A 72,089-nucleotide genomic window follows, 5' to 3' on the forward strand; every position below is an offset into this window, starting at 1 on the left:
ACACGCTATGCGGTGGCATGACATTCGTCTCCACCGCATTCTGACATGATCATCGAGTCTAGGTCTAGGTGAGTCTATACCGTAGGCATATCACCATGATCCATCCATAGCCTCACAAATCACCTCCCTGCACATATACCCACATGTATTTACGATCAACACTAGGTAATTATGGTTAGTATGTCCATTTCGCATTTTTTTAATTCTCGCATGTTGACCACACAGTCCACCACACATCTCACCTGTACACCTCACATCCACAACCACCTCTCTCTCTGTCTTTCTCTCCTCCTATTCTTCCCTTTCCCCACCCCCTATCCTTCCCACTCTCCCCTTTCTTCCCTTTCTTCCCTTTTCTCCTCTCTCTTAGTCACCATTCTGCTATCTCGTTGGCCATTGCCAATCTGCTATCCCATCGGCCATTGCCATTCTGCTCTCCCACCAGCTGTTGCCATTCTACTATCTCGCCAGTCGTTGCCCTCCACTCATCCCCATGGTTCGTCACCCTAGTTTTTATCCCATCGATCGTCACCATCCCAACATCCCACCAACCATCGCCGTTTCCTCTATCCCCACACCTCATCACCTTACACCATCCCCCGGGCCGTAGGGATAGTGAAATCTATAAAAAGGCCCCCTATCCCCCTGGGTTGTCACTATAGCAATTACATTCAAACTTTGTCAAAATTCTTCAGAAATCTTGCAGTCCCCTGCCCTCTTCTAGACAACAACTCAGCACTCAGTTCATGTCCTTAGCCTCCTCGTCTTCTACCAATTCCCTCGTGACTCAGTTGCCATCATTTTTCCCCATGGACCCTGAAAATGAGTTTTTTGAGTTTGAGATGCAGTGCCTGCATGAGAAGATGGCCGTGCAAGGTACTGGTATGCTGGTTCACCAAGAGCTTTGAATAGATTAGCTCATAGGACATGGAATCCTTCAAACAAAACTAGAATATATTGATGTCTAACCTTTACACTAAAGGTTTCTAAAACCTTAGAATTGTTTGTCTCATTTCCCCCCTCTTCATCCAAAATAGTTAGGGATTATGCTAAGAATAGCAAACCATGATGATTCTTTTTTTCCCATGTTGGTCCACCCTACTCCTTAGATTAATTATAAGAACTTGTTGGCATTTATTCTAACTTTTACTGAAGAGATCGTGTTGTTTAAAGAGTGAAAGATATGTAGAAGTGGATTTTTTAATTCAAGAAACACTCGGAGGTAAAGGAACTCTTATTTTCTAGCATTGGTAATATTTTTAGCATGGCTTTTGGTCGTTAGACTCTTTCTCTCTCTCTCTCTCACACACACACACACACACACACACATCCCTTTAGGGACCCTTGTGTGATTCAAGCTTGGCAACATACTGATGGATCATGAAAATAGGAAATCATATTGGAGTCTTTCATATTGGGTGATGATGTGTATGCTTGAATATTGGATGCATTTATACTCAATGGGAGAATCTTGCTTTTGGCAATGATCGGATGTCTGTCATGAATTTGATTATTGGCATGCACTTAGAAAAAGTTCTCTACATGTTTGACAACGAAAAGGGATTTTGCCTTGGAACCAAAATGGGTTGGATGTTAATGGTATCTTCCTAGACCCTATAGATTTATTAAACCTTGGGGATCTTTATAGTTTCCTTGTATGGGGACTATGTATAAGACCTAATTGGTTCTCTTGCCTTCTCTTTGGTATTGACGTCAAAAGCTTGGGGATCTTTATAGTTTCCTTGTATGGGGACTATGTATAAGACCTAATTGGTTCTCTTGCCTTCTCTTTGGTATTGACCGTAAAATTAGTTTGAGACCACATCATCGATAGTTAATGAGACGGATGACCACAGGTCTATATTGCTTGGAAAATATATGGATAACCATAGCTATATAGCAATTGTCCTCATGGCTTGGACAATATTTATTTTTCCACAATGGAATGAATTTAATTGGGAGGGAATCCTATATACAAAGATGAGGCGTGGATACTTATTTAATTTTTATGAAGGACATATTGTACTCAAGGCCACTCCAAGTTATAATCCACTTGAAACACCCCATGTGACAATAGACAATAGGAAGTCATTAGGTAGAACATGACATTTGTTAGTACTTTAGTACTTTAAGAGCTAATTACTAGTGAAAAAGAAAATGGACAGTGGTACAATGGGTACATTTTCCCTCTCCTTAGAACCTTGGTGAACTAATGGTTTGGCATGTTGTCCCAAGCAAAAGAATTCAAGGACTAGAGCTCTTTGTATTCCTCCCCTTGCGAAACCATGAAGGACTTAGCTCGAAGCGCTAATATGGTTATTGTTGATCTGTGAGCAGAAAAGATGAGCGCTTCTAGTTCGAGGGGGGACTCCTCTAAGCTTGAGACGTTGAGCACTCCTCTAAGCGATCAACCAAGGGAAGCGGACCTCCATCCACTAGTGACAATTGCCTCCAGCGAGACACTACTCAGCTAGTGACAACTGCCTCAGCGAGACGAGTTCTCTATTACTGACTAAGTGGAACGCAAAAGGTTAGCAAACTAGACTCTCTCTCTTATTTTGAAAGCTTGGAACCGTTGTCGTATCTCTTGGCAATACCTCGAGTTGTATGCATTTCATTACGAAACTCTAAATATGTGGCGTGACAATGAGGAGCCGACCATATGGTATACTCTGGTCGAAGCCCTCCACGGACGGTCGGGAACTAACTCGGACCTTATATTCAGATTTTCTTCGCAAGTGTTTACTTTGCTTCCTTTGCTCCCACCTTGCTAAACGTCGTGGATACGCCTGCTCACCCCAAAGGGCGAGTAGGAAGCCGACAGTTCTAGTGAAATGCCTCCAATGTTGCCCAATCTGCCAGCCTAAGGAAATCTGCCACCATGGATGTTTCGATTCTGGCTAATTCACTTGTCTGATTTCCTCAAACACCTCAAGATCGCCTCAACGCATCTCCTCAGCACATCTTCTCAACGCCTCAACGCATTTCCTCATCTCAATGCTAGGGAGGTTGTCAACGCATCTCCTCATCTCAATGCGGGGGAGACCGTCAACGCATCTCCTCATCGCCTCAATTCTAGAACAGAGGCCTTAGGCCAGAGGCAACGGGGATGGAAGATCCTACATGGCCTGCTCCTACATGTACTTAGCTCACGACGGCCTATGTTGCCTAAGGCAACCTTCGAGGATGGAAGATCCTACATGGCCTGCTCCTATATGTACTGAGCTCACGACAAACTCACGACGGAATGAGAAACAACAGCAGACTATCATAAGGCTGCTGTTGCTAGCCAGGTTTGTAGGAAACATCATTTTGGTGAAATTTGTCATCGTCAGGATATCCGTTCCCCTCATCTGCAGAATAATTGGTTGTGAGTCATCACACCTTTCTCTCCCTCCAGATTTTGCATTTGGCCGCCATTTTGGTTGTCTTTCCATTTGGGATGAGACCGGCGCATTGCAATTGACGGTAGGTCATGAACTTGTCGACTCGTCATTTTTCTTAAAGCATGCCTTCTCTCACGAAAATAGCATGCCAGTAAAATGGTCGTCTCACTATTCTGCAGACGTTGAAGCTCAAGAATAGCTGCAGGGGGGCATATTAGAGAGACTACCTATGTGCTGGTGTGATTGCCCACGAGATTGGCGGTCTCCATCGCCTGAGCAACTTACGATAGTTGCATCATTACCTCTAGAATATTGTTCAACTTGGCTCGGCCTGTAGATTGATGATCACGTAGCTCGACCTGTAGTTTGGTGCTCTTTGGTGAATAGAAGAGCTTGAATTTCGATCGTCTGAACCATGTGAGGCTTTCCATATAAATGCAACTAGTGTAGCATTGCTGAGTTTTCTTTTATCTGGATGAATGAATAGAGCTTGAATGGATTGTCTTTATCTGCTACTCCCGTTTGTGCGCTTCATTCCAATCTCTGCCGGTTGATTGCAAGTTTATCGCTTGAAAATTAGCATCACACCAATCGCTAAACTGTGAAACTTGTTAGCTAATTATATAAATTTTGAGACTTTCCCCACATAACTTGATTCGAAGGTGCATGAGAACGATGGCATTAGGGAGAGGTGGAGCTCAGTCACGAGTAAAAAAGAGCAATGCGATTGAATGCATGCGTCTAATAAATACGTATCATTACTGAACGAATTATGTGGCTATGAAAGGAAACTTTGAGACATCCTGTGGACGCGTGCAGCTCGGTGAACCGTGGAATGTTCGCGCAACAATGGAGTAAACTAGTAAAGATTAGCAATGCAATTGAATGTATTCGTGAAATTCTAGATAGATTCGAGGTCGCAAATCGAGACAAGTGTTTAGCTACTTGGAAGTGGCTACTTGGAAGTGGGCAATAGGTATAGGAAGAGTAATGAGCTACATCGTGAAGATTTCGAAATACGTATCATGGGAAATTAGCTGGCTGCTGGTCTATATCTCCATTCGAAATACGTCCTATATCTCCAGACTCCATTGCAACAGTCTTTATCGTCTTTTGCTGGCTGCAAGGTTCCTTTTGCTTTATGCAGATTTCTTGGAATTCTCTTGTAGCCTACATAAAGAACTCACTTGTATTCTACGTAAAGGCAGTATGCCTTTGATAGCTGCGACTCAAAATTGATTGCCATGCCCCGGTTGAAAACTCACACCAGAAATGAGTAGCCAGACCCCGATTGTTAAGTTATTTAGAGCGGGATTGGCTACGTACTGTCTACGTATACTCTCCTTATAGTTATCGTCTGCCCTCGTGAGAGCTTAGAGCTCTCGTTTCTCAATTGATGCTCGACCCACCTTAGACTCCTTGAGGGGAGCTTGAGGCAAACTACGTGCACGCAAGGCCTTATGAGTTTGCACACCTGCAGCCGCTACCTAGTAACACAACATGGCCTGATTACCTTCCACTCCTGCTATCAATATGGTCGACCTTGTGCATGGCTTTTGGTCCTTACACACTCACTCTCTCACACACATACACACACTGTGGGGCATCAACTCCCATTAGTAAGAAAACCTATCAAAATCTTAAGTATGAGATGAATTTAACAATATGCCATGAGTGAAAATTATTCAAATTAACATGGTTGTGCTCTATAAAAGAGCTTCAAATATGTTTTTACACCTTGAAATTTGGATAACACATGAAAAAGTTCCATTAATTTGAAAGGAGAGGGATTTTCATATTTTAGTGTATTTTTTGTCTTACCCCCCCTCATCCAAAAGACCCTCCCCTTGGGCCTCACATAATATGAAAAATATGAACAAATCTTAAAATCTTGTATATTTTTCAAGATATATACCTTATATTTTGTGGGAGAAGGGACACGGAATTTTCATATTTTTCCCTTGTATATTTGAAAATTTTAAAGGAAATCCATGTATATTATATATGGACCTTGTACCCCCATACCTTGGATTTTGGACGAGGGTAGTAACATATTACATATTGAGTTGGCGCCCCAGGACACACACACACACAAATCTCTACTTAAATCTTCATAGATTGTCCCCTTAGATGTTGTCTTTAGAGTAAACACTAGCGAATTTCATAGATTGTCTCCTTATATGTAGAACTTGTCTTTAGAGCAAACACTAGCATTCACTAGCATTCATGCTCTGAGCATGCTCTCTTGTTTGTTTTTAAGACTTGGTCTATTTTTTCAATGGATTTTAAAGACTTGCGACAATTTAAAATTTTTTAAGCATGATTTGGAAATTATAAGAGATGTACTTTCTATAACAATGAAAAATAAACCTTTTTTTTTCCCTCTCTAGTTTCTTGTTAGAGGTATTAGTATATGGTGAGAATCTATTAAAAAAACATAAGAATTGTATAAATATAATGAAATTATATTCATTATGTTAATATGTATAGTGAATTCATATTTAAAAGTTGATTGTTAGATTTTTAATAGCAATTTGGAGCCTCTTAGTTTACTTGCTATACCGATAGAATTTGTATATATTTACTTTTAATTTCTTTTGTTAGTTATACATGTGTGTGTGTGTGTGTGCATGGCGTGTGACTATTCGTTATCGACATAGTGTCGTATTTGGCCTTTCGGCACAATATGTTGTTCGCTTGATTTTGTCATGTAATATTTGAGCTATCTTTTGGGCCATGCATTTGTATGGTGCTTACCTCTCTGCACTGGGTTGCACCGTTCAGCTATAGGTGCAGTTAGATAAGTAAGTCTGCATTTCAACACTTGGTCGTAATACTTGACTTTTGATGTCGCTATAAGGACTCCTTCCTCTTGTTTTGAAACTAGCTCAACACTTGATCATACCATTTGGTTGCATGTGTTGTTCACCAATCTTAGAAGGGTAATAGGATTCAGTACTTGGTCATTTATTTGGCTTGTGGTGTTGTTTTCTTAGGTACATATTTTGCAAAATAACTTATCTTCGACACTTAGTCATTCATTTGGCTTTCAGTGTCGTATCTTTCATCATAGCAAAATTGTTTAGCCTTCCACACGTGGTCATTTATTTGGCTTTTGATGTCCTTGTATCTTATCATAAGATATAATAGTCTAATCTTCAACACTTGGTCATTTGTCTGACTTTAGGTGTTGTGCTTTAAATTGTTCATTGTATCTATCTAGGTCTTGACACTTAGTTGTTTATTCAACTTTTAGTGTCATTGTAGCTTGGATATGAAATGGTTGCATATGTTAATTTACTTTAAAATGCTTGTGTAGTATGATTATCTGTATGAGTGGTGATCATCTGTATGAGTTGCTTTGTATTGGCTACTAAAACACATGATTGGGTACATGTTATATGCATCACGAGAATTAGATGAGATCACTTCTAAGGTCAGGAATTTCCCCATCAGTTTGGTTCTTGATTTTTTTGTAGGTGGCGATTCCTTATGTAATTCACACTGTTGCTTTGAAGATGTTAGGTGTCTGCATATGTTAATTTACTTTAAAATGCTTGTGTAGCTTAGTAGTAGAGTGAAGATAGATCTCTATCCCTTCTCGTAAGTCCCACCCAGTGTTTGGCCAAGGGATTGGTTCATGGCCCCTACGCCCACAAGGCAATGGGACTAGATGGGACCACTTCTAAGGTCAGGTTTCTGGGCTATTTCGAAGAGAGAGGTAATGGCCTTTTTCATAGCATGCATGTTTGACTTAAAGTTAGCTCTATTCACATAGCCACAACCCCCCTCATATGCATTATGTTGAAATAAAGCTAAAAATGAAGTTAATAATTCAGATGAGGTTCAAATGTGCCACATGGTAGTAGTGAAGATAGATCTCTATCCCTCCTCTTAAGCCTCACCTAGTGCTTAGCCAAGGGATTGGTTCTTGGCCCCTACATCCACAAGGCAATGGGACTAGATGGGACCACTTCTAAGGTCAGGTTCCTGGACTCTTTCAAAGAGAGAGGTAATGGCCTTTTTTATTCCTACGTAAGAAGCATGCCTGCTTGATTGAAATTCCACTTGATGTATTCACATAGTCACAACCCCCCTCATATGCATTATGTTGAAATAAAGTTGTGCATTTTTTTCTTTATAGATTTTATATCATGTACTACACGTTGTATTCCATAAGTTTTATTAGCATGTTGTATCATGTACTTCGAGTTACATCATGCACTACATGCTAGTAACACATGGATTTTGTATATGCAGAAGTTATATTTGATTTCAAACTTCTACAGAGTTTTTTCTTCAAGATGGAAGGTTCTATTGGCTCTAAGCATAAGAGTTCATTAACATTGAAACAATGCAAGCAAGTCAACCAAGCACTTTGAGAGCAAATGCTAGAGTAAATAAATAGCTTGCACGAGAGATAGATGGAGACCATAATAGAGAGCACTGATAGGTTGAGTAATTTCAAGACCAAGGTTATACAAGACACGAAGAGGATGTTAGAACAATGTGCTCAGACCCATGAGCTTGCTAGCATTGTGAGCTGGGATTCTGATGCATTGCTTTGGGTTGAATCCCAAACTGGTGATGTTCACACATGGTTCAAGAAAATATGTGCTACAAGACCAGGATTTGCCAATGATGTCAGTGCATCATTTGAGTGCATCACAAATGGAAAAATGGGATGCATTGTGGGCTGTACATAAAAGTAAGGTCCTACGATCTGATAAGAAGAACCTTAGAATTGAGAGTTGGGAGAAGAAGTTAGCCTTAAAGTTTGGCATGGCAAAGGAGCGAGCTAAGCAACATGAGGAAGTGGGTGTTGTGGTCTTGAAAGGAAAGGTGCCTAGAGGTGAAATACAAAAGCTACAATAGCGAGCTAGTCACATAAGAAATATTATTTTTGTGACATACATGATAGATCAAGAGATCTTTCTAGGTGGAAGGATTAGATCAGGAGCATATGGAACTATCTATCGAGTCCGTCTCATAGGATCTCCTAGTTTCTTACAACACATGTGGTATGCTGGCAAGTAGTACAGGGGTACTGCTGGTGCTCATAGATGAGAAGCATGAAGAGAAGGGGCCATGCAGACAGTAAATCTTGTCCTCATCCGAGTTATTGTTGCTGCCCGAGAGGAGCCTCTCTGGACCATCACACCATACTTCAATGGTGGTAGCTTATCTCAAAATTTTCTCCAATTGCCATTAATGAAGGGTCCTTTAGGCATTATGTTGATACACACTTGGAAGGGAGGAGTTGAGAAAAAAGCACAAGCACAAGGCAAGCTAGAGGATGCAATCATACGCTTTGGTGATGTGGTGCAGAGAATCAACTTCTTTTGTGCCAACGTGCACCATTTAATCCATGCTCTTCTAGTTGGAGTAGCATGCTTGCATAAGGCCCAATGGTTCCATGCAAAATTGCATTCTGGTAACATCTTGCTTGATTTTACTCCAAATGGTGCATGTCGAGTTAGAATCATTGATTGGGGAATGGCACAAGACATTTCTGAGGATCGTAGAAAGGCCTTCGAAAAGATGAAGCGGTTATGAGATGAGAGTGATGAAGATTGGGCACAATGGATTCACCACCACGAGCAAGACCATGCTCAAAAACACTGGCTTGCACCAGAGTTACGAGTTTTTGCATTTGAAACAAGGGAGATATAGTCCACAATCAGATGTATTTGCCCTTGGTTGGGCTATCATCGAAATGGTGAGGTTTTTCTTTGATGCTGGTAATTATTTCACTCTAGGTGTTCGCATGCCTAACAGTGCACTTTTGCATGCCATTTTGGCACACGTTGGTCATAAGATGATGGTATAAAATCCATCAGAGAGGCTTGCACGTAATGAGGCAATGTGGCAACTCAAGATGCTTGGTTGTGATGGAGAGTTGGCTATGTAGCCTATTGAAGAGATGAATCTTGCTTTAAGCCTTGCAAAGTAGTTAATTGTAATAGAAGGAAAATCTAAGGATATTTATATCAACGAATATGTCAAAGCAATAAAACTCAAAGCAATAAAACTCACTAATTTGAGTATAACAACAACATATGATAAAAAGTCAAGCTCCACTTTTCAAGACAAAGAATTGTTCAAAGATTGGAAAAGTTTAAGAGACTTGGATGGGGATTCCTCTCTTTTAACATGTGACAAGGAAGGATATGTTTGCCTTTGCGCAAATAATTAGGCTTTTAGGTTGACAAGAGAAAACAAAAGGCGCAAAAGACTACAATATGTAAAGAAAGTGGCTTTTTTAAAGAAAGTACAAGCAGTGAAAAATGCCCTTAGTGAAGTTGTAAGTGTAGTGGTAGATTAAAAGCAGGTTCCCACGAAATGACTTAATGGAAGCATTTACAATCATATTCCCACATTTTTGGGTCAATGGATCTTGTGAAAGTATCAAAGCAGGTTTAAAAATTCATCTGGATGCTCTCAAAAAACACTTTGGAAAGGGCATTGATATGGATGATATGAAGTACAATGGTTTGTTGGACTTTGAAAAGCTTTATTCACAGTCTTCCCTTTTGGGGAAGTCATGCACTAGCAAAGCAACGCAATGGAAAATGTTCAAATGCAAGGTTCTATGGTTTGGCTTTGGAGTGAGCTCTCCAATAGCACATTCCTACAAGATAACATTTATGAGTACTTCAAGCTTGCAAATTTATGTCAAACGTTTATTCTTGGCTTAGTTGAGGATGAAAGGTGTTTCAGTAGTCTAGATTACTTGAAGATTACTTGAAGAATAAGCTTCACAGTAAGCTAGACGAGAGCTTAGATCTTAGCTTGAGATTGTACTCTTATTCTTATGATGTTAGCAGCTTTCCATATGATAGAGCATTAGCACTATGGAAGTTAAGTTGTAAAAGGAAAGGCTATAATCAGCTTTTTGGACTATTTGAACTCGACTTTGAGAACTTTCTTTAAATGTATTTGAAGTATATTCATTACCCTTCACGAATTTCATGCTTTGTATACTTTATAAATGCTAGATATTTCATGTCTTTTTGGATTGTCAAATAGAAAAAAGAGGTAGCTTTTGGTATTCTTAGTTTTAAATGTTGTCTATCTCATGTCTTTTTAGATTGTGAAATAGAAAAGAGAGGTAAGCATTGTGGAAGTCAAGTTGTAAAAGGAAATGCTATAATTAGCTTGTTGGACTATTTGAACTCGACTTTGATAACTTTCTTTACAATGTAGTTAAAGGACATTCATTACCCTTGATGAATTTCATGCTTTGTATAATTTATAAGTGCTAGCTATTTCATGTCTTTTTATATTGTGAAATAGAAAAAAGAGGTAGCTTTTGGTATTATTAGTTTTAAATGTTGGCTATTTCATGTCTTTTTAGATTGTGAAATAATAGGAAAGAGAGGTAGCATTTGATATTATTAGTTTCTAACATATTTGGGAACAATAAAAGTTTTTAAAATGCTCTAGAATATTTCGCCAAATTTGAAAGAAAAATTATAATAAAAGTTGAAATTCGCCAATGATTTGAAACTTTAAAAAATAATGTATGAAAAAATTTGCCAATATATTATAATACTATATTACTATACCTTCAATAAAAACATCCCTGACTGGCTCCTCCTCCTCTCCATGGGCAAGACTCACAAAAGCCCTACAGTTCTATAGTGCGCCCATTATCAGGCACCAAGTGGGTACAGCCACATGAAGGCCGAGCAGTTCTCCCGTGCCATCAAATGGAGCAGCAATTATTCGAGGCAATGGCCCAGCTCCCACAATTGGCATGAAGAATTCTACAGAGACGGCAGGAATAGGCCTCTCAACTCTCCTCAACTCTACTCCAGGCAGAGCTCTTCGCATGTGACAGGGCAAATTGCCCTCGATCGAGCAGAGGAGTACCGCAACAAGGCAGAGGAGCTCAAACTCTCAGTCACCAAGCTCAAGGATGAGCTCGCCCTGCAAGTCTAAACACTCATGGACTGGGTTGACAAGGCAGAGTCCCACCTCCAAGAACAATGAGCACAAGCAGAGGCACAACAAGCAAGGACTCAAGATGGCTATGACTGCCAGATCTAGCAGGCCCTCCAGGATCTCTTGGCACAAGAATGGGCACTAACTGTGTCAATGTAGGAAGAGCCTTGGCCACCTAGAGGATATCGGGTTAGACAGGGAGGTCTCCACACAGTTAGCCACATACACACTCACCCCACGCATTGTCCCCCAAACCTCCAAATGCACTTTGATGCCCTCTGCGCACAGAATCTCATCTTCCACTCAACCTCACTGCTCCCTCCTAACTCCCTCCAAACCATCCTCTACCCATAATCTCGATCATTGCTGCCCCATTCTCACCATGTCTTACATCTCACTAGACCTTTAGCCATCTAGTCTCCCTCTCCTTCGTCCCTCTGACCTCCAAACCCTTGCTGCCCACCCAATTTTGCTTAACTTCCAGGCATGGTGTCGGGTCATCATAGAGTCCACAAATTATCCTCAGGACGATGACGTGATGCAATTAGACAAGCTCAAGGAACTCAACCCGTGGGTTTGCACTCTCGACAGTCTTCAAACTAGCATCAATTGGATGTAGACCTATGGCTGAGCCTCTGCAATACACATGCAAGGGCATATCGTGGCTTACTGCTCCAATGCCTACCATCCCCTTGGCATAATAATACTTTACAACCGGGTGCTACAAGCTCTCCAAGGCTCCCTTGAGTCCTTGGTTAGCAATTTTGATACAATCCACGTAGCATACCTCGAGAAAGTTGTCGAGGAGGGCCAAGAAGCCATAACCGTATTTAATTCTTTTGCCTCACCTACCGAGCTCCCACAACCACCTCCAATTGATCCCATTGCCCAACCCACCTAGCAAGCCACCCAACCCGTCCCACCCCCCCTTCCTTGCAAAAATCTTCCTGAATACTCTTCTAATGCCTCCAAAAATAGCATCGCATAGCACGAGACCTTCCCGTCCATCTCATCTACTACCCCAGTCAACGTCCTAGATGAATCCCTAAATACTTTGCTCAAGTTAGCCCATTTTGTACATACGCCCACTGACACAGTGCCCATAGGGGAAATGGTGGAGGAACCAATGCCAATGGTAGATGATGAGGTTCCTCCAGCTCCTCCCTTCTCCCTGCCAGAAGATGTACAGTGGTGGAGGGATTTTCCTCCAAAGTACAATTTTCCAAAAGAGATGACGTAGGAGGGATTTTGCTTTTGCCTTCAGTCCTTCAATGACACGTACGACTCCGCCCACTATTGTGGTAGTGGTCCACTTCAACCACCTTATTCTCTTACTCCTCCACGATCTCCCCACCCACAATCAGTTGATTGATGACAAGCTCCACAATCTCAACAATCAGATTATCTTTAACCTTGACATCGGCCCCACGATTAAAATTTCCCCAGCCAGAGTTTCGCAAGTATGGCTAGTAGCTCGTGGAACACATCTCACTAAGAATGAGATAAACTCCCTATAGATGGTAGGATTTGTTCTACACAAGGCACCGATAGAGTGTCATTCCAATGCATCTGCACTCAGATATCAACTGGGAGTCTCGAAAGCTGCCAGCTAAAAGGATCCATTCTACCCTTGCTCTAGAAGCAACAGTAAAGGACCACATAGTATTGAAAGCCTTGAAACATGATAGAGACTAAAAACTCTAGAGTGATAGGGGAAAGTTATAATGTCAACGTTGCCAAGAACCCAGCATGTAGTTGTTAGGATTTCATGGATCGAGTGATGGAGGGGAAGGCATTCCTTGCATGCAAGCATTCGTATTTTGTGTACCTCCGTGTGCTTAGGATGGATTCCAATGTGAACATGTTCATACACAAACCCATGCTTTCAGATCACAATTTGCAAGTCATTTTCGGCAACATGAGAACATTTCCCAGAACCCCACATATGTAGCAAAACTATTTATTTGCTTTTTTCCTTGGATCATAATTCCAACTGCAATTATGTATCATACACCAATATCGTGGAGAATTTTGGAGTGTTGTGTCCTTTGTAATGTTGGGTTCGATTCACCAAAAAAATGTGTGATTAGCATGGACTTGAATGCATTGCTTGTTCTTCTTTTGTAGAAGTATTGTTGTTCTTAATGGTTTCTTCTTCTTTCACAAAACTGGAGTACAAACCCTAAACCATCATTGTTAATTGGCCAATGATTGCAAAAGCCATCATGCAAAAATAGAATGCAAGGCTTTTGAATTTACAAATCACATGCCATGTACAATTGCTAAAGACCAGAGAGAGAGAGAGAGAGGGGGGGTGAGAGAGTTATATGCACTCATGCAGGTGCGCATGCGCACACACACACACACACACAAAGATAGAGAGAGAGTGTGTGTGTGAGAGAGAGAGAGTGAGTGAGTGAGAGTGAGAGTGAGAGAGAGAGAGGGGGGGCGGGTGATAGAGTTATATGCACTCCTGCGTGCACACACACACACACACACACACACACACACACACACAGAGGCAGGGAGGGAGGGAGGGAGGGAGGGAGGAAGGGAGAGAGAGGGAGGGAGGGAGGGAGGGAGGGAGGGAGGGAGGGAGGGAGAGAGAGAGAGAGAGAGAGAGAGAGAGAGAGAGAGAGAGAGAGAGAGAGAGAGAGAGAGAGAGAGAACAATTTTAATGTGGTAGGAACAATCCCAAGATGCCTCAAAGGAATATCCCACGATCCAAGTGTTGAACCTAGGTGGACTCAACCTTGAATAGTTCATAGAGATGTCACACAGAGAGAGAGAGAGAGAGAGAGAGAGAGTTTCACACACACACACACACACACACACAGGGTTGGAGGGACTCACAGAGAGAGAGAGAGAGAGAGAGAGAGAGAGAGAGAGAGAGAGAGAGAGAGAGCATTTTTAATATGGTAGGAACAATCCCTCAAAGGCATATCCCATGATCCAAGTGTTGGACACAGGTGGACTCAACCTTGAATAGTTGAGAGAGATGTCACAAAGAGAGAGAGAGAGAGAGAGAGAGAGAGAGTTGAGACTAGAATAGGTGGAATAAGAAATATTGGGTTGACAAAAAAAAATTGTTCCAAAACTCGCTTGAAAAACTCGCTCCTCACACACACTCAATCCAAAATTAGCATTGCACTAGGTAAAGTTTGGGACATTACACCTTGCATGCAGCGCATCCGGTGTAAGATGGACACCAAAATGTGCACAAGTCTAGATCTATGTTAGAACAAGGCATGTGCAAAGTTTCATCTCAATCCAAAAAATCCGCACCTATATTTGGTCAGTACACGCTCAACTTTTTTAAGACTTGCACCTAGTATGTTTGTGGAAAAATGCAGGGCATCCTACATCTATTGGCCACCAAAATTTGAATGGGTCTAGATGCAAGTTAGTATGAGGCTTGTGCAAATTTTCTTTCCCATTTGATAAGTTCACATGAGTATTTGATTAGTGTAGGTTTAGACCATTTTTTTGACACGTGCAACTACTAGGAGGTGCATGGAAAATGTAGGGCACCTAATCTTTAGGCGGCACATCTGGCAGCATCAGTTGACCACCAAAATTTTCCTAGATCTATATCCATGTTAGTAGAAGGCCCATGCAAAGTTTTGTCCCCATCCGATAAATTCACATGCATCTTTTGTCAATACATGCACTATTGTTTTACACATGCACATAGGAAGTGCATGGAAAATTTGGGGCATTCCACCTTCCATGCAATGCATCTGGCGTTAATTGGCCACAAAACATTGCACGGGTCTAGATCTATGTTATTAAGAGGCCCATGCAAAGCTTTGTCCCAATATGATAAACCCAAATGCATCTTTTGTTAGTAGATGAGCATTTTTTTACACATGCATGGAAAATTCAGGGCATTCCACCTTCCATGTGGTGCATCCGCCGGTGTCAATTGGCCACCAAAATTTACACAAGTATAGATCTATGTTATTGCAAGTCTCATACAAAGTTTCATCCCCATATGATAAAACCAAATGCATCTTTCTTTAGTACATGCACTACTTTTTACATAGCAAGTGAATGGAAAATTCAGAGCATTCCACCTTCCATATGACGCATCTGGCATCATTTGGCCACCATAAATTTCTCTGGTCTAGATCTATGTTAGTAAGAGTCCCATGTGAAGTTCCATTCCCATATGATAAACCTAAATGCATGTTTCTTCAGAACGTGTGTTATTTTTTACACGTGCACAGTAGGAAGTGCATGGAAAATGTGGGGCATTCCACCTTCCATGTAGCGCATCTGATGTCTGATGACCACCAAAATTTGCACGGGTCTAGATCTATGTTAGTACAAGGTTCATGAAATTTTTGTCCCCGTCTAATAAATCTAGATGTGTATTTGGTTAGTACATGCACTATATTTTACACGTGTACCTAGGAAGTGCATGGAAAATTTGAGGCATTCCACCTTCCCCCTAAGAAGGAGTCAAAAGTTCCACCATTAAGAAGGATAATAATAACATCATGAAACAATACAATCTTCGAAAATATGAAAAAGAGGCAAGCTTGTGCTTATTATGCATAGCTAATATAATCATAGTCGAGATGAAATTAACAAACGATACAATTTCCTCCATTGGCAAACAATATGAAAGAGGTAAGCTTGTGTTGATCAGGCACATCTTCAAATTCCACCAACCCTTTGTCTGAATATGTCTGTGTAGTCTCAACGGTGACTCACGTGTCATGATGATGATCTTGAAGGAATGCCGATAGAGCCTCCACTCCAAGCTACTCCTCGTGAGAGCAATGCAAGGCACGAGTCATCCACATGTGTCACTCAAGAGGCTCTTGGATTGTTGCAATGTGTTTCCATGAGAGAAAGAGGGAAGGTGGAGAAGGAAGAAGAAAGGGAAGAAGGGAGGGAGAAGGAGAAGGGAAGAGGAGAGTGAAGGGGGATGGAGTGTCAAACACAAAGGCACTACAAGGGAAACAAGAGAACACCCAAAGACACTCTTGGAAGAGAAGAGGGAGCTTGTATTCCAAACTTGTGCATAAAACAATGAAGACCAAAGTCAACCATTTGGCCTTTTATACAAGTCACCTTTTGAAGGGAGGGCCAACCCTTTTCCTTTTTGCACTTTCCCTTTCTTCACACTCATAAGGCTCTTGGGCCCACAAGGTGCCAAGGCATCTTTACTACACCTTTCCATCTCTCTTCTATTATTCCACTCTTGTGTGTTGGAAATAGCACTTGTGTTAACCATATAAGAGCACCAAATAGCGCCTCATGCCTCCAAGTCCTAAGCCATTTGAGGCTCAAAACCTATATACGAGGCCCAAAACCTAGAGTGACAAGGCCGATCTTAAGCTATTTGCGACTTCAAACCCGTGAGGCCTTAAACCACTTGGGTTATTTGTGGCTCAAACCCTGTGGAGCTTGCACTGTACTCCCTCCATGGCTGCAACCATTAAAGTAAATCATGAAGCCTAATCACCTCTAATCACTCATTACCTTGAATTTCTGCAACTATACTCTGTGGATGTTAACATGTCCCGTTCTTGTTGTTGCTGAGCTGCCCTCAGATCAGCCGTGCTGGAGGAGGTGGGTGGAGAGGACCATGTGGAGGACTGCGTAGTGATCCAATTGGTGGGGAGTGAGCCGAGTCAGGTACGAGTGAAAATTCCAAAAATGGGTGGTGTGCATGTCCTTGTATGTGTAGATGTGATGGCCATGGAGAGTGCGGACTCGTAGGTAGAGGCTTATTTGAGTTTTTGAGTTTTGATTGGTTTCCCTTGCAAGGTGGACCACTCAATCATCCCCCAAAAGGATGGAGCTGGCACTCCTACTGTTGTGTTCTTGATATTTTTCCCACACTCCCCTGTCGTGCCCCTAGCCATCCTTGACATTGCACTCTGCTGCGTGGTGGAATCCTTCTAATTGCCCATATGGTATTGTGAATTTTAGTCTCCACCACCTTCTCTAGAGATATATCGACTGTCGTGGGCTCCGTTTCCACTTGTTTCGCTACGTTTCAAAGTTGAGTTGTCTTGCTCCTTTCTTGCGAGGCTAGTTTGTTGCCACAAATTGAGAGAGAGAGAGAGAGAGAGAGAGAGAGACACAGAGAGAGAGAGAGAGAGAGAGAGAGAGAGAGAGAGAGAGAGAGAGAGAGAGAGAGAGAGACAAAGAGCTAGGGTATGGAAGAGGAGTTGAGAGAGAATGAGAGCTTGAGAGAGATGTGGGGGGGTAGGGGGTCTTTATATAGTTGATGTTTAACAAATAGCATTCAATGAGTATTTAATGCAAGAATAGGTGTAAGGGTGAAGATGCCACTTTTTATAATTTGTTTGTTGTGAAATATTTTAAAAAAACAACTATACCCCCCACCTTCACCCCAAAAAACAAAAAAATCTTTTAAAACCCACCAAAAAATGAGCATCTTGGCTCTTGGCATAGCAATTGTAATTATGTAACAATTAGAAAGTGTAGGTGATTTGTGTGAAAGGCAAGCAAGCCTGTAGAAAAACATGAAAACTGGTAAAAATTATATAGAATTTTTGCCAAATAGTAAAACAGCCATAACTTTTTCGTAGCAACTCTGATATCCAAACTTTTTGAAGAAAAATCGACAACATAACTAGATCTACGCATGAAGCAACGTTGGCCAAATTTGGAGTCGAAGGCCCTCAGGGCCATCTTTGCTAGGGGGTAAAAACTTTAGTGCAAATTTTTTCATTTGAACATTTTTGATATATTTTTTGGGATGAAAATAACAAAAAAAGGGCAAAGTTGGCACCCTTTGCCCTTTTTTTGATTCTTTTTATTAAAAAAAGTATTTTTTTTTAAAAGTAGATTTTTTATAAAAACAAATAAATCTCCAAAAAAAGGGTGAAGTTGGCGCCCAGAGGAGGGTTCCGATGCCCTCCTCTAGGCACCAACTTCATCCTTTTTTTTGGAGATTTAAAAAAAAATTATTAAAGATTTTTTTATAAAAAGGAAAAAATTTAAAAAAGGGGCGATGTTTGGCGCCCAGAGGAGGGTGCCAAACATGGCCCCTTTTTAAAAATATTTCCATAAAAAATAGTTAAAAAAAACAAGCTTAAAAAAAAAAGGTGCCGTGGACCTATGCTGACTGTAGCATTGGGTGACTCATGGGGTTAACCCTTAATAGACACAAAAATCAAACTCAACCCAAAAATATAACCACCTCAAGTAGACACCGACTAACCTTGGGTCTTTGGCCCTTAGCAATCAACTAAAGTCTCTAAGGTTTGCTTTCAATTATCTCCTACCAACACCTTCCGTTGAAAGACTAGGACATTACGGAACTCCTCAAATAGAAAGCAAGACAACCGATTATAGGAACGGCCACGCAGCTCCTAATGTTAATCGGAGTCTAGAAACATATCCCATCAAAGCCAACTGCCAATTTGCTCCCAAATAAAACTTTGCCACGATAAGCCCTTCCAAACTGGCAATTCTACAACAAGTGCTGCACAAATTCCATTGCTTTCAAGAAGACTCCTGAAGAGGCGAAATAGGGATTACACCTTACCAAGGAGAGAGATCACATAGTCGATGAATTAGACACCTTTAATAGCTATATGAAGAGCCGCTTGCTAGTCTGCGTAGTCCATGGGTCTATATGAACACTTGAATAGGGCGGCCTACTGACCTGAGTGGCATTACTTGTGCCAATAACAAAACTTTCCACAAATTGCCAACGTTAAGGCATGATAATACACCACTATGCATTAAGGATCAATTGTGTCCAATTGCAAATTATGTATATAATGTTATATAGTTTGGTGGAAATACACATATGGTGGTTTTAGGTTGCTTTGATTCACAACTCGTGACAACTAAGAGTGCAAACAACAGACCGATAGATGATCTTTGCGTGGGGAATGATGTTTCCTCAAAAACATGGGGAGCATGTGTTTTACAACTTGTCCCCAAAATACATGGGGAAGGATATATCCTCAAACACATGAGGAGTAGGTGGGTTATAGATATAATTGCCCTCTAAGGTCAATTGGATCACTTGCTTACCTTTTAAAAATAAGATAATGGCATTGGAACACTGTATTAGGAAATTTGGCAATTTTCGTATAGTTTGGGAATTCCCAATATGTTTAATATTTGGCCACATGGTCAAATCTAAACCCATTACTTGAGATTGGAATCCATCCTAAACACCATATTAGGGAATCCTCCCAAGACCCACTTTCAAATATGGGTTTAATTTTTTGCCACATGGTCAAATCTTAAACCCTTACTTGAAACTGGGACTTGGGAGATTCCCAAATTCTCCAATATAGTGTTTTGCAATCAATGAGGTTAATTACTTGAATGTGCATGATCTACTTGGAAGAATATGACTTTATTAAGGGTAGTGCATTGGACTTTCAATCTGCCATTTCATCAAAATATAGGCAAAATATCCTCTATAAAATGGCTTTGGTGCTTTATTGTTAAAAAAAATGGGGAGAGTCTCTTGCATATTCACTGCTGTTAAATACTCAATGGGGTACTCATGCTACCTCCTTTGTGGTCATACTACCACATAGATGTTGGTAGTCATAAAAGAATTTCTTAAAATATGTGAATGAGTTCAAAGTGTGGGAACTTCTTATGGAACATTTGGAAGCTGATGACTAAAAGATTGAGTTACCCTATGATATACCTCTTACTAAGGATATATCTTTGATTTGATTTGTAAATGTATTTGATATTGTGACATCGATAACAAGTGGAGCTTTGCATTGAAGCCTGCAATCCCACATTAAGAGGTTTTTGTTCTAACATATCTTTTTTGTGGATGGATGCAGGTGAGTGGAGGTCCTTCGATATCATCTGCTCTCTACAATGATGGTCAGATTAAATATTCCTTAGCTATGCTAAGTTGAACGATCTGGTTGTAAACAAACCTTACTTCTTTGGCCAAGTATTTCGTGCCTTGTATAGTGGAAATCATGTACCTTCTTGTAATGAATTTTTTAAGTTTTCTCTAGCTTGTCTTTTTATGACATGTCCTGAATGGATTGAGATAGATTGTGTTGGTATTGAAATGTCACACACACACACACACACACACACACACACACACACACACACACACACATACACACACACACTTACTATCCCTTCCTCCATTGGTCTGTCACTTGCTCATTAGCTCTCCCCCTGACAACAACACCCCCCCCCCTCTCCCCCCTCCCCCCTCCCCCTCTCCCCAAACCCCTCTTTTAATTTCTCTCCCTAGTAGTTCCCTCTTTTCACCCACTCTCCATTCATTTCCCTTCTTAAATTTCCCCCTCCCCCCTCCTTTCCCCTTTTCCCCTAATTTTCTCCATATTTTTCCTACCATTGTTTCTAAATTTTCTTCCTAAAATTGTCTCCTAAAATTTTAATATATATATTTTTTGCCTATTTTTCCTAATTATTTTATGTTTCTCCTTAAATTTTGCTAATTTCTTCTAAACTCTTCCTATTCCACTTTCTATATGTATTTGTACTTACTCCTATTTCTTGTTTTCTAGTATATTTTTTTTACTAGCACTACTTAAGTTTTTACTATCTTATACCTTACTAAACTTTAAGTAATCTATGTTTTTTTCTATTCTAAACCCCCTTTTTTCCCATCTTCGTGTCTCTTTTAAATTAAATTTCCCGCAGTGCTTTTTGCATTACTTGGCATGAGTGCAAATGCCCCCGCCTCCCAATGTTTCCTAACCTCCCAACTCTCTCCCCAACTTTACCTTCCTCCCCCCTATATATAGGCCTACTCTAACCGTGTCAAATCCCACGGGCTAAAGACCTCTGGGTTAGGCCCTATTCTATTTGTTCTTTTTTGCCTAGTCCCTACTCGCTAGCACCTACTACCATAATTTCCCCCACTCCTTGATTTTTGCAGTACAAGGTGTCTGTGGCCTTATTTTCTCTTGGGCCTCACCCTCCTCTCCTACCCGACCCTCCTGACTTTGCTCACCCCTCCCTATTTAAACCCCCTCTACCATTTACCCCGTCACTTACGCTTAGTCTACCCACTACCTAAGTGCCCAATGACCATGTGTTGCGCTTACTGCTTACCATATTAGATGATTGCCACTGGTCAGTAGCCTAGTATTGCCCTCGGTGCCTTGCAGAACATACTGCTTCCATGTTCGTCCCTCGTACATTGCGACAAAAGCTATAGCGCTTTTGGAAGCTTTCTCCCTCTCTAGAGTTCTGAGAACTTTTGACCCTCTGTAGTCCTGCGGCTCTCCCCTCGAAAGCCCATCACAAGGTTGTCTTCTCCACTCCCCAGTTTACCACACATGTGCTTCATCGCAATAATGCCCCCCACACCTTTGTTGTACGATGCTCCGCCCTCCAATTACCGGTCTACTCGACCTTGTGATCACAGGCCTGCATAATACACACGTGTACCCCCCCCTCTTTTCTTGCTTCGTTTTCCTCCCCCCCCTTGCCCCCCTGTTGTTTTCACTTTGTTTGTTTCTTTTCTTGTATTTAATTAAGCCCCCCCCCCCTTTTTTTCCAATATTAATATGTAAGTTTCCCCCCTTTTCTATATATGTTTACTTCTAATTTTCCCCTCTTCTCAAAATTCTCCCCTTCTATATATTTACATCTAATCTTCCCCTCTTCTCAATGTCCCCCCTTTTAGTTATTTACACCTAATTTCCCCCCTTCTCAATATTAATATCTAAGTTCCCCCTTTAATTTTGCGCTACATCTCAAAAAAACCCATGCCTCTCTATCATTTTTTACCCCTTCCCCTCTCTTTTTACTCCCTCTCTAGGTTAACCCTTTTTCCTTCTCTCCCCTAATATTTAGTCCCTTGTTAGTTACTCTCTTTCCTTCCCTTAATTTAATCCCTTCCCCTTCACACCTTATTCCTATCTTCATTTAATAAAATACTTGTGGCTCTAGGTGCAAAATTTTAGGTCTTCTTTGCTCTATTCCTATAACTACTTTAAGCTTAGTTATTATTATTATTATTATTTTTCATTATTGTTCTAAACATTTAAGTTTAAGGCCTTTCTAAATTTGTTGCATTTATGCTCATTACTCCCGAATAGTCCATCCCCTCCTAATGGGTTTTTTTCAATTTCTACCTTAACATAGTACTCCTTCTGCTTTCCCGCACCTGGCTCCATATGTAACTATATCCCCTTATATCCCCCCTTTTTTCTCCCTCTTTAATCATAATGCTCCTTCCACTCGTATAAAATCCATCTGTTACACTTCAATTTTTTACATAGTGCTGGTTAAGTTTATAGCTAGGCTTCTAATTTATTGTGACCCCGATAACAAGGGAGGAGGGTTTATGACCCCTGTCTTCCCAATTTAAGGTAACGTGGTTCTTATCATGTTTTCTTGTTTGATGGTGGCAGGTAAGCAGACTCCCCTCTTGAATAAAAGTGATGCTTGCCAGGACTTATGCAAGCTCAACTTCTATACAGTTTCCACAAAGACATGTCTACAAAAGGGCCCACTGCTAGTTTCCTTTACAAACAGGGATTCATCGACTTGTATAAAATTTTTTGTTAATTTGTCCTATTTCATTGTCTAGCTTCGCTCTTTTGTCTTTTCACTATGCAAAGGGGTGTTGTAAAATCTTCCACACACACACACACACACACACACACACACACATCCTCTGTGTGTGTGTGTGTGTGTGTGTCTCTGTGCCTCAGAAAGGCCTCTATCTTTCCCCTTGTATCTTTCTCTTTTTTGTTTGTAATGAGGGTTTTTGTGATATGAATGTAGGTCTCACAAACCCTAACTTTGTACGGTATCCTCAATCCACATCCTAGCAAGGATGGCATCACTCGTATTCAAGCAAGATGACATCGTCATCTTCTATGATGACAAATATGATCCCGTGGCTCAGGCGTGCATTTGCCAGACACATGAGTTAGAAGGCATTCGATTCGGCAACGTTGGTGTCATCATTTTGTGCATGTATGATAAGGTCCCATTGAAAGGAATCAACAAGGATGGGGCTGAAGTGGACCTCAAAGAGAACACGTTACTTGTGTGGCCCATTAAACAAGTGGTGAGCTCTTCTATCATGTCCTTCTTTGTTTGCATAAGCTTAGAGTGGGCTTTGTTGGATTTTCCTGAACCCATTTTACCAATTTATGTGAATAGAGACTTAATGACATAGCCTAGCTTGATGATGAGGACATGCCTCTGACGGGGGGTGCAACTTCCGTGAGAGGAAGACTGCGTGGTCCTAGGGGTGCTACTTCAATGCAAGGGGGAGGTAGACGAAGAAGGACAATTTGGCTTGATCCCTCAGATGTGTAGACTCTTATCGGTGCATCATTGATGGGAGGCTTATCCTTGGAACTTTGCGGAGCCTTGGTGACATCTGTTGGGGCTAATGCTGGCAAAACTAAGAAGGATTCCAAAGGAAAGAGGAAACTTGTGATGCGAGAGAGTTCAATCAAAGAAGAGGAGGAGGAAAATGAGGATAGTTCCTCCAGTGAGCGTAGAGAAAGTGTGAGGACACCCTCTTCCTAGGGGCGATGCAGCAAAGGCAGAGGTCGATGTGCACCAAAGAGATTGGCCAGAGAGGAGTCTGAGGATAATGACAAGGAGGGTGTCCTTGGAGAGATGGCACTGAGCGCCTCCTCCGACAAGACAATTGTGCGGGAGTGCATCGAGGACTAGCTACAATCATTCAGTGTGAGTAGTTCAGTCTTTTGAAGGTCTATAATCTCAAGGCACGGAGTGAGAACAAATGTTTGGGCTAAATAAAAAATTTTCCTTTGCAGGTGGAAAAAATTATCCCTCTGCCCCCGATCCCCTTGTGTCGATTGATCCCAATGCCCACTATCCCCTAGATCACATCCCGCACCCAAGAGATGCAGGAAACATTCTTCTCATGTGGGTACTTGCCGGGTTTGGGTGTCTTCATTGTGTCCACTGCCACACCAAAGGTGCAAAAGAGAGATGTGGAAGAGGATGTGAAAAGGGAGTGGAATGTGCACTGGCTCTGAAAGCATGAAGAATTGAGGAAGAAATTAGGAACACAGAGTGGGCATTCTTGTCCAATTCCTTATTTTACATTTGGGATGGGAACCATCACGAGATGGATGACCGAGATAAGGACATGTAAGTATTGTAGTCCATTGATTTGGGTGATTCAACATTAGTAGCGATGTTTCGTTTGTTTTCAACTCATGAATTCTTTTTTTTCTTTTGAGTGCCAACTTTTTCTAATGATGAGCGCATGCATATACACATCCAATGCTGTTTAGTAGAGGTGCCCTCAAATGATGAAGGAGAGTTGTTGTTTACATTATCAAGGACGAATAGGTGAGTTCGATGATTCCTGATGAATGCAATGTGTCTTTAGCTACCTCACCCTCATTGAAGGATTGTTTAATATGTTGCTTTCAACTCTAGGCTAGCACAGAAGGGGGTTATCACCACCACTTTTCCGGACCTCATTTGCGAGGCCAGAGTGTTGGGTGTTGTATCAGATGTGGCAATCCACCGAAGATTGTCAATTGAGCTGAAACAGTGGCTGGACACCCATAAAAAGAAGGCAGCTACAAAAGTGCATTGGTACAAAAACCCTCTTCCAGTCATCGCACAGGTGATGTGGAAGGTAAGAATCAATAATGGGACACTTTTCCCTTTCCTTCTCTAGTTTTTATAATATGTTTGATGACAAGGCAACGAATGCATGTGCAGGACACGTATGACAAACACTTGTGTCTAGTCATGCACAACCGCAGTGAGTTGTCGGATGCTAACTTTCGAAAGAAATGGAGCGAAGCATACTACAGTGTGAACGACAAGCTCTTGAAGCATACATGTTGACTCCTGAAGTTGGTTGACCCTACACTAGGGGCAAGATGGTACAAGTGAATTGTGGGGATTGCATGTGTAATGACTACGATTAGATGACAAGCTTGCATACGAAGTGATTGTTTATTGAAACCACTTTTGGTTTGCAAGATTATCACCACTCTGGATTAGGGGATAAAGCCCTTGGGGGTGATCAATGAGGAGAGGCTGTATAGCCTCATAGCATTGGGGTTGTTTGACTGAGGACGATAAAATAAGGTCTATGGAAGCTCTGGCAAGCGACGATAAGGGGATGCGTGTCATGATGCGCATTCCTGAGCGTATGCTTCAACACACCCTAAACTCACGATGAATAGGCTGCTTTGCTTTTGAATCATGTTGTCATTGCTCAATTGATGAACTCTTATTTTGGGTGCTTTTTCATAGATGGAAGTGTGGTTTTTAGGACCTGGCTAAGACGAGAGGCACTATGGTCCAAAATTCATGAAGCTAGACTCCACATTTTACGACGATGGAGAAATTTCTACTCAATTGAGTGCGATGAGAATAAGTTCTTCAGACACACATAGGAAACCAAACGCAAACATATGGAGTGCCTCTTCATGCATGTCCACAAAAATTTCAAGCCGGACAGTACCTTGACAGCCCAGGAAGGCGCAAAGCTCGCAAGCTGGAGGCATGTGTATCGGTATGCTTTCACGACACGCGTTTTTTTGTGAGATGTATTTGTGTTTCATAGTGGAGGGACTAACTTGGCGGGCTCAGCCTTTTGAATGTGCTAGTTTCATGTCTGCAGAAGTGGTGAACTAGGTTGTGAGCCATTTTTTGGGTGAGTGCGAGGATTGGGCCATGATAAATTATCCGGACGCATCAATGTATGAGGAGTTATAGTTGGATCAAAAGTGGCTAGAGGAAGTGTACAAGAAGTGCCTGCTATTCTTGGATTTCCTTGAAGGGGAGAACCCACGAGAGGAGAAAGAAATGTACATGACATAGAACAAACTAAGGGGGCCCAAAGAACCACAAAAGCCTGTAATGACAGTATGTACAAACTCAAGTGTCCCCCAAAAGTTTTCTCTTCCAGGTTATTTTATGTACTTACAAAGGACTCTATGCTATAGGAAAGTGAAGCAAGCAAGGTGGGGGTGCCTGCATCTACTAGAGCGGGCAAGAAAGCGGCTGAAAGAACAAGGGGGCAGAAAAAAAGATCGGGAGGCCAGATAAACTCGATAGACCTAAATTAGGCAGTCCCGCACCTAAAGGTATGAAACAAGATTGTGACGAAAATTGAGTTGGATTAAGAGTCGCATGGACGTTGTTTTTAATTTTAGAGGGCCTCAAATAATTGGCAATGTATTAGCTTCTACAGAAGCGGAGCCACTAGTTGCACAAGTTGGAAGCACCCAAACAGTAGCTGCAGGGGGGAAAGCTCAATGTGGAGATCAAGGTGAGGAGGAGCTTCGTGTGGCAAAATTCCTAGACACAACAAGGTAGGCGCTTGACAAACTATCGACACAAAGTAGTCAAGTGGGATCGCTACCAGTTGGCCCCCTCAATCCACCAGTGTAGGTGGGGGTACAACTGTGTCTACACATCCAACCCAAACACGCAAGTAGCATGCTCCTTTGTTTTTAAATTATTGTCCTAAACAACATTCTAAGACATAATTTTCATTAGCTGCTGCAGCCACAGTTGATGTGGCCACAACTACAAACATCCAAGCATCAGGTGGATGCAAAGAGAACGAGGAGGACCTGCTAAGAGAGAGCGAACAATCCACTTGTAAGTAGGGCCTAGAAGCAACAAGATCCATGCAAATCAATAATCTGTTGTTGAGGTACTTGTAACTATGATTTTCTTGAACATGGCTAGGGGCAAGGAGGTTTGAGAGAGGCATCTTGATGTTGCAGGTGAGATGTCTACGCGCATGGAGACATTCGCCGAGCACATTACACTGAAAATGGTGGGTTATTATATGCAATCCATTCCAGGTAGGAAGTTTGCTACGGATCGAGCAGAATTACGAGAACTTCAACTGGTTATTGGAGTCTCTAGAGGAGGTGAACCACGGGAAGTGTTTAGAGGTAGATGGTCAGAGCACAGATAGCTCATGCAAAATCATGGTGGTTTGCCTCCCTGATGCATCGCCGATATTTGGACTAGGGGATGTTCTTCAGTGGTGGAATGGTTTTGGACAGAATGCTTGCAACGTATTCAATTTTGCAGATCGAGTGCTTGTAGACAATGGTGTCCTTATATTCATAGGGACAATGAAAGGATTGGAGGCCCTTCTCATAAAGATCGGGAAGGATAGGCATCTCTATGAAGAAATAGGACGCCAGAAGTGGATGTTTTTTTCCTCGCAGGTGGTGCACTCAGAAACCACAATATGTGTGTAGGGAAAGAGAGAGGTACATGCTGTAATCATGAAAGGGTTTTTCAAGAATGATGCATATGCTACACATATTCTAATTTGTTCATGTATGTGTTATATGTAGGTCCACGCGATGCATGCAATGATGTACGTGCGCCAAGGTAAGGAGCATAGGGCCACCCCCTTGGATGACTTCATGGAGGATGAGATCTGCACCGCGGAATGGGTGCATGATGTGAATGATATCCCTGTGTGAGGTATTGCTTAGCAATTGTGTAATAGCTTTGGCAAAGTTCGAAACACAAGTTGGGCTTGCATTCACTTTTAGTGTTATGGTAGGTGGGATGCAATGCGGATGATTGTTTTGGACGAGGTTGTTGCAGGCCTTCTCAGAACATGGAGACACGCTCCTTGATTGCAATGCAGGGTGCAGAGATTTGGTAGAACCCGCATTGCAAGAGGGGCAGAGAGTCTTGTGCCTCACCACAGAGGGAGGGGAATCACAATTTCTAAGAGGCAGAGCATGGATTCGAGTTTGACATGTGCATGAATGTTTGTTGAAATCCAACTACGTACAATTTGGTTTTTCCTTTATGCAATATTGCACTTTTGTAATCTCATCGAGCTTGTGGCTATGAACAGTTGCCCCTAGCTTCGAGGAAGCTGGTGATTTTTTATTTGAACGGGGTGTTGCTGCATAGGAGACTAAAGACTCAGGGTGCCTTGTCGGCCAAGGCGTTAGAGCTATAGAGCCACTGAGTCTTGTTAAGACTTGGTGTGGCCACGTTCCTACATGAGGTGGGGAGGCATTTTGATGTGGCTATTTGGAGCTTGGTACAATAGGACAATCTGCAGAACTTGTTGGGCCTGCTAAAGGGAGAATGTTGCCAAGCCAATGGCTACACACCCTTCTTTGTGTTTGAGTATAGCCAGGATAAATGTACCACACATGCCACAGATGTAGGAAGAGGACAGGGGCATGCAAAGCCCAAGTTTAGGAAGCGCGTGGCTGACATCAATTGGCAACACTTTGACCCTTTGGCAACGTTGTTTGTGGATGACAATGCGAAGAAGATGGATCAAAATCCCGCAAACACATGGATACAGTTCTCCACTCAAGTCTCTTGCCCTATCTACACCGATTGGCAAACCATGCCAGGACAGTTGAGGATTTTGTGTCCAAAAAACCCTTCCATGTGCCGCCCATGGAAGAATAAACAGAATTGTAATGCTACTTTGAAATGTCAGTAAAATTATTATTGTTTTGAGACTCGAAGTACTCAATTTTTGGTTTAAAAGCAAGTAGCATGGACTTATGTCCAATGCTTGCATGTGATTTCTTTGTCTGCATTCGTGCTAACACTAGGCATACACATGTGCACATTTGCCACTTGGAGCCCCTGGTTGTGCCACACAAGCATACCTCGATCGAGGCATTTATGGGGACACATAAGCCTGCCTTGCTGCGACCTAGATGCCACACACTCAGCACAACTGACATGTCATGGAGTTGCAGCACAATTTCAAGAGGGCAAGAGCTACAATGCTCCTTTCTCTATCAAGATCTTGCTTGCCAAATGTTTTCAAGCTCGCCTGCTCTGTGCCTTAGTGTATGCCTCCTCCACCTTCTTTATCTCTTTGCGAATCTGATTCAGCATGCATCAAATTGTTGACCTGCATCAAAAGAACCACCTTGTCTAGCCAGATAGAAAAAATTGGCTGCGTTGATCGCATTACAAAAATCGTCCCTGATGTATTGCTACTGTTTCCTGCAAGTTTCTATTCTATTCGACCTTCTCCAAGATTTTCTGATTGATCTCTGTTGCGTGCCTTGCTATCCGAGCTCTCCAAAAGACTTGCTGGGAAGAAAGCCAGCAAATCACATCGCCGATAACAGAAGACATCAGGGCAGTCTTGGTGGTAAAAGAACAGCTCGTCTCCTTACTGATGGCTTCCTTGCGACGCGGTAAAGCTATGGTGATATTTGGCACATCTTTCCTTTCCTTACATATTTGCAGCTCTGTCGAGAACAATACTCCTTAGCGTTGCAAAATTTTGTGAGATGCTTTTTGGGCAGCAAGCCTGGACTCTTCAGTGGAAATCTCTTTGGTGCAGAAATTACCCTCAGATCGATCAAGGCCACCCTTTGATAAATAGCTCCCTTCCACACCTCGTATGCTCCTATTTGGAGCAGCACCTATGGATCCACCCACATGGAGGAGCTCCATGCTCTCTCTTGCAATAGAGATCTATTCCGCCAAAAAAAAAACAGCTCGACAATTGGCACCTTTCAAGTAGTTTACGTTGCAACACTTGCGTCACGTCTTCACCACCATAAGAGAACATACTCACATACAAAGGGATTGATCGGAATGCTCTCTCTGTTCTGTTTCCTAGGTTGTTGGTGTGGGTGTGTGGAGTTCACTATTTTGCCTTGGCACATATCAAGCTTGGCAGTAGCTTGCCTCCACAGCAAGTGGACGTTGGAGTGCCATGGCCGTGGAGTGATGTGGCGAGGCACCTTGTTCAAGTCCATGGCAAGGGATGCTTGGGCATTCTCTTTTTTCCTTGGCTAACCATTCTTACCCCTAACTTGTGCTAACTATTCTTATCCCTATTTCCCACTTTTAGGGTCCTCTAGCTTCTCTTTTTTCCTTGGCTAACCATTCTTACCCCTAACTTGTGCAACCTTACCTTGGCTCTTTACCTAACCTATCTTACACCTAAACCCCACGACCTTTACCACTTCCTTATCACTAAGCTACATGGCGGTGCATGCAAAGAGCAATTAAGCTACTTACCTAACAACCCTCTCTTACCATCGCCCACGGTGAGATTCCTTGTAACTACCACCTCCACCGCCCTTTTCTTTATTTGTGTTCTTCTCCCTTGCTGAAGTTCACGACTTGGCCGCCTCTATGAGTGCTCACCCCCTCCTTTGTGATATTGTGCACCCTTCATCATTATCCTCCTTCAGTCTTTGCCGTCATGGTTCCCGTAAAGACCTTCCTTACCGTCTCTGCTCGCAACGTCCCCCCTTCCTTCCCTTTGGCTAACCTACCTGATACTTCAAGTGCGCATGCAACTTTTCTTTGTTGAGAACTAGGCTTTTGCTTTTGTTCTAGCGACCTTTTCAAGGTTATCTTGTTCTCTTTTATAGATTGTTCATCGATTGAACTTCCCTTCTTTTAACTTGTGCTTAGTTTCTACCACCCTTTTGTTCGTGCTAGTCGATCATGCTTTGGTTGGCTGGTAAGCTTTCTTCATTTTTTCTCTACATAATGAGCTCTCTATGCTCTCTTGGTCATTAACGTGCCTACCACGACCCTTTTGGAGATCTGTAGCTCTGCTACATTCACCCTTTCTAAGCTTCTTCTTGGCCACTTCTCTTCTTTATCTAGTACACTTACACTATTGGCTGGTCTTGTGTGCTACTCCTCTTGGCTTCACAGCTCCTGGCGTCCATTGATCCCTTCTTCTCTCTCAGCTCGTTTGCCCACAGTGCCTTCTCTTCATTGTACTTGTTACATGGTCTCCCCTCAGCCACTGGTGTACACTACCCTTACCTTCCTGGATGCGTGACCCTTCTTAGCTTGCTTGCCTTCTCATCACGGACCTTTTTTCTTGACTCAAGAGGCGTGCTCCTTGCAGCCCTTCCGCATTCTTCCCTTTGCCTCCAACATTTCTGCTAGCCCTCTTAGAGCTCATCGGCTTGTTTAGGCTTTCCTACTTTTTTATGTATGGCACTGGCCTCAGAGATTTGCACGTCAAGGCAGCGTCTCCTTTCTCGTCTGTTGTTCATAGTCTCTTAGTTATGTACCTGCATGCCAAGAATACGTGTCACCTTTTTGTTTGTTTTTCTAAACCTTTGGCACTTTGTCTTTTGCCTAGTCAACTATATGGTTGACTTTCTTACATTTGCCTAGTCTCTGTTGACTCGCCCCCCTCTTGCTCTTAGGTATCCCCTTTTTTTTTAAAATTGACTCTTTCTTTTGCACCCTATTGACAATTTAAATTTAAATTGATTTACAACATTTGCCCTTTTAAGTTGTGTTAAAAAGAGGGTGAGGATGAACCCCCTCAATAAGTTATTCTCATTCACTTTTTTTGTGTTGCTTTTCTAATTTAATTTGTGTGGATTTGTCACTTTTATCAATTTGTTTATATATGAAAATAGGCATTGTCTAGTACAATAATGGTGCGCTAATTTGCTGTCTCGTCTTATGGAATCCTTTGATTATAGCATTCCCTTATTACCTCCTTCCCTTGCCATTTACTTTTACTTTAACAAAGTGCCCCTTTATATTTATATAAATATAAATATAAATATATAAATATATAAAATAAATAAAAATAAAAATAAATAAATAAATAAATATAAAAAAATCATTCTACCTTTTTCCTTAGTTGTGCTTAATTAATTGCTTAGTTAAAGGCTCTCCTTTATAAATCACTCTTTTATATAATGTGACTAACTCATGATATATATATTTTCTTATAACTTAATTACTTTTAACTCTTCATTATCTTTTCGTCTTTATTAAAGTATGTGTTTTCCTATATTAATTCCATTGCTTTATTTAATTCTTCCTTCATATCTAATTTTTACTTTAAGTAATTCATTTATTTTTTTGTAATTTTCTTGTCTCTACCTTGGCCTAGTTTTTTTCAAAAAGAAACCTTTTATTTATGTCTTAATTATTGTTTAAATTAATTAGCTTTTACAACTGTGGCTGAAATAGTTATGAACTGACTAATTTAAATTAATCTTATCAAAGTGTCAACCTAATTGCTTTTATCTTTTCCTCATTAAATGCCTTGTCAAAGTAATTTTCTTGTTTTAGAAAGTAAGTTAAGTTTTTTTACAAGGGAGTGGGTTTTCCCTCTTTCAAAATTTTAATGGTATTTGTTTTGCATTTTTGGCTAAACCCCTTTATCAACCTCAGTTCTATTTATTAGCCTCTAGAATTCTATTTTAAAGTTCTTTTTTAGCATGAAATAATAAACTCTGATTTTTTCTTGTTTAAATTCATTTTATCGAAGAAATCCGAAAGGTTTGTTCATATTATTTGGTAAAGCGATAACAAGTCAGGAGATACAGGCATTACCTGTCTATCCAAATTCAACTTCATTGTTCTAACAACTAGTTGGTTTGGATGGTGGCAGGTAAGTGGACCCTGACCTAGGAACCTGGACTACCTGATGGATTCGACACCCTTTTCCAATCTTGTGTTCCTATTTCAAACTCAATATGATTATAAATTCTCAATTTTGTTAGAATTTTTGCAAACTCTCAAATTTTTACAATTTTTAACTTAGATGTTGTAAATATATTTTTGTACTTAGATGTCATAAATATATTTTTGTACTTGTCTCATATATAACTTTTTGTCCAATTGGTGGAATTAATTGTATGGCTCATTTATTGATGGGATTATTAAATCTAAACACACACACTGACCGGAAAGCTTCTTTAAATAATACAATTAAACTTTTTAATACACCCCCTCCCTTTCTTTTTCGGCCTCCATCCTAAATTTAGTTGTGGTACTCCTTCTTTTAAGAACCTTATTTTCCTCCTCTTTAGTTCTTTAATTACATATTTAGAACTTTAGTACTTTAATTTAATCATACTATACACTTCATTACATAATTTTTTAAAGGATTTGCATACATGGTTTTTGTAAAAAATTAAATAGTGACTAGCTTCCTTAATTGTTTTCTTTAGTCTTCTTTGTTTGGTAACTGATGGCTTAGTTTTAAATTTACCAGGTTTATTTTCCTCCTTTTTTAATGAATTGGCTTAACCTTTACTCTGTTTTGGCTACTCTATTTATTATATCTCCCTCACCTTAACCCTTGATTTCATTCTACTCTATGTTTCCCTCATTTTCTTTTTTTTTCCCGTGCTAACTATTCTTATCCCTATTTCCTACTTCTATGGTCCCCTAGCTTCTCTTTTTCCCTTAGCTAACCATTCTTACCCCCCTAACTGTGCAACCCATTCTTACCCCCCTAACTGTGCAACCTTACCTTGGCTCTTTACCTAACCTATCTTACACCTAAACCCTGCGGCCTTTACCCCTTCCTTATTACTAAGCTACATGGTGTTATTACGTGCATGCAAAGAGCAATTAAGTTGCTTACCTAATAACCCTCTCTTACCACCACCCACGATGAGATTCCTTGTAACTACCGCTGCCACCACACTTTTCTTTATTTATGTTCTTCTTCCTTGCTGAAGTTCACGACTTGGCTGCCTCTATGAGTGCTCACCTCCCTCCTTTGTGATATTGCGCACCCTTCGTCATTATCCTCCTTCAGTCTTTGTCGTCATGGTTCTTGTAAAGAACTTTCTTACCGTCTTGGTTGGCAATGTCCCCCCTTCCTTACCTTTGGCTAACCTACTTGATAATTCAATTGCATGCGCGGCATTTCTTTTTGAGAACCAGGATTTTGCTTGTGTTCCAACAACCTTTTCAAGGTTGATCTTGTTCTCTTTTATAGATTGTTCATAGTGCAATCTCAATTGAACTTTCCTGCCACCCTTTTGTTCGTCCCAGTCGATCATGCTTTGGCTGGTTGGTGACCTTTTTTCATTTTTTCTCTATGTAATGAGCTCTCTATGCTCTCTTGGTCATTGATGTGCCTACCACGACCCTTTTGGAGATCCGTGGATTCACCCTTTGTAAGCTTCTTGCTTGCATTCACTACAAAACTTTCTCATATTTTGCTACTCCCCATTTTTGTCGTTGCGACTTCACTGTGTGGTAGTTTCTACTTTGAGTTATGGTTCTTGGCCAGAGTTCTCTTATCTGGTACACTTACACTACTGGCTGTGGTCCTGCGTGCTGCTCCTCTTGGCTTCATAGCTCCTGGCGTCCATTAATCCCTTCTTCTCTCTCGGTTTGTTTACGCCTTCTCTTCATTGTACTTGCTGCATGGTCTCTCCTCAGCCACTGGTTTACACTACCCTTACCTTCCTGCCTGCATGATCCTTCATGGCGTGCTTGCCTTCTCACAGACCTTTTTTCTTCACTCGAGACATGCTCCTTGCACCCCTTCCACATTCTTCCCTTTGCCTCCAACCTTTCCAGCTAGACCTGCCGGAGCTCATCGGCCTGTTTAGGCTTTCCTACTTTTTTACGTATGGCACTGGCCTTAGAGATTTGCACGTCAAGGCATCCTCTCCTTTCTCGTCTGTTGTTCATAGTCTTTTAGTTACATACTTGCATGCCAAGAAAACGTGTCACCTTTTTGTTTGTTTTTCAAAACCTTTGGCACTTTGTCTTTTTCCTAGTCAACTATATGTTTGACTTTCTTACCTTTGCCTAGCCTTTATCGACTCACCTCGCTCTTGCTCTTAGGTATCCCCTTTTTTTTAAAATTTGACTCTTTCTTTTGCACCCTATTGACAATTTAGGTTTAAATTGATTTACAGCATCCGCCCTTTTAAGTTGTTAAAAAGACGGTGAGATGACCCCCCTCAATCAATTATTCTCATTTACTTTTTCGTGTTGCTTTTCTAATTTAGTTTGCTTGTCTCTTTTATTAATTTGTTATGCAAATAGGCATTGTCTTAGTACAATAATGGTGCACTAATTTGCTCTCTTGTCTTATGGAATCCTCTCATTATAGCAACCTAGTTCCCTTGCCATTTACTTTTACTTTAACTAAGTGCCCCTTTATATATATATATATATATAGATAGATAGATAGATAGATATAAAAATCATTCTAACTTTTTCCTTAGTTGTGCTTAATTAATTGCTTAGTTATAGGCTCTCCTTTATAAATCACTCTTTTATATAATGTGGCTAACTCATGATATATTTATTTTCTTTTACTTATATATATTTTCTTATAACTTAAGTACTTGTAATTCTTCATTGTCTTTTTGCCTTTATTAAAGTATGTGTTTTCCTATATTAATTCCATTTCTTTATTTAATTCTTTCTTCCTTCATATCTAATTTTTACTTTAAGTAATTCATTTATTTTTTGTAATTTTCTTGTCTCTACCTTGGTCGAGTTTAAAAAAAAAAGAAATCTTTTATTTATTTCTTAATTATTGTTTAAATTAATTAGCTTTTATAACTCTAGCTGAAACAGTTATGAACTGACTAATTCAAATTAATGTTGTCAAAGTGTCAACCTAATTGCTTTTATCTTTTCCTCTTTTAACTCCTTGTCAAAGTAATTTGCTTGGTTTAAAAAGTAAGTTAATATTTTTTACAAGGGAGTGGCTTTCCCCTCTTTCAAAATTTTAATGGTATTTGTTTTGCATTTTTGGCTAAACCCCTTTATCACCCTCACTTCTATTTATTAGCCTCTAGAACTCTATTTTAAAGTTATTTTTTAGCATGAAAATCTAAACCCCAATTTTTTCTTGTTTAGATTCATTTTATCAAAGAAATTCAAAAGGTTTGTTCATTTTCTTTGGTATAGCGATAACAAGCCAAAGGATATAGGCTTTACCTATCTATCTAAATTCAACTTCATTGTTCTGACAAGTGGTTGGTTTGGATGGTGGCAAGTAAGTGGACTCTAACCTAGGAACCTAGAATACCTCATGGATTTGACACCCTTTTCCAATCTTGTGTTCCTATTTCAAACTCAATATGATTATAGATTCTCAATTTTGTTAGATTTGTTGCAAACTCTCAATTTTTTGCAATTCCCAACTTAGATGTCATAAATATATTTTTGTACTTATCTCATATATAACTTTTTATCCAATTGGTGGAATTAATTGTATGGCTCATTTATTGATGGGATTATTAAATCTAAACACACGCACATGCACACGCACACACACACGCACACACCTTTGCAAAATTTAGAACCATGGATTGAGTGCAAACAATTTCACTCTATGAATGATAGAATATTTCACATATTTGATTTCTCTATGGGTCCATTGGCTCCCTTGTCTAATTCCACACTGCAACTAAAGTGAAACACCTTGAATCACTATGGATGACTTCCAAATCACATGTTCCTTGGTTTTTCAACATGAGATGATCTATTTTTGCAATTCTCAATTCCTTTGCCTTCTCATTCTTGAGAGTTCTGCCTCACAAATATCTATAAATGCAATCAAACATTTTGTGTAGTGCATTGCCATGGGTGATACCACCACCATGCCCTGAATTCCTGAAATAGGCTATGTTTGCTCTATATTGTGATTAATCCATGCCTTGAGAATTCAAAATGGACAGAGGCCCTACTTCTCCATAAACCAAAATGCATGCACATAAGAATATGTTCTACACATAAACATGCATCATGTTAGCAACATAGACTGATATAAGGCTAATGCATAAATTTGCAATACCATGGTGAAGCATAATATCAAAATCCCCCCATGATTTACCACCCCAATGAGGGTTTCCTCAAAGAATGTGGTGCACTCAGTGATCAATGATGAGGCTTCTTCTCACGAACTGTAGGGCACGATCCCAATCTCCTTTGAGATCTTGGGGGTGTGCTCGCTATGCCTGCATCTAGGGCTTGTTGGTTATAAGGGCCCTCTAGCACAGGAGTGTGCTCCCCAAAATTTTGGCATTGTCTCCATGGTAGCCCTATCGTCAAGACCAGTGGGTTTGGTGGTTCTTACAAATGTGTGCACATGCATCTCGATGGGGTTCTCTAGGTTGGCATTGTTCAGAGAACGTATCTCATTATAGATGGCTTGAATTAAGCGGCATAATTTGTGCATCAAGGGAACCTCTCCATAACCAGAATGTAATGGATTCATTTGCACTTGAAGAAGCTCCAATTGTGCATAGTGAATTTATTGCCGCAAGCATTGAAGTCTGATTATGGTTGTATATGGAAGGGGTTCTTTTCCTCGTGAAATCACATGTCAAGTGTTGCAGCAATGCGAGCACTGTTGATTCAACTTGCTTTCGGTGAGACACCCCGCACGAAGAATTGCAATGAGTTATGGTTGTCAAAGTGTAGTGGCTTTACATAAAATACATAGAAACACTATGGGGTGGGCTATACAAAAGTAATTGTGGAAGTAGAGAAATGAAAGACACAATGAGTCTAGAGTATCTGAAATGATCACTTTCTTGTATTACATTATGAAATAATGTGTATATCCACACACTTGTTCCACTGTCTCGCAGATCAAAAGGTAGGAATAGCTCCTCCGTGTACTGCGGTTCCAACTGATGCATGTGCATGGGAAGGTTGTTGCAATTACTTGCACCCCAAGGTATCCGTATAGGGATCCATAAACAAGGGTTGTTTACGCCTTAACACAAAGCTTGCTAGGCTAGGTCAAATTCAATGTGTGTTTTGCAACAACACACATTCCTATCTTTGAGTTTCTGGACATACCAGGGTTTGCAATGCTTAAAGCTACTCTGCCCAATTCCTATGTCAGGGTTCTTAGCCTTAAGTTTAGGTACAATTCCATCTACCCATCCAATAAATTATAAAGAGTACATTGACAACCTATGCAGAAGCATGGAGCTTGAAAGCTATGCAGAAGCACGGTGTTTGCAAGTTGCAACTAGCATCATGTTGGTTTCCACTAGCATGATGGTGGTTATTATTTTAAGGGGGTTTCCATTTTCTGAGCAAAAACCCCCGAGCAACGAGCGGACAAAAGGTGGGAGGGTCCAAATATATAGGCTCAAGTCATTTTTGGGGAGCAAAAAAATCCAAATTATTTCAAGGAATATGTAAGTAAATATGAAATATTGATAAATAGATATATATATAAATATACCTTTATATAATATACATATATAATGTCTAAGTGGTGACTTATTTATGACTTTCAAAAAACCTTTCTTTTCCTTTCACCATTGGTTGGATCATGAAATTTTGAGCAAATATCCTCTTTACAGTTCCTCAGGATGACCTAAGAAAAATATATAATACCTTTTTAATAGACCCTCTAAGTGTATTTTGCCAGAGGAATATGGTTTGAAGAGCTTGCCCCAACCCTATTCCGCTGATGGAATACCCTTGGAGAGCCTACACAGAAGGGGTCATAACTTTTGCTCCTTAGCTCAGATTAAGGAGCTGTAAAAGGGGAAAATGTTTAGAACTTCATGATCTATGCAATGGTAGGCTTAAAATTACACTTTTTATAGTTCTAAAAGAGAAAAATTAAAAATTTCAAGATGTATATGAGAGTTACAACTTCTCCCTAATTCATATTATGGTAAGGAGTTCAATAGAGACCACATTTCCTTAAAAGTACTTAGGTTTGGAGAATTGGGAATATTTTGAAAATCCCTCCCTTGCCTTCCCATATTTGATAATGTATTAGAGATTAATTTATGATCAATTATAATGGCTTCAAGTATGAGGTTTCCAATATCTTTTTCCTACTCATCCAAGGAATATGGTATACATTGTTATATGAGAGATTCAAATATGGGATTGCTAAAGATTAGGGAAACTCTTTTAAATTGATTGAATTACCATAATCCTCAAAAGAGAGTATGGTAGGGAGGTATTTATAGGAGTTTCTAAAGTGTTCACTGTTTGTTCATATATAGACGATGTTTTCTAAAATGAGGGTTATAATGAAAAATAAGTAAGTATATGGTTCCATAAATGAGAAATTAAGAAAGAATTGTATATTCCTTTGAGAAATATACAAGCATGGTTGGTGTCAAAAATTATCGCTCGGTTTTTTTTGCTCGTAGGTTTTCGCTCGGAAACTGTGCACATCCATATTTTAACCACCATGATTTTCACTTAAAAATTCTCTCTCTCTCTCTCTCTCTCTCTTAGACCAAGTGCTCAAAATGTGCTAAAATGTGCTCAAGAAGTGCTATTAGATTGCTAAAACTTTGACAAAAACAACTGAGTGCTGAAAAAGTGCTATTGGATTACTCAGAGGTGACATCTAAACTAGGAGAAATTGAAGTAAAGTGCCTAAAAGTGGCAAACGTTGCTATTGGATTGCTCAAAAAATGACATCTAAAGTGGACGATGGTGCTTAAAACTGATAGAATATGCTAAAAAGTGAAAGTGCTCAACATTAGTCAAAAGTACTCTCATATAGTGCTCAACCAATATAGCACAACAACCACTTGCACGGTGGTTGATTTTTCAACCACCGTGCTTGTGTCTTACAAAAGAATTCTCTCTCTCTCTCTCTCTCTCTCTCTCTCTCTCTCTCTCTCTCCCCCCACCCCCCCCAAATTTCATAAAATGCAAATGAAAATTAAACATCATAATAGCATTTGTAGACAACTAGATAGTGGCTACAACTAGCTCAGTGGTTATTTCAACCATCAAGCTAGTACTTTGCAAAAGAGTATTGACTCTCTCTCTCTCTCTCTCTCTCTCTCTCTCTCTCCCACCCTCAAGTTCATAATATGCGACTAAAAATTGGCCAATTTTCTTGATTGATCCTCAGCCTTTTAGAAAAGACAATGTCGATATGACAATTCCACTTTTTAGAAAAGACAATGTTGATGTGACAGTTCCACTTTTTAGTAGAACATGTAGTTCACATTTTAGTAGAATAGGTTTTTCACTATCAACTACCATTGGCCCCTTTTGCTTCTACATCTATTCCTATGTTGCTCGACAAGAAACTCTCTCTCTCTCTCTCTCTCTCTCTCTCTCTCTCTCTCTCTCTCTCTTGCACGCGTGCGCTTGCACGCTTGCAAGCCTCCCCAAATGTTGTAGCCTCATGGATTCAATAGACAATATTCCTCTACAAACTGACACAACTAACACAGTTTCTACAACCAGCAAAGAATTCTCCATGATGACCCTAAACTTCACAAAAAGTGGATACGACCAATCATGCATTGGCCCATATTTATAAAAGCATAGGATCTCAAGTGACTCACAATTATTATGCACATTCAAGATTGGTAACTAGCATATGACACTGGTACCTAGCATTTTTTGCACATCTTCATTGCATGAAATTTAGCACATGAAAAGAAACACTCAACTTGGGCTCTTTGAAAATTTCTTGGATTGCAGTAGCCCTTGATGGTGTTATACATATCACCCATTTTAGTTTGGAGACAACACGATATAATTTCATCAAAGGCAAACATGCAACACAAGCAATTTGCCATTGTGGCCAGGTTGTTGGTTTCCTTGCATGAGGACTATTAATGTAGTGCACTACAAACATATCACATTTAATGCATCATAGTGAATGTGCTATATTACACAATGTGTGCCATTTACCATATTGTATGACCTATGTAGCACTCTATATGTGCCCATGAAACCTACTTTAGTATACACACTTGTGACTAGAACTGATCATATAAGGACCCAATTGGCTTGCTTAGGATGGGTTATGTAGATCAAGTTAGAGATTATGGTCTCTTGGGCATGTAGCTCCTAGGCATGAGAATAGTGGAAACTCTTTGAATCTTATGGTGTAGGGTAAATGTTAAGAGCACAAGAGCCTAGTAGTCCCTCAAATAACTTGATAATAGGTCACATCATATAGGTGACATGGCAAGACATAGGTGTGATTTATTTGGGATTTACCTAGTGCAAGAGGAGTGCATTTAGTGAAATTTAAAATGCAAAAGTGGGAGACACCAAATTTTGGGAAAGATCGGTGGCCATATTTTGCCACCTCCAGCTGACCAACTTGTGCCCCCTAAATGAGTATAGAGAGGCCCAAAATGTATAATAAAAGAAAAGGCAAAATGATTGCTAGTGGGTTTATCACTTTGCATTAAGAAAATGGAACCACCTTTGACATGCTTATGGGACTCATTGCGAGGTAGTGACTAAAAAAGAAACCAATGTAAAATGATAAATAACGTGGGATTTATTCAAAGAGGTATGAGTGTAGTTTTTTCTAGTGCATCCATTTATGGGTAAATAAAGCTAACCAAATACAAAAGTTTTAAGACCACCATAAAGTAGCTCGCTAAGTATGGAGTGCATTCTTCCAAACTATTTGCCTTTCCAAAGAAATTATAAAAAGTTATTGGGTGTGTCCTCAGATGTATGTGCACAATTCCAACATAGTATTAGACACCCCTAAACCATCATAGCAAAGGTTCTCAATTGGTTGCCTCCTTTGGTTTGTGGTACGATCAAGTAACACACTTTTAAATGAACAATTGCTTCCATATATGCATAGAATAATAGTCCAAGATGCATGCTTCACAAGCATTATCACATTTGTAATAGTTTAATGATCTCATTCAAGCAGTTGTGTAATGTTTTGATTTCAAATTGAAGTTTGGAATTAGCAGATAGTTTGGGCACCATGTTTGCTGAATTCCACTGAGAAATGCACAAGTTACAAATCAAACAAGTTATCCATGTGCAATATATTCCCTAAACTTTACAAAAAAGAGCTACACCCAATCATGCATTGGCCCTAATACCGTATATATATGTCTTTCATAGGCATGATACTTTGCATAAGCCTTAATTTGAGCTATATTCATGTGATTCCACACTTTGATGTGGGTCAAATATCATGTGCATGTTGGGCATAAAAAGTTTTGGTTCTTTCCCATATATCATGCATAATAAATGTAAAAAAATCATCCATTAGAGGGCTATATAGGTCTCCAATGGATATGATACTCACATCACACGTGATGTGTACATATGATCCAAAATTTTGGTGTAGTTAGGATATCCATTGCATATTTTGGGCAAAGAAAAAAGTTGCTTATATTATATTCATATGATTTATACAATGATGTCAATCTTTGACAAAATGTTCTCCTCTAGAGAGGACTTTCTATCTTGCATACAAGAAGACTCTTGACTAACAGTGGGAAGCATCAAAATTAGTAGCAAAAAAGAAGAGGAGCCTAAGCTTAGTTTGATAGTGTTGAACATTAAATTATGAGCCTGTGATGATCTGCTTGATGAAGACTGATAGTGCTTCATATTGTGTTGCCATGATGAAAAAACTATTCTGGTAGCCACCAAAGTAGCAACAATTATGGTATCCAAGATTAATGCAGTGGACTTGGAAACAGAGGAACATTCCAATATCTCAGAAAGGTGTCAGTTGAGGCCCCCTAAACTATAGGTTCTGATTTGATCGAGAAAAGGGATGGCAGGAGTTGTGCTTGCAGATCAACCCCTGAGTTGGAGCATCTCCTTACATCCTGTATATGTTCATCCAGCTCTACCTAGAGTTGAGATACTTGGTCATTATAGTTATGATATTCTTGGTCTAATAAGAACTTAGCCTGGACCACAACACACGGTAATTAGTTAGTAAGATAACAGCAATCATACCACTTAACAAATATCTATTCAGCATGCATGATCTCTTCATTGAACTGAAAAACATTTCTTGTTATTCAAATAAACCATAGTGCATAAGCCTTGATGTCTGTCCATGTGGCATAAGGAGTTTTGAGAGAATCTCCCAAAAGAATAGACTTCCAGTTTATAGGTTCTCCTATTCTTAATTGCACAAATTTCCAAACTTTTTTTGCTTTGGGGCAAGCTATGAACATATAAAAGATGTCTTCATTGGTGCCCACAAAGTGTTTGCATGTACCATCACCCTTTCCAATGCTGAAGCTTCTACAGTTGGTCTAGACAGCTTTGTCTAGTATTAACCATAGCAGTGTGGACATTTTCTCAGGGATTCTTCTATCCCATATCAGCTCAAATCTGATAGCCCATTTTCTTTCACTATTAGAACATTTCCATCTAGAGATTAGTTTAATAACAATCTCATCTATGCCTTTCCAATGATGTCCCCCTCCCACAACTAAATCCTGCCCAAAATCAACTGTTGGTCAGAATTGTTGAGTCTAAACTCTCTTCTATCTCCAGCCCAAGTCTTCCACCTGAAATTTGTCTTGTCCCATACATCCCCCCAACAAGATATCCCTTTCTTCATCAGGTGCCATGCCCTCAGGAAGTCATTGTCACTTAGTTGTTGTTTAGTGAAAAAGTAGAAACGAGGATTGAATCTAGAGCCATAAAGCTTCCTTTTCTAGAGAGAATGATGTGGCCTTTTATCTATTCAAAGGCCTTGTAGTGGGTCTCAGTGGTGACTCAAGTGTCGTGGGATAGTTGAAGATATGTCGACAGAGTCTCCACTCCCAGCTACTACTTGTGGGAGCAATGCATAGCATGAGTCATCCGCAAGTGTCACTCAAGCAGCCTCCAGAGTGTTGCAATGTCGTGTTGCAATGTTGTTTCATGCGAGAAAGAGGGAAGGGGAAGAGGGGAGGGGAGAGGGAGAAGAAGGGAGAAGGGAGGAGGAGGAAGGGAAGAAGGAAAAGGGAGTGAAGGGGGATAGAGTGACAACCACAAAGGCACTACAATGGAAACAAGAGGGAAACAAGAGAACACCCAAAACACAATGAGGACCAAAGTCAACCATTTGGCCTTTTATACAAGTCACATTTTGAAGGGAGGTCCAACCCTTTTCCTTTTTAGCACTATCCCTCACTTTACAACCATGGGCTCTTGGGCTTGTAGGGCGCCAAGGCATATTGCTATTCTTATCGACTCTACCTACTAGCAGAAATAGCGCTTGTGTTAACCATATTAAAGTGCTTGGGACAAACCTGGATTAGGAGGTGGTCCTAACCGGTTTCCAAATAGCACTTGTGTTAGCCTTGCCACTCCTAAGCTCAAGTGATTTGGGGCTCAAACGACCTGAGTGCCCTCACACCTTCACCTATTTGTGGTTTGAACCTCATAGACTAGGCTCAAAACCTGGAGTGACGAGGCTTGGCTTCCTCGAGACACCCCATGACAACCTTGAATGTTACTAGGAAGCCTTTTCTTTGGAATATTTGGGAAACAAACTCCCTCAGTTTGAGCTGTACTCCTTCCATGGCTATTTTCATTGGCGTCGCTATTTCCTGTGGATGTGGAGTTAAAAAGTGCAAGGCGCATGCAATCTTCGTGGGCCCAGAAGTGTGCATCTCCTTGTTCCTGGTATGCACCTCCTTGTTCCAGGCGAGGGTAGCTAGAACATATAGCCTGTGCCTGGGATCCTTGAATCCTTGGACTTTGGAGTGGGTCTTTGGGTATTTGGGGATCAAACTCCCTGAGTTTGAGCTATACTCCTTCCATGTGCACATTGCTTGTAATCATTGACCTTGTTGTATTTGGGTATCAAACTCCCTTGAGCTTGTCCTATTGATCTAGATCATTTGGCTTGGTCACATTTACTCATTGATTACCCTGCATTTGGTGGCTGTGCTCTGTGTATGTTAACATGCCCCCTTTCCTGTTGCTGATCTGTCCTCAGGTCAGCCGCGTTGGAGGAGGTTGGTGGAGAGTAGGTACGAGTGGTACTTTCAAAAATGGGTGGCATGCATATCCTTGTAAGTGCGAAGGTGATGCCCGTGGAGGTTACAAACACAGAGGTAGAGGAGGAGGTCCTAGAATTGAGTTGGAATGACATTGGGGTTGAAGACAATCTAGTTAGTCAGATTGTGAATGTGGTCGTCGATGGGGTGGCTGTGGGCAAGAAGATTGTAGAGGAGTAAGAGGATGAGGTGGTTGAAATGGATAGTGGTGATGATGGTGCTCTGAGCTGTAGGTGTCGTTGAATGACTGGAGGCGAAAGCAAAACCCTCATGCGTCATTTCTTTTGGAAAGCTGTACTTAGGAAAATTGTACAACACTTTGGGGTCCTGTTGTTGGAGAGCTCGAAAGGCGGCCCAAGTCCAATGTCATTCCATGGGCATGTAGAGTGGGTGGACTCAACGATTGATGTATAATTTACTTCTGTTACAGGTAAGAGATGAAATTAAACAATTTATGGAGATATGGTAGAGATGTATTTATGCGCATGGAGTTTTCCTTTCAAAAGGAGCATCTCATGTCATTTGGGACTAAAGCATCTATGTCTGCTCCAATCTCTTTTATCTCTTCACTAGAATCCAAAAATTTGGGAAGATCATTCGAGTAAAGCAAGTAGGAGTTCGAGGAGATAAGAAGAAATAGTGAAAACATAGAAGAGTTGGAGATGCTTTTAGAAGCTTACTTTGTGGTCATTAATGGAACACTAACAAGCTAACATCTGTATGTGATTTAACGTATGATCAATATAAGTTTGCTATTTGGGTAGCTTGGGAGTTTAGAACTAAATGAAATGTTGTCCTTCTAGCTAACATTGGATCTATACAAGCATGCTGAGGTCATTCTCTAAGGCTTCTCAATTCTTTACACAATCTTCTCCTACAGGTTGCTCTCAGCTTTCTCTTTCTAGCTACCCTCACTTTTTCTTTTGTGCATTGAGAGTAATTTCCAATTAAATTCATGTATGTTAATTTTTTTAAAGATTGAAATGAAATAAATACATTTATTTAGAAGAGAGTTACTAAAGGGAAAAAGCTACTTTGTTTTATTTTTCTTTTCTAAGCTTTCTCTATACGGTAAATATGATACAAGGAAAATTCGCTATATAGGAAAAGACTCCTAAATAGGAAAATTGATGTAAGAAAAGCTCCTTTGTTTTCTTAGGAAGAGTATCTAGGAGTTAGGACTTTTCCTAGTTCTTCTCATTTTGAACTAGGAAAAGTCCTTTTTTTTCCTATATGGTGAATAGCTAGAATTCCTTGGGAGTTCCTGTATGGGAAAAACACAAAAGTTGATATAGGAAAGTTCCTATATAGGGAAAAATGACTATGTAGAAAAAAATGCCTATGTAGGAAACATGACATCCAAGATCTTGGGTTGTTTTCCTAGGTAGGCATCTAGAAAGTGTTCACTTTTCCCTAGTTAAGACCCTGGGGCACCAACTCCCTTTAGTAATAATACCTATCAAAATCTTGAGTATGATATGAATTTAACAATATGCCATCAGTAGAAATTAGTTGAATTAGCATGGATGTGTTCTACACTAAAAGAGTTTCACATATGTCTTTACACCTTGAAATTGAGGTAACACATGTAAGAGATAAATTAATTTGAAAGGAGATGGGTTTTCATATTTTAGTGTATTTTTTATTTTAACCCCCCCATCCAGAAGACCCCCCCCCTTGGGCCTCACATATCATGAAAACATATGTACAAAATTCTGAAATCTTGCATACTTTCCAAGGTATATACCTTATATTTTGTGGGAAGGGGGACATGAGATTTTCATATTTTATCCTTTCATATTTGAATTTTTAAAAGGAAATCCATGCATATTCTATATGGACCTTGTCCCCCCATACCTTGGATTCTGGACGAGGGTACCTAGTAACATAATACATATTGAGTTGGCACCCTAGGGTTAAGACTTTTCCTAGTTCTTCTCATATAGAACTAGGAAAATTTCTTTTTTTTCCTATGTAGAAAATGGTTAGAAGTTCCTTGTGATAAGAGTGTAATCTTGTGCCAGCTCTAGAGCCCCCCAAGAAAATGCAAGTGAGCATCCCCATATGTCCATGTCTAGATGCTCAATGCTAGCTCGTTAGAAGGGGTAGGAGCTGTAATCGAAGAAGGAGCCAGAGTAGCAGGTTGTAGCCAGGACTGCAAATTTAATTGGTGTTCCAATGTAGCTCCTCCCATGGTCGAAGCAGCATAAAGGACATTCCACCGGTTGAGTAGGTAGAATGGCAGGGTGGTGCCGTAATGTCTGAAGAGGGAGAGATGAAAATCTCGTCTCTAGTGGGGCAGAATATTGCTAGGTTTGGGCATGGCAGTGAGGCATCCAGAATGGGGGAATGCCAATGATGTGGGCAATTCCTAGCGATCCTACTCACATAGTAGGACATGGGAACATCCGCTAAAGTGTAGCTGTATTGGAGAGTGGCCACATGCACCACTAAAGGTAGAGAAAACAAAGGTTTCACGTAGACAAGTCTTGTCACTTGCATTGATAAACATTTACCAAATATCGACCAATACGGAGGTGGTTGGAGGTGCATGCTTAGGTAATAAATTTTAGCTTGAAAGCCACCCAGCTAGAGATTAGCAGTCTAGAGAGTGAATAGTAGTGGAAAAAACCTCTCAATGTGAGACCTCCAAAGCTCCATTTCCTCCAAATCTACATCGACCAGTGTGCCCTACAGGTTAGCCACAGTTGTTTCCTGATCCATGTGGCCAAAAGATCATGTTTTTTTGAAATCTATAAATGGAGGTGCAGTAGCGATTATTAGAGGCTTGGAGGGTTTTTAGGAGTCCATGTGGCTATGCTCTTCGACCAAGGCATGAATCCCATCAATCTCAAGCCTTAAGGCTCACATGTGGTCCACATTTATAGCCTATAAAAGTCAACTCTTGTGTCCACTACAATTGTTCACTAAAAACACTTTTCTAAGCGCATACAGAAACCCCATGTTTAAAGAGTAAAGAGAATGGCCACATGAAACACAATTTGGGAGATTGGGAGAGTTTAGAGGAGGATTTCCAAGCCACATGCTTTTGAAGGTATCAAACCCAAAATGTCTTGAGCAGCAAAGATAATAGACTATCTACCATGTTGATGATCAGCCTTGAACTCTGCAAACTTAGTGGGAGAATGGTTGGTTTGGCAGTGCCCAAATACCCCCACTATTGGATCTTTATACCTCAAAAACCCTCCATTGTGACCTTTGTGCCTAGACCAATGTGCCCACCATTGCTCTACAGTCTAAACCTGTTGGATTTACATGGCCAGGAGCACATCTTTTCTTGAGATTTGAAAATGGAGTTGCAACAACGATTCATGGAGGTCGGAGGATTGCAGTGGCCCCACTCTAAGTCTAGGAATCCAGAAGCAAGAAATCGAGGATAAAAACAAGATTTATATTTGAATAAGCTTTTAAATGCACAAATCACTTCTAGTTTTGGCTTCTTTATGTGCATGAGCAAGGAGAAAAGCTCTGCAAGAATAAAAGATGCCAACTTCACAAACTCGAAGAGGAGAGCTAGGTGAGTAGATGAACAAATTTGATGAAGAGAAGGTACAAACTAGATTAGGAAAGCTTTGCAAGAGCAAAGCATACAAACTTCAAAGACTTGAGGAGAAGGAGAGCTACATGAGTAGATGAACAAATTAGCAAAAGAGGACTGCTGGCTAGAGCAGTTAGATTTGTGATCTATCATGTAGGTTGGGTCCCCATAAATAACATAATCAAGGTTGCACCATCCGTGTTTCAAAGTCTAAATTATAAAAATTATGAATCATAATTATCAGTCCCACACACACACATGCACCACATAGTTTTTTTGTTTTTATGAAACCACTAATTCAATTAATTAAAACAATAGACAAATCCCACCACTAAGTGTGGCAACTAGAATAATGAGAAAACACTTCTAAGAGATGTACAAAAATGCCCCATGTATGATAAGCATCATATAGGGACATATGCAAACAATGCTTGAAGGATGCATAGGTATGTAAAGGAGCATGAGAGGACATGCAATGGTTTCTATCATGCCAGATGGTCCAATATGCAGTAAATCTAACCCACAGAAACAATGGTCTATAGTCAACAAGGGATGTAGCTGAAAGGGCCCCAAGGAGATCCTTGGTAGATGAACAAGTCCATAAGAGATGGAGAATTATTTCTCTTGGACAACAATGTGTAGGTGCAATGTGGCATGGAGCCAATGTCATCCCCATAGGCAAAACAGGCACCTCCACATGAAGACCTTTTGCTTTAGAGGAAGCCCTTTCTACCACATGATATGCAAGTATCTTTTCCACTATTTTAATAGTTTATTCATATGCCAAATCTCATTAGCATGATTCTATATCCATTGTGCAGGGATCAGAAGCGGATATAATCTTGCCAGAAGCCAAATTCATCATTGTAAGGTTTTGACAACAAGTCTCTAGTCTTTCAAGTTTCCAATCATCTAATTGATCTCCCACCCCCTTCCCCCTCCCCCCCCTCCCACGCCCGCCAGCCCACCGCCCGCCTTCCCCCCGTCCCCCCCTCAATTTTGTTTTAAAGTTGTTGCGTACGCAATAGGTAGGGAGGTTTGAGTGGTTTTAAGGTTGATCTTGCTTCTCTCTCTCTCTCTCTCTCTCTCTCTCTCTTTCTCTCTCTCTCTCTCTCTCTCTCTCTCTCTCTCTCTCTCTCTCTTTCCACCTCTCTTCTCTCCTACAACTCCACTAACAAGCTCCAAGGTAAGCTTGAAAACTTGTGCAATGGGAATATATCAAAGGGAGATAAGTGCCAATGCAAAAGCATACATTTTATCTCCGACAGTGGCACCAAAAATGTAGTGGGTCTTAGCAGTAGTGACTCACGTGTTGTGGGGTAGTTGAAGATATGATGATGGAGTCTCCACTCCCGACTACTCCTTGTGGGAGCAATGCATAGCATGAGTCGTTTGCAAGGTTCACTCAAGCGGCCTTCGGATTGTTGCAATGTGGTTTCATGCAAGAAAGAGGGAAGGGAAGAGGGGAGGGGAGAGAGAGAAGGAGGGAGAAGGGAGAAGGAGGAAGGGAAGAAGGAGAAGGGACTGAAGGGGGATAAAGTGACAACCACAAAGGCACTATAATGGAAACAAGAGAGCACCCAAAACACCCGCTTGGAAGAGAAGAGGGAGCCTGTATTCAGACTTGTGCAAACAACAATGAAGACCAAAGTCAACCATTACAACCATGGGCTCTTAGGCTCATAGGGTACCAAGGCATATTTCTATTCTTACCGACTCTCCCTACTAGCGAAAATAGCACTTGTCTTAACCATATTAAAGTGCTTGGGAAAAACCTGGAATTAGGAGGTGGTCCTAACCGGTTCCCAAATAGCACTTGTGTTAGCCTCGCCACTCCTAGGCTCGAGTGATTTGGGGCTCAAACTCCTTGAGCACCCTCACACCTTCACCTATTTGTGGTTTGAACCTCGTGGACTAGGCTCAAAACCTAGAGTGACGAGGCTCGGCTTCTGCGAGACACCCCATGACAACCCTGAATGTTGCTAGGAAGCCTTTTCTTAAGATTATTTGGGGAACAAACTCCCCGAGTTTGAGTTGTACTCCTTCCATGGCTATTTTCATTGGCGTCGCTATTTCTTATGGATGTGGAGCTGAAAAGTGCAAGGTGCATGCACTCTTCATGGCCCAAAAGTGTGCATCTCTTGTTCCTGGTATGCATATCCTTATTTCGAGTGGGGGCAGCCCTGGAACATACAGCCTGTGCCTAGGATCCTTGAATCCTTGGTCTTTGGAGTGAGTCTTTGAGTATTTGGAAATCAAACTCCCTGAGTTTGAACTATACTCCTTCCGTGTGCACATTGCTTGTAATAATTGACCTTGGTGTATTTGGGTATCAAACTCCCTTGAGCTTGTCCTATTGACGTAGATCATTTGGCTTGGTCACCTTTACTCATTGATTACCTTGCATTTGGCAGTTGTACTCTGTGGATGTTAACAGGCCCCCCATAGGGTTTTCCACAGCTGACTCCCTTTGGTAGTGCATGGTTCTAGATTCCCTATGGCTGATAACAGAGGATAATCCTTCCACCTAGGAGCTCTGAAAGGTCTCACATGCTTTTAAAAAGTCCCTGAGGAGGAGATTAGCCCAATCACTTTCAGGATTTGTAACATCTTTGATTATCCATGTAGTTGCTAGTGTATAGGCTACTAGCTATATATTTACGGATGCTTATATAGCAATGCATGTCTTTTGATGTTAATAGCAACATAAATACTGACCTAAGGTGACTATATTGACCCTCGAACCTCCATCTACCAAAACCTATGTGAATGTCCGCCCTTGTCCATTTGCTGATATCATCGAAATTCTCATGTCTATTAGAGGGACCGTCGGTACTAGAGAGAAATCATCTTGGCATAGATCCACCTCTTTTGGCTCCAACTCCATGTGGAGGGAGCGTAACAATTTTCGGTGGAATCCCGAAATCAAGTTGATAATCTACCTAGCAAAATATGGCTTATGGTTCTTCCCAATGACTAGGTAGTTCCTCCACTAATACTTGATGCATGGGAGTGATTGGTGGTTGGGGTTGAGGTCGCACTATGGGTGGGAGTAATGGGGGACTTTGAGCCCTAAATTTCTCTTGGATGGCAGTAGTGGTTTCTTGTATAGGTAATTGGATGGATTTGGTGGTTCTGGTAAAGTAAGAGGTGGCCGTTGCTGATACATTGGATGGGAAATGAACTTGGGATAATGACATTGGGATGTATCATGGTTCCCCCATCATGCACAAGGGGCACAATAGATTACTAGCCTTGCTCGAAGGCGAGGGCACTCATTGGTGGAATGGCTCCCAGTACAGAACCCACACAACATGTTATCATGACTTGGAAATAGATGGGGATTACTAGGAACTTCCTTGGCCATCCCGACCTCCAATTGTTGGCTTACTTTTCTCTCATTGGGTTCACAATGGAAGTTGACCACATAGAGCTGGTTGAGTGGACTCTGCTTGGGTCCACTGGGGGCAAACCCCACTATGAAGAACTTTTGCAACATGTCCCAATTATTCTCTCCTCGAGACTCAGTGCTCTAAACCATTGTCCATGTTTACCATCAAGTCTTAAGCGAAAAGAATCAACTTGAGTCTAGGTTCCCAATATCACCAAACATCTCACAGATCTGTTCAAAATGCTCTACATGAGAGACTCGGTCTCCTTCCCCTTCGGACAGTTGGTGTTCGAGGCATGGGTGGTAAGTCTACTTCTTGTCATTTAATTTATTATTCTATTTGCTTTATTACATATTGCATGCACTTTATCTAACTCTCATAAATTGGGCCCACAGCAAGCTGCGATGGGTCACCTTCCCACAAACAAAGAGATGAGATGCACATTTTGCATAGGAGCGAAGCCATGGTTTATTGAGATGGAGGCATTGGGAGCGACAATCAATTGGGTTGAGGTGGTTGCTCGCATGGTATAAGTCTACTCCTACTTGTAATCTCACTTTTCAAATTGTTTTATTCTTTAAGTTCCAATCTAATTTTCAATTAATATGGTTTCACTCTTAGGGTGCAAGCTCACGAGGACCAGGCATAGCTCACGAGGGACCAGGCATAGCTCACGATCTCCAGGGCTAGTGCAACCATGACAAAGATGACAACGACGATGATTTGGATGAGCAGTAGTAGTAGTAGTAGTAGTTTGTATATACTTCGGCATGTATATGCTTTTGTATGTCGGCTCATTTGAGTGATTTCGTAGCACCCTTTTCAAAGGGAAATTTTGTAACAAACAAGGTTTTATATACTTCGGCATGTATGTGCTTCTATCTCTTGGCTCATTTGAGCGATTTTGTATCACCAGAAAAACAAGGCTTGTTGTGGCCCTGTTTAGCCCCACTAATGTTTTTTTTAAAGTTCTGTTAAGGGTCCCTATATAGCGACGTTTTACTAGTGTCACTATATAGCGATGTTTACCAGAGTGGCTATTTAGCGATGCTTATATAGTGATATTTCTTTTTCGATGTTAATAGCGACGTAAATAGTGACCTTTGTGCTCATCAATAAAAAAATTTTAGCGTAAAAAAGATAAGTATTTTCGTCAAAAAATGGCATGTGCCTTGTAGTGTAAGTAGCCCAATGGTTGAAATCTGATGGTTAACAATAACTAGTCTAAAGGGCACTAGCACTATGCAACAAATTTTAGGATAGCATGGTAGTAGTGTAGGGATAGCATGGTAGTAGGGCAAGATTAGTGCATGATAAGTTATTGCCAATGCAGTGGTTGGTTGCACTAGGATATGAAGAGTCACCAGTGGGGTGGTTTGCTTCTATTATTACAAGATGACTAGATTTGTAGGATGTGTGGATTCATTATGGGAAACCAACGTGGTGGTTGTTAGGATATACTAAAAGCAAGCATGGGATGAAATCTAACGATTAACGAAACGATAAACAATTTAAAGGGCACTGTTTTAGTATATCACTGAGCAATAAATTTTAGGATAGCACTGTAGTAGTGTAGGGATAGCATGGTACTAGTGCAGGATAAGTTATCGCCAACATGGTCATTAGTTTGCACGAGGATATTAACAACCACCAATGCAGTGGTTTGCTTCTATTATTACAAGATGAATGGATTTGTAGGACGTGTGGATTCGTTATGGGAAACCAACGTGGTGGTTGTTGGGATATACTAAAACAAGCATGGGATTTACCATTTGGGATTTACAGAAACAATTTAATATAACCATCATGGTGGTTGTTTGGGATATACTAAAAAAGAAGCAGTCTCAAATACAAATCTATTTTGTAGGACAAGTGGACATATTGTTTCCTTGCAATGAGACTACATACATTTTCTTAGTACTATCATAGTCTTCCTCATCCACCGCTCTAGGACACCCCAAGATGTGCTCATGCATGTCTAAATCCAATTTAAAGACAGTCTTGCCCTTGTTTTATTGTGGCACAAACTTGCATCTGGAACCTGGAACTTAATAGCTCTTACTAAATGAGCACACATGTTTGTGGACTCTTATGTAGCATCTCGTAATTGTGGCCTCTCATGGATATATTTTTGTACAAAAAATTCCAAATACTATATCCCACTTCTCATAGGTTGTTCCCCAATTATCCTTAAATGTTTCCTCAACCTTATACTTAAGTTTTGTGCCCTGCAACAGAAAGTATGGGTCATCTTCCTCGTTCTCTCCAAAATCTATGGCAACTACAAAGTTATCCCTCCATTAGGGGAGAAATGGGGCCTCAAAAGGGCCTCATAAGGAATGGATTAAGAAATGGATTAGTCCTAATGAAAGGGCCAAGGTAGGTCATAAAAAGTCCTAAACCCCCCTCACCTAGGTGGGTTAAGCCCAAAAGTGATCCCACCTCTTACATCTCTTACACAACTCTTACTCCTAGGTGGGAACCAATAATTTCAAAATTCAAAATTTGAATTTTGAATTCCCTCCCTCCCTCCCTCTCCTCCCTCTTTCCCTCCCCCTCCCCCTCCCTCCCTCACTCCCCCTCCTCACTCCGTCCTCCCCCTCCCTCCTCCTCCCCCTCCGCACTTCCTCCCCCCTTCCTCCTCCTCCCCCTCCCTCCCTCTTCCATGCCTGCTCCTCCTCCCCCTCCCTCCCTCCTCCACACTTGCTCCTCCTCCCCTCCCCCTCCCTCTTCCTCCATGCTTGCTCCTCCTCCCCCCCTCCTGCTCCTCCCTCCTCCACGCCTACTCTTCCTCACCCTCCACACCTACTGGTCCACCCCCCTTCCTCGTCTTTAACTGCTGGTCCTCCCTCCCCCATCTCTCCTCCTCCTCGCCCTCCCTCTTCATGTGTGCTGCTCCTTCATGCCTGCTTCTCCACACCTTCTCCTTCTCTACACTTCTTTACTCATGGCACCATTCAAGGATGTCTCCAACAAGTACCAGGTTCACTTAGAGTTGCAGGCTGAATATGCAAGCACACATAGTCTGGGATTGAGGGGAGCTTCCAAAATCCATAGTCTTTGTTCGCAAGGAAAGAGGCATCTCGACCTTTGGGTATAAGGATCCTTGTATCCTTTAGATCCTACCAACCAAAAGAGCCCTCTTGTCCATACAATGCATGAGCTAGTTTGGTTTGTTGGAAAGGGACATGCGGGGTTGCTTTGTTATTGCAATCGGTTAAAAAATGTTCAGTCAATGGCTATGCAAGCGAGCGAGATGCACAGAGCCCAAGTAGATATGCTAGCACATTTAGGAAATAGCACCATTGTTGCAATATATAGCTCTATGCAGGCTTCAAAGGAAGAACAAGTATCTTCATGATAAAGCCAAAGCATTGGACTTGGAGCAACATAAAGTAGAAGAGTCACTTTGTAAGCTAGTTGAGTCTAAAAAAGGCTTGGAAAGATCTATATACAATCAAGTTCAATGAGCCATAAAGAAGGAACAAGAGAAGGAAGAAGAAGGAGTGCAAAAGATGAAAGAAGCACCTTTGGGATTGAAGGATAGGAAAAGAAGGTACTTACATAACATGGATGCATTGGCACCCACTGGTGGTGCTAGAAAAAGGAGAGTTTGGGCTACAAGGTTGGTTATCAAATGTTCCAATGAATTACACTCTTTTGTGCTACATTGTTTGTGACTAAGTTTTTCTTGTGTTCTTCTTTAGGAACTTCATGGAAGATGTGATGGGAAGAATGGACAGGGATGATATTGATTGTTCATATGCTCTAGCTAGTTTATTGAAGTCAAGCGATGTCATTGGGATACTAAGCGACCCAAGACACAAGCACCTATGTGTGCAAGTTGCTGAAGAGGTGATGAAGGACTTCAAGGATATTGTGGATGCAAAGGAGATTCTTGCAGCTTGTGATACTGCCGGTGTAAGCTGTGAAGCTTACACATCTATTTTCAAAATTTTCAAGTCTGGTATTTCGGGAAAGTATAAGAAGTCTACAATGCCCCTACCCACACCTTGGTCTATGAGATGTGCACGGCGAGAAACAAACCAACATGCAAGAGAAATGCTTGGAGGGTACCATTGTGTAAGGGGCACAATGACTTGGAAGAATAAAAAGAAATCTAGCTTGCAAACCTTTGAGATGAATGCTTTCAACAATGTCTACTTAGATGTTGAGAAATTGCAACAAGCAATGGTCAAATTCTATGGCATGAGAGAAGATGGTAAGAGGAAATCCATTATAGCATTGCACTTTACTTAGTTCTTTTCCTATATCATGTTTATCCTAATGATTTCTCTCTTTTGTTGTATAGATTGCAATGGAAAGCTCATATTTGTCATCAAATGGATGAAGCTAAACTGGTGAAACACAAGGTAGAGAGAGTGAGCATCTGCATTATGAATAAAGCCTTAGCTTTGTTCAAGGGAACGAGGAGTAGAGCATGATTTCTCAATGCAATCAAAGAAAGATATATGGTGGCTTGTAGCATTTGAGACTCCAAAAGAGTGCCATGAGACATTGAAGTGGGTTCTAGATAGAACAAGAATCCCATCGATGATCCAAAGACAAGAGGAAGGGAACTTACACTGACAGTCGATGGCCATGAAACATTTTGAGTTCGATGGCATCTTGCTGGTGATTTGAAAACCCTCAAGTGCTTGCATGGTTCTGATACAGGGGCAAATGCAATGAACACATGCCTTTATTGCATGTGTTTGCAGTGTAAGCAAAAGGATGGCTTAGAATGGGAGAATGGCATTCTATCAAGCTCCCAATCGCGACAAGAGGGATCCAAAGTGGGATCCCATCTTGCCCATCCCACATGAGAGAGTACACATATGTACTTTACATGCAGAACTGCATGTACTTTGATAAGTTGTTGTATTTGCATCTTGTTTATGCTTGGAATTTAATTCTGCAAGAAGTATCCACACGGTGCATTATAGAAGCTAAGAAGTTGTTGTCAAAGATGGGATTCCATGGAGGACATGTTAAACTTAAGGAATTGTATAAGAAAATGTCTGGGGTAACACAAAATCTTCTTGCAAATGTGTCCATGGGTGGGAAGGCAAGGAGATTCCTATTGAACCACAATCTTAACAAAGACAAACATACATTGTCTCAAAGCAGTTTGGGTTGGGAATACTAGAAAGCATTGTGTAAATGCACAACCAATAAGGCTTCTCATCCTCAAGTAGCAACTTTGAGAGCTAAAGTATGAACAAATGTAGATGCATTGTTAAAATTTCTTCTCGAGGTTCAAATCGATGAGATGTATTCTGAAAGGTTCAGGATGGCTGTGAAAGAGTTTATGTACTTAATGGTGAAAGCATAGGGGGAGTCGCACATTACGCATTACATGGTAATATTGGTGCCATTGTAATATTTAACACTTGCTTCATAAAAAGTTTTTGTTGCTGAAATGTTGCTCATCAGGTTTGCAGCATATTCTCTATACACATGGACCATGGTTTGTACAAAATTGGGGCCCTTTGTCCATTTGGAATACACAAGGCATGGAGAAGTTGCACTATAGGTCCAAGTTAGCCTACTTCAAGAACTCAAGGCATGGTGGTGATGCCACTTGTAGCAATGCATTGCATGAGATGTTCGACTGGTTTTTTAGATGTTTACTAGGAAGGACTTTGAAATATGAAAAAGGCAAAGGCATCAGAACTTGCAAAAGCAGTTCAAATTGTATCAAAGAATAGAAGGCATAGGGAGTCGAGGAGTCGCACATTGGTTGCAAGCTAGAGTGAGAGAGGGGATCAGATGGGTCCACAACCAGCAATAGAAGCTATGGTGTAATTGTATACAGATATGAAATGAATATTTTGCTTATTTTGACCACAATTTGTGTACCCACTCTTGAATATCTTGCTTATTTTGATCACAACTTGTGTACTCACTCTTGGAGTCCAAGGTCTGTGTGAGCTAACGAGGTTGGGGAAGGTGGGGATAGGGGGAAGGAGGGGGAATAGAAGGGAGGGGTGTGGGGCAGGTTGGAGTGGTAGCAAGGGTTGGGAGGAGGGGCGGGATGTGGGGGGTATAGGGAAGGGTGATGGGTGTGGGCAGGGCAAGTAGGGGGAGGGCAATGGAGGGGGAGGGCGACAAGGGTGGGGGGTGGGAGGGGTTAGGGTAGGGACGGGGGGTATGATGAAACCCTAAACATAATTAAAAGGGGTGTCAAAAGATGATGGTCCTATATAAAACATTTTTAAAAACCCTAACTCTCATTATTCAATGGCATGAGTGAAGAACACTGCTACACCCACAGGACACTGCCTCCACCCTTCCTCCTCTACCTCCACCACCTCCATGGCATCTACGCACACGGACCTATCTAGGTCTGGTGTCACCTCGTCAATCTCTTTTGAGCCCTCCCCCAACTCTCGTGAGCCCTCCCCGAATGCTCGTGAGCCCTCCCCCAAGTACCGTGAGCCCACTCCCCAGTCTTTGAGCCTTCTCCTCCTCCCAAGCCCTGTAAGCCCACTCCTCAGTCTCATGAGCCCACTCCCAAGTCCCAAGAGCATGAGCCTTCTCCCAAGTCCCAAGAGCATGAGCCTTCCCCTCACCCTTCCCCTCAACCTTCCCCTCAGTGTTCCCATCATCCTTTCCCTTAACCTTCCCCTCAGGCTTCCCCTCCCCATGAGAGGACTCCCCTGATCGAGCAAAATTTGTTTGAGAACCTCCTTGATATCGAGAGGCTTCCAAATAGGGACCAATAAACTGCAAGAAAGAGCACAATCTTCCCTCTCCCTATGATAGAGCCCATTGTGGACATGGTACCTATGCCCATAAAGAGGGTAAAGCAAATGCTGAGAAAGCCCCATCCCAAAGAAGGACAAAGCTCAAGATAGCCATGAGAGGGAGATTTGGAGGAGGATCAATGTAGAGAAGAGCATCGCAAAAAATTCAAGGTAGATAAGAGGTCATGGAACCATGTTTGGGTACCTGTACAACCTCCACAAAGAGTCAAGAAGCCATATAGAGGAAAGCCAGGAGCGCGGGCCCTAAGGGAGATCAGAAAAATGCTGAAGACCATCGACAACCTAATCCCACAGCTCCCTTCCAACATGTGGTATGGGAGATAATATAGGGGTACAAGGATGATGTGTGATTCAACACAAGAGCTATGGGGGTGCTCTAGGAGGCTGTAGAGCAAGTGACCACCTCTCTGTTTGGGATGCCAACTTGTGTACCATCCATGCAAAGTGCATCACAATCATGAACAAGGAAATGGCTCTGGCGAAGCGGATATGGATGGACCCAAGCTTGAAGCCCTAGATTCTCTTGGAGCCCACCCCGTTAAGACTTAGACTACCCCATGCCCTTGAAGGCACAATCTTGTATCTGAGGCCCAAGGGCCGATCTTTTTTAATAAAATATATCCACATTCTCTACACTATCGCATTGTTGTGAATTCTCCATGTTTATGATGACTAAAGCTACTATTAATTTTAATGTAACTTTTGAATTCTATCAACTTGATCCCAGGTGCTCCCTTCCAATGTGTGGTAAGAGATAGCACAGGGGTACAAGGACGATGTGCAATTCAGCACAGGAGCTATGGGGGTGCTCCAGGAGGCTGCGAAGCAAGTGACCACCTCTTTGTTTGAGGATGCCAACTTGTGTCCCATCCACGCAAAGCATGTCACGGTCATGGACAAGGACATGGCTCTAGCAAAGTGGCTATGGATGGACCCAAGCTTGAAGCCCTAGATTCTCTTGGAGCCCACCCTTAGGACTTAGACTACCCCCTTCCCTTGAAGGCACAATCTTGTATCTGAGGCCCAAGGTCAATATTTTCAAATAAAATATATCCACATTCTCTACACTATCGCATTGTTGTGAATTCTCCATGTTTATGACTGAAGCTACTGTTCATTTTAATGTAACTTTTGAATTCTAACAAATCCTAGAGGAATTTCACTATGGTATAGAAGGGAAAAGTGTCCGAGACATTGTGAGGAGCCTAGAATGCCATAAACCCTCTAGTGCGACACCTTGGACACTTTTCCCTTCTTTGCCATGGTGAAATTCCTCCAAGATTTGACAGAAATAAACTCTGGATACCCAGAATTGGTGAAAATCATACTAAATTAGCTAGAAATGCATTAAATTAACACGATTAAAAGGATGGAGAAAACATATCATCGATGACTTTAAAAAAATGCAATGGAATAAATATTTTTAATTCACGACGAGAAACGATGACTTAAAACAAATAATAAAGAGATGTAGTCATTGAAGTCATATATCCATTGAAATATATGTTTATATTTACAAGAGGCCTCATAGGCTATCTTTCTTCTTAGCTAGTTTGAGTACATTGAGAATAGGGGTCTTTGAATGTCCTAGTGGACTCCTAGATATAAATCTAGCCACAATAGCACTAACATCCTCCTCTCCTACTACCAAAGACATAGCTATTGCCATCAATGTTTTGAACTTCTATGTAAAGCGAATATCTAGCAAAAAGTTTACTACTTTTTTAATTTCTTTACTCTCATTATTGTGTACAAAGATTGTTTATGAGGTCCATTTTATACTTAATGGTGTATTTTAAACTTTATGTCAAATGTATTTTTATAGTTAAGGGTGTTTTTTAATACCAAGTGAGGTGTATATGTGCACCACTTACACATAAAAGGATTTATTTACACTACCTTTCTAAGGGGTTTATGTACAACACCTTTCTAAAAGAAATGGTCATAAAGGTGTGTGCACACCACTTATACATAAAGGTGTTTATTTACACCACCTTTCTAAGAGAATTGGTCATCTATTAATGTTATTAGGTGATAGTAGCTCAATTCACAAGAAGTTATGAAGATGTTTATGTAGACCACCTTTATAAGAGATTTTTGTGAAGTTATGAAGATGTTTATGTAGACCACCTTTGTAAGAGATTTGGTTATGCATTGATGTTCTTAGTACTTAATCATCAAATCTTTTGTTTTGAGTTGTCAAATCTAGTTCAAAAAACAACATTACTAGTATATTTAAAATTTTTGGACTGTTTTTTAGTCCATTTCTCAAATTGGACTTTACACAAGTCCAAAAATTTTGAATAGTGTGTTGAAGGTGATAAGCAGTCATGATGCCATATTCAATGAGCAATTGACATGGTCTATTAGGGATGTAGAGGATACTGAGTCCTTGCTTACTGCCTTTCCTTTTCTATTTGATAATGATTCTACTTCTAATGGAATTACTACTCCTTCATCTGATGGCATCACTACTACTCCATCTTCAGAGCAATGTGTTGACAATCTTGAATTGCATCCTGCACACACACAGGCTTCTGATGATAGTGTTGATATTTATATTGATCTGCCTATTGATTTTAAACATGGTTCTCCTCATGATTGTGTTGATGACTTTGACATTATTGGTCAAGCAATGGTCATGAAGACCCTACTACTTATACAGAAGCTATCTCTTTTACACAAAAGGGTCAATGGCAAGTGGCCATTTAAGCTGAATATGATTCTTTAATCTCTAAAGATACATGGGTTCTTACTGAACTACCTCATGGTCATACTTTTATCAAATGAAAGTGGGTTTATAAAACCAAAACCAAAGTCGATGGTTCTTTTGATAATTTTAAAGCTCGTCTAGTTACAAAAGGATACTCACAAATTTAGAGTTAATTATCATGATACATTTTCACCTATTGTTCGTAGTACAAGCATTCGGGTACTCTTGGCTTTTGCTGCTCAATTTGATTTTGAAATTCATCAAATGGATGTGAAAACTACTTTTCTTAATGGAGATCTTAAAGAGGAGATTTATATGGATCAGCCATAAGGGTTCATACTTCCTAATCAAAACCATCTTTTTTGTCGCCTTCATCATGCTCCTGATAGCATGTTAAGAGAGAAGAAGAAGAGATGATAGACACACCAAATAGATTCCAAGTGTTGAGAGAGAAGAAGAAGAAATTATAAACACACCAAATAGACTCCCAAAGACTGATTCATATTGATAACAAGTCATAAATATATAGGTGAGACCTAGTTCAAGTTAGAGTGAGCTATATATAGCTCTAACATGTTGAGAGAGAAAACAATAAAAGTGGAACCATCTTGAACATGAAGTATCCTCTCTGGAGAGACATCAAAACAGATATGATTTGCCTCTTGATGTGTATGGGTATCGACAATAGGAGTATGTTGAGCAGCATATGCTTGATTACATTCACAGTCATAACGCATTTTGTAACACCGAAAGGATGTATGACTACTACCACAATAATCACAAGGAAAATTTTGGATAAGTGGGGTTGCTTAGTGGTAACACCATGTTCCTCATCATATTGTCAAGTCCAACAATCACAAATAAGATGAACATGCTTATCACAATAAGAACAATGTTTCTCAGGATATTTGAGATGAGTAGAGTTGCCACCTCTATACGGATAACCAGCACGTCCATATATTTGGAGAAAGGATGCTTGCGAGCAAAGCTGTCTCTGAATCTACATCATCCATTGTTATCTCATGATAGTTTCATGAGGGTCTTTATGACGCTCGCGTCCTTGGGCATACTCAATCAAAGAATAACATGTTTGATCAAAATCAATCTCATTTTGTTAGAAAGGATGGTTACAATATTATCATATAATGGATCCTGGACTGTATCGAGAAGATAGGTTACCAAATGATTTTGTGGAACAAGTGCACTAGCAGCAGCAGCAACAAGTTGATTGATGACTCAATATTCTTGAATAACTTAATATGAGTTGTCATAGGAGTTCCAACTTTTTAGGAATTTTCAAAAGATTATGAAGATAAAGAATCTCTGTGACAGATTTCTTCTCAAACGTAGCAACAAGATATTCTCATATAGCATGAGAAGAAGGAAGAGTAAATACATCCAACATAAGAGAATCATGTAGAGCAGATAAAATATACCGAGAAGCTACTTTATCATAAGAATGCCAATCGGTAGTCATATTTCCATTGCTCGAAGACAGGGCCCTTGTATTTTCTGTTCCTTCTTCTCATGCTATATGGAATATCTCGTTGCTACTTTTGAGAAGAAATCTAGCATAGAGATTCTTTATATTCTTAATCTTTATTGTTACCATCCTTTCTAACAAAATCGAGATTAATTTTGATCAAACATGTATTTCTTTGATTGAGTATGCCCAACGACGCGAGCATCATAAAGACCCTCATAAAACTGCCATGATAACAATGGATGATGTAGATTCAGAGATAGCTTGTGTTGCTCACAAGCAGCCTTTCTCCAAATATGGATGTGGTGAGTGTTAGATATCAATGCTTCACTCTCGTGTAACTACGTGGGAACTAGCTAACTCTACTTGTAATCCCCCCATATGAGGAGAAGGCATTTGAGTAGCTCGGTTATTCGGTATGTCCTGGTTTGGACACCAGATGGGGGCCATGTGTGGCCTGATGGCTAGATGGCTTCGGATAGAGTTGGCACATTGCCAACTAGGCTACATTCAAGTGTGGGAAGGCATCCCATGACTGACTGCACTGAGGGTAGATGGAGCATTTCCCAAGGTAGCCCACTCTCAGGTTGCGGGGCCCGTTTGGAGCCCCAGATGATCCCGGATGGCTCTGGGCCGAATGATAACCGGAGGTTAGTTGCTCTATTTTGTGCCACAATTCTATCATGTGGTCGGTGGCCTATTTCACTGACCTCCAGTCGGCCGTTTTGGGTAGACGGGGTTGGTCACCCAATTGGGTCTAATCGACTACGACTAGTGGCTATATAAGAGCAAGCCCGTGCAGCCCATTTCATCACTGGCTATAGCAACCCTAATTCGTTAGTGTCCAACCTCCGTCCTCTATTGTTTCTAGCATGCCATCGAAGCTCCTCACACAGGAGCGCATGGTTGGGAGGCAATGCCATCTATTGTATCAGTTTTACAATAATCAAAATTTTGATTCTCCATACTATCTGCTTTTCTCTCTTGTATACGAGATCCAGTTATCTGTACAGCACAGACGTATTGTTTTCTTACATGGTATCAGAGCTTGGGCTCTAGGAAGAAGATTTGGTAGTGTGTTTCTATCTGCGAGCAGATTGTGAGAGATGGCCCAGCCTGCAAGGCTGCGAATCCCACCATTCGACGAAAGCGGAAAGTTGGATGGCTCTAACTATCCACTCTGTAAGTTCAAGATGAAGACCATCCTAAGCGCATATGAGCTTTGGGATACTGCTAATGGGGTGGACATGAAGCCGGTGAATCTAGCCAATGCAGCACAACAGATAGTACCAACTGCGGATGAGATTCTTGCATGAACAAGAAGAAATGCAGATGCATTGTGTTCTATTGTCTGGAGCATAAGTGATTATGTCATGGTGTTAATTCAACATGTCACCACAGTGGAGGAAGCATGGATGGTCTTGAAAAATCAGTATGAGACCACGAATCAGACGCGGATTCAAAATTTGGAGACTCAACTCGTGAACAAAAAATTGTCTGAGTCTGAAGTGGCAGAGAAGTTCATCACCAGGGTGAAGAATCTGCGCGATCAGATGACTGCGATTGGCATCACCATCACCAACGAGAATCTAGCATGAAGGTGCATACAGATTCTCCCACCAAAGTACGACGGTCTTGTTATAGCATTGAATACGTAGAATAGAAATCCACCCCTCAACTTTGAGGATTTTAGGGCAATGCTTTTGGAGGAGGAGATGCATCAAAAGACGAGGACTGGAGAAGATTCAGCTTTCTATGCTGGATCAAAGAAAGGTAAGGGTAAGGACTCTGGTAATCCATCTTCTTCTGATGATAAAAAGAGAAAGAAGAAGATCAAGTGCTTCTATTGCAACAAGGTAGGGCACAAGCAGAATGACTACCGAAAGAAGATTGCAGATGAAAAGAACGGAGTAAAGAAAGAGTCCAGCAATAGCACGTAGGCAGTACCAATAGAGCTATTCGTAGCAATTGAGGAGATTTGGATGGAGGTAGTTCATGTACCTACGGATGAACCTTGGATTATTGATAGTGGTGCATAGCACCACATGACCAGTCGGAAGGATTGGTATACCTCTCTACAGCCGGTAGGGAATGACATCCTGGTAACAGTTAGCAATGATGCAAAATGTCCAGCAACAGGAAAAGTACGATTGCTCTCAAGTCAGATGGAGTTGTAAAACAGTTGTCCGATGTTCTTTATGTGCCAGATATCAAGAGGAACTTATTGTCCGTTTTTGCGATCACGGATCGGGACCTCAAAGTTCAATTTGATAAGAATGGTGCACAGATTCTAGATCTTCAAGGGAAGGTCATTGGTAAAGGTACATGGCACAACAACATCTACGAACTCTCAACTTTCAGTGCTCGAGCCGATGTGAAGAACACTAAGCTGTGGCATGAGAGGTTTGGTCATCTTAAACTTAGTTCTTTAAAGGAGATGCATAAAAGTGGAATGATAGCAAACCTATCAGAAATTACAGATCTGCTCGATGTATGTGAAGCTTGCATGATGGGCAAGCAGCATCGATAGCCCTTTCCTAAAGAGGCTAGCAGGGCAAAGGCTCCTCTAGAGCTCGTTCACATGGACCTCTATGGAAAGATGGAAACAGAAACTTTGGGTGGTTCCTACTACTTCATGATGCTAATCGATGACTACAGTAGAAGGATATGGATATACTTCCTGAAGACTAAAGATGAGGCTTTTAGTAAGTTCAAAGAATGGCATGTAATGGTCGAGAAAGAATCAGGGAGGAAGGTGAAGAAGTTGAGATTAGACAGAGGTGGAGAGTTCACAACAAGTGAATTCGAAAGTTACTGCAAAAGTCATGGGATTAAGAGGCAGAAACCCCCGCCACATACATCACAGCAAAATCGAGTAGCAGAATGCAAGATGTGCGTCATCTATGAATCTATGAAATGGGCAGGAGTATGATGAAAGGGAAAGATTTGCCAAAGACTTTTTGGGCTGAAGCATGGAACACGGTAGTTTACATTCTAAATCGTAGCTACACGAAGGTTGTGAATGGAATGACTCCACTGCAGACCTTTTCTAGTAAGAAACCTTCAGCTGCACATTTCAGAGTTTTTGGATGTGACTATTTTGTGCATGTCCTTGATGCTAACATGACCAAATGGGAATCGAAGAGCCGGAAGTGTATTTTCTTGGTCTACATTGAAGAGGTGAAGGGTTACCATCTCTATAACCCTGTTACCAAGAAGGTAATAGTAAGTCGCGAAGTGGTCTTCTCAAAACAACCGCATCAATTGGAGGAGGATGCTTCCTTCCCAAAAAACCAAGATCAGAATATCCATCCAGTACAACCACCAACAACAGACCAAACTCCCCCAATGGTGCTTGGGAGGATTCAAGATAAAGAAGAGAAAGAAGAGCCTATAGAACCACAATAGCAACGGCCATTCCTAAAGTACTCTGACATGTACATGGAAGAGATTCTTAACCATGCAAGAGAGGAGATGGAAGCAGCTCGAGCATTGAGCCTACTTCAAGAGCCCCCAATAGAGCAAGAATCTGCATTGAAGACCGTTGACCTAGAAGCAGGCTTATGGTCCTTGTCCCCCCTCATCATTGATGGAGAAGAGTACGTATTCCTCCATGACATAGAGGTTCTTTTTGGACTACGAGAGGATGAGGCACTCGGAGTCCTATCTAGGTTTGATGTTGACACAAGTGTCAAAGATCTCGGGCTTTTAGGTTTTGAAGACCAGACAATGTAAGAGTTTCTCTTGACGATGTTGGTTTCAATGAGGGATGCAGACATGTCCATATATGATGCACAGCCCTCTCATGCAGAAGCTTCCACCTCCAAGACAGGTCAGGAGAAAGCTTCCACCTCTCAAATGGAACATCACAGAGCACCTGGTTCCATAAACATTGCAAATGAGGAAGGGATAGAAGCCGATGACACTATAGTGTTAAGTTCTAACAATATTTTTTATTTTGATGTTCTTTCGGTATAATTTGTTTTTTCTGTCTTCTAATGTTTGTTGAATTGTTGCAGGAGGCGTTTGAGCTTGATGAGTTCTCATCTTGACGGGGTTATGTTCCCAGCGCATTTGGGCGATATCATTCTTTGGCCCATTATCTCGATAAATGCGTAGAGCACCTCGTGGTCTTCCACAATAAATTTTCTCCTCAAGGGCCTTTGGAGTTGCTGAAGTGCAAGGCATTGTCACGTGCTATCAGATACTCCAAAATTACTCGAAATGTCGACAAAGTGATTTTGGTACAGCACCTGGCTCCTATCAATTCTTTTGGATCGAACATTCATGGCTTTTCAATAATCTACTTATTAACTATAAAATTTTATTAGTACTTTAGGGCAAATAAAGTGTTTAGGGATTAGCATTTATGATATAGGATTTAGAATTAAAAATTGATAGCATAGGCTTTCTATATATGTTAGGCATTGATGGTCAAAACAAGATGAAACTTGGTAGGAATCTTAAGCATGGCATAAAGATTTGGACTTGGTGTTATTGGATCTTAATAAATTTGGTGGATGGTGATTAGATGAAAGACCTAGGATGGCGGCTTTAGTGGATGCACTTTGGTGGGCTCCAAATGGCTAATTTTGACTTTGGGGAGGCTAGGTTAAGAAGTAGTAGGCACATTTTAATGTGGACCCTTGATCTAGATCAAGATCAATGGCTAAGATGGAGGTGCATAATGGAGGTCTAGGATGGAGGATGATAATTGAGGGTGGAGATCAATCTCCTTAGATGGAGGGCTAGGATGATTGAGGTGCAATAGGTGTCCCTATGATACAAAAAGTTTCTATTTGTATTAATTAGTTATTGGGGGGAGGGGGGAGAGGTATATGATGGAAAAATATTTAGGGATAAAGAGGGGTGGGGGGCTTCAAGTAAATAAAATATTTAGGGATAAAGGGAGGAAGGAGGGAGGAAGGAGGGCTTCAATTAAATAAAAAGGGGGGGGGTATATGGTGTCAAGATATTTATTAGGGATAAAGGAGGGAGGGGAGAGTGCTTCAATTAAATAAAGGAGGGAAGGGGGAGTGGTATAAATATTTAGGGATAAAGGGGGGAGGAAGGGATTCAATTAAATAAAGGGGGGGTTGAGTGGTATATGATTGTAAAATATTTAGGAATTAATGAGGGAGGGGAGAAGGGAGTCACTATGGTATAAATATTTAGGGATAAGGGGGGGGGGGGGAAGGCTTCAATTAAATAAAGGGGGGGAGGAGTGGTATACATGGCAAAATATTTAGTGATAAAGGAGGAAGGGGGGAGGGCTTCTATTGAAGTATCTTGTACACCATTTCATCCATTGGATCTTCCATCAAATCTATGGCCCAGATTAAAGCCCCTTCTACACCCATCTCCTCCCTTGGATCTTCCATCAAATCTATGGCCTAGATTGAAGTGCCTTCTACACCCATCTCGTCCCTTGGACCTTCCATCAAATCTATGGCCCAAATTGAAGTCTCTTCTACACCCATCTCCTCCCTTGGATCTTCCATCAAATCTATCACCTAGATTGAAGTGCCTTCTACACCCATTAATGGCTGTGGTTGACTGAGGATTGATGCTGGCTGTCCGATCCGTGAGCATGTCCAAAAATTAACTGGATACATTCCTGTCAACTAGTGAGTTTTGACCGGCTAAAAATACAACCCATTTAATGCTCAAACGCCACGCAAAAACCACCGCCAACAACCAGTCAACCCATTTAACTGGCTACATTCCTACCAACTGGTCAATTTTGATCGACTAAAAATACAACCCACTTAATGCTTAGCCTCCCACCTGCCACACAAAAACCACTGTCGTTAGATCAAAATCTGATCTAATGGAACCAAATTAAAGATCATAAAGACTGTTCGATCTAAAAGTTCAATCCTACGGCCCAAAAAAGGTGACATTTGTGTACCTTTTGATTGCAATCCCCGACGATCCTGGCCGAGACTAGATGAAATGGTCACCCGACTACTCGATCCTATTAACCCTAAATGGAGAAATGAATAGGAGTCGGAACCAATACTCCGGGTGGAATATTTGTAGTTTACTACCGTCCGTTCCGCCTCTCCGGGAGACAATATCCGGAGAGGTTTCTTATTTTCAACCAGTAGATTCGTATACTGGTAGTTGTGCAATCTCAGAAAAACAGTGAGTATCTAGGATAGCTATCTATGCAGGTATTTTGCGATTCAGATAAACTCGATTTTCATATAAATTGTGAATCATCCTATTATGAGAAATTCCATTCCCTCGTGCTGCTACATTGATCCGGGCAATCCGTAAGCGACAAATTTCTCTCTTTCGAGATGGGTCTGAGAGGAAAGGGTGGAATAAGGGAGAGAATAGGCAACCGTTCGAAAGCCGCGGTCAAAATCATGCGCGTGGCCAATCGTGGTTGCGGCGGCATCGCCGTATGGCGATTGGCTGCGATGGTCCTCACTTCAACTAGATAAACAAGTATCTTCGATAGGTATCTCCTTCCCAACCTTCTGATTTCTGGAATCAGACTCATCCCTTGAGTTGCTATGAAAAGCCTCCAATTCTCTAGATGTCTCTATTTGTGAGGAGACATACTTCGAGAAACCACAGGAAATTTCTAGTAATATACTTGGTACCTCAGTGAGTAATTGATTATCCGATAGATAATCAAGTTCGATAAATCTCTTTTCTAAGAGAGATCTCGTTAGATTCAAGATTTATCCATCTGTAGTGAGAATGACATTGGTAGGAATATAAGCAGAAACGTCTCCAACTTATGTTTCAGTGACGAGTGAAGCGATCGAGCTGCCTGCACCAGTCTAGTCCAACCTTTTGGCGGCTCTTTCCGATAAACAGAGATATGAATGGAGGACATAGGATGTTCCAGAAGGGGATATAGTATGATATCTGCGAGACGATTAATCAATGGAACACGTAAACAGGATTTTTCGGAGATTCCTCTTTCAAAATTTGATCAAAATTGATTTGGTGATTACGAAACGGATCTCGAATAGCTCTAGAAGGCGTGTATGAAAGTACCTTTCTGGATTGTTCGCATGGGTTTAGGCCGAGCAGAGGATGTCACATAGGACTGGAGGTTTGAACGTGCGATGTGCCATCCAATTCTATCATGTGTGTGCCTACCTCCCCCAACTAAGAATGTAGGTCTGATCATTGATTCTGGTCATAAAGGTAGGTGATTGGATCTCGGCCTATGGGCACCCACTTTTCCTCTTGAGAATTGGCTCTCAGAGCTGATTCCCTACACCATCTCCTCCCTTGGATCTTCCATCAAATGTATAACCCAAATTGAAGCCCCTTATACACCCATCTCCTCCCTTGTATCTTCCATTCAATCTATGGCCTAGATTGAAGCAGATTTTCCTATCATCTCCTCCATTAGATCTTTGTTTTGATGAAGGGTGGATAAATTCATCCCTCTATTCTTTGATGATATCCTTTAGATCCACCCCTTGATCTAATGGCTTGTGGTGCTTTATCTCAATTTTGAATGTATCCCTTGGATTAGAGATTAGATTAAGGGCTAGAGGTCTTGGAGTGAAGATCATGGGTTGCACATATCCCCAACCTTAAATAGGTCTACAAATTCTCATTTTCTAAAACAAAACTAGTCGCACACACTAGAACATGTATGGGTCACCAACATTAGTTTTCCATAACCATGTTGGGCATTGATAATTGAAACAAGATGAAACTTTATAAGAATATAATGCATAATGGCATAAAGACTTCGACTAGGTATTATTGCATTTGAAGTAGCGTAGTATATTGTTTTAGGGTAGATAGCAATTTTTGTGCCATACTATGTGCCGAAAAATTTTTGGTAGGGTAAGGTCAAATCCATGGCTCTATATCTCAAAATTTACCAAGAGCTAGTATGCCTCTGAGTCACATCATACCCAAGCAATATAACAAATCTTGTTACATAAATGGTTCTATACATACCTTTTTGTTTTAAAATATCTTGTTGCACACGCTAGAACACGTGGGTCACAAATGTTGGTTTTTCATAGCCATGTTGGGCATCGATGGTAGAAACAAGATGAAACTTGATAGGGATCTAATACATGATGGAATAAAGATTTTGGCTAAGTATTATTACATTTTGGAGTAGGGTAGCGTATTATTTTATGGTAGATAACAATTTTTTTGCCATACTATGAGGTGAAGCATTTTTATAGGGTAAGGTCAAATCCCTTGCTCTATATCCCATAATGGATTGAGAGTCGATATACCTCTAATTCACATTTTACCCAAGTATCGTACCAAATCTTATCACATAAATAGGTCTACAAATGCGATTTTGTTTTAAAAACTCTATTGTAATTGCTAGAATGTGTGTGGGTCACCAACATTGATTTTTCATAACCATGCTAGGAAATCGATGGACAAAACAAGACAAAACTTGATAGGAGTGTTACACATGATGGCATAAATATTTTGGGGAGGTGTTTTTGTATTTGGAGTAGCATAGCATATTGCTTTAGGATAGGACCTATACCCATCTATGGGATGTGACAAATGAAAAAATATGCATCGCCAACCATGCGAACAATGTTTGGGCATGATACTTTTAGGGGTCTTAAAATAAATAATTTTGAAGGCATGTGCAAAGTATCATATCCATTGGAAAAATGCACATGCGATAGGTACACACATATGCTCATTTTTTTATACTCAGGTATAAGATTGTTAGATATCAATGCTCCACTCTCGAGTAACTATGCGGGAACCAGCTAAATCTACTTGTAAGCCCCCCATATGAGGAGAAGGCATTTGAGTAGCTCGGTTATCCGGTAGGTCCTAGTTTGGACACCAAATGGGGGCCATGTGTGGCCTGATGGCTGGACGGCTTCAAATACAGTTGGCACACTACTAACTAGGCTACATGCAAGTGCGGGAAGGCATCCCTTGACTGACCGCACTGAGGGTAGACAAAGCATTTCCTGAGGCAGCCCACTCTCAGGTTGCAGGGCCCGTTTGGAGCCTCAGATGATCCCGGATGGCTGTGGGCCAAACGACAACCATAGATCAGCTGCTCTGTTTTGTGCACCGGTTCTATCGTATGGTCGGTGGCCTATTTCGGGATCGACCCCCAGTCGACCGTTTTGGGTGGACTGGGTCAGCCACCCAATTGAGCCTAACCGACTACAACTGGTGGCTATATAAGAGCAAGCCTGTGAATCCCATTTCATCACTGGCTACAACAACCCTTATTCCTTAGCATTCAGCCTCCATCTTTTACTGTTTCCATCATGCCATCGAAGCTTCTTTCACAGGAGCGCACGGCTGGGAGGCAACGCCATCTATTGTATCAGTTCTACAGTAATCAAAATTTTGATTCTCCATACTATCTTGTCTTCTCACTTGTATATGAGATCT

The 72,089-nt window shown here is 40.9% G+C and overlaps 1 pseudogene; it reads left to right on the plus strand.

Annotated features, from left to right (window-relative positions):
* The first annotated feature begins 23,139 nt into the window (after nucleotides 1–23,139).
* On the plus strand, nucleotides 23,140–25,154 carry LOC147881562 (uncharacterized; annotated as a pseudogene).
* Nucleotides 25,155–72,089: the final 46,935 nt, after the last annotated feature.

The sequence above is a fragment of the Dipteris shenzhenensis genome, chromosome 31 (genome assembly GCF_047967505.1).
Source record: "Dipteris shenzhenensis isolate YYH24624 ecotype China chromosome 31, Dip_SZ_1.0, whole genome shotgun sequence".
Classification (NCBI taxonomy): domain Eukaryota; kingdom Viridiplantae; phylum Streptophyta; class Polypodiopsida; order Gleicheniales; family Dipteridaceae; genus Dipteris; species Dipteris shenzhenensis.